General features: G+C 40.4%; 3 protein-coding genes across 11 annotated transcripts; all 3 read left to right on the top strand.

The window, feature by feature from the left end:
• Positions 1–1,623: 1,623 nt before the first annotated feature.
• tcerg1b (transcription elongation regulator 1b (CA150)) lies at positions 1,624–21,713 on the top strand. 9 transcript variants are annotated; one of them, XM_068600214.1, is made up of 23 exons: positions 1,624–2,035; positions 2,337–2,555; positions 2,909–3,043; positions 4,862–5,093; positions 7,200–7,352; positions 7,861–8,125; positions 8,216–8,488; positions 9,534–9,593; positions 10,680–10,877; positions 11,191–11,297; positions 12,721–12,809; positions 12,895–13,055; positions 13,318–13,399; positions 13,714–13,849; positions 13,996–14,085; positions 16,228–16,346; positions 16,672–16,822; positions 16,939–17,103; positions 18,890–19,072; positions 19,281–19,475; positions 19,709–19,792; positions 20,164–20,264; positions 20,965–21,713. In XM_068600214.1, the coding sequence occupies exons 4-23, from the start codon at positions 4,863–4,865 to the stop codon at positions 21,164–21,166; spliced, it is 3,045 nt and encodes a 1,014-aa protein (XP_068456315.1). In that variant the 5' UTR covers positions 1,624–2,035; positions 2,337–2,555; positions 2,909–3,043; position 4,862; the 3' UTR covers positions 21,167–21,713. The 9 variants fall into 9 exon arrangements, with proteins under 9 accessions (XP_068456315.1, XP_068456316.1, XP_068456314.1 ...); XM_068600215.1 differs by having other exon boundaries at positions 2,909–3,056; XM_068600213.1 differs by lacking the exons at positions 1,624–2,035; positions 2,337–2,555; positions 2,909–3,043 and adding an exon at positions 3,738–3,837 and having other exon boundaries at positions 8,252–8,488.
• A 477-nt stretch (positions 21,714–22,190) lies between these two features.
• LOC137802597 (prenylcysteine oxidase-like) lies at positions 22,191–29,588 on the top strand. The gene is made up of 7 exons (XM_068600586.1): positions 22,191–22,565; positions 23,852–24,058; positions 24,644–24,818; positions 25,400–25,611; positions 25,935–26,075; positions 26,534–26,945; positions 27,665–29,588. Exons 1-7 carry the CDS (start codon positions 22,457–22,459, stop codon positions 27,912–27,914), a joined length of 1,506 nt encoding a protein of 501 aa, XP_068456687.1. The 5' UTR covers positions 22,191–22,456; the 3' UTR covers positions 27,915–29,588.
• Positions 29,589–34,624: 5,036 nt separating this feature from the next.
• crebrf (creb3 regulatory factor) lies at positions 34,625–54,574 on the top strand. Its single transcript, XM_068601197.1, has 10 exons — positions 34,625–34,739; positions 42,648–42,883; positions 43,106–43,231; positions 45,606–45,781; positions 47,724–48,910; positions 49,095–49,292; positions 49,885–50,074; positions 50,332–50,405; positions 50,653–50,772; positions 51,377–54,574. The coding sequence occupies exons 2-10, from the start codon at positions 42,875–42,877 to the stop codon at positions 51,493–51,495; spliced, it is 2,199 nt and encodes a 732-aa protein (XP_068457298.1). The 5' UTR covers positions 34,625–34,739; positions 42,648–42,874; the 3' UTR covers positions 51,496–54,574.
• Positions 54,575–60,948: the final 6,374 nt, after the last annotated feature.

Genomic DNA, 60,948 nt, shown 5'->3' with positions numbered 1-60,948 from the left:
TGCCTCTGTTAGATTATTGCCTGACAAAAGTTTACATCAGAATTTTATTTGGAATACTAATCATTGATAGAGTTTATTTTGATGCAGTGACACATTGGGGGGCAATGATGTTGTAGGACAAACAACTTTATCTAAAGTATTGCTTTTTTTACCCACATAGATCTCTTCTGTCGCGTGTACTTTTTATACAGACACTGTTTATGGATAGAGGTAAAGGATAATGTTTTTTGGGTGTTTTTTTTAAAAGTATTTACCAACTGGCTTCGGGATAAGAGGTCAACGAGGGTCACCATCTACAAGACTGAACATTACAATCCTCTATACCTCAGAATGTGTGGGTCAACCCAGCAATGTACCTTTAATTACAAACAATTTTTGCCAGCAAACATTTTTTAGCCTGCAGCTCACAAAATGTACTAAAATATTCACATGGATTAGATACATTGGAGGACATTTTTTTGTTAGCTGAGTTTTAATAAATGATTTCTAAGGCTAGTTGAGACCAATCTAATGGGTGTGTGGGGTCTTGAGTGAAGTGTGCGTGAGAAAAGAATAGATGAGTGTGTGACTTTGTTTATGGGTATAGTTGTCTCAGTTTGATGTGCAAACAGCTAAGCAGAGCCTATTGTCATTTTATGAGGCACTTCACTCCAAATGACCAAATCTTTATTTTGTTACTCTCAGAGGAATGATTCCATAGTTACTAGTTTAATATTTTGTTAGTTTGTTGTTAGTTGTAAGGTTATGTTCATACGGGAGCTACTAACAACATAATTTAGTTGACGGGAACCATGTTTTTTTTCTTTTTTCTTTTTTTTTTCCCAGTACAGCTTGTTTTGTTTGATTGTACTCTATTTTCTGTACTTCATTTGAAATTAAATTATAACATTAAAGATTTAATCTCCTTTTTTCCAAGTGTAGACTAATGTACATAGACAAGATAAATGAGATAAATCTGTGTTGATCTTGAGAGGGGGATTCAGGTGATTCAGCAGCAGAAAGACAGAAATGAAATAAATAGAAATAAGAATGAACAAGAGCATATAAAGAGAAAGTTAAGAGGTAAAGGTATGATACATAGCATCACATCTGGTATGCTGCACATCAGAATAATACAAAATGATCAATAATAGGAATATGACTTAGTGTTGTCAGTAACAACATCCCAAAATAGAAGCATAGTATGTTGTATAACATTAACATACTATAGTATAATATAGCATTGTTTGATAAGGTAGCACAGGTGCAATATAGTAGAACTAGTAATAATAATACAGTGCCGCAGTATAGCTGAATATCAAATGGAATATGGTATAGTATGCTGGTTTACTGTAATGGATAGTAAAGTATATGATATAACATTTAATAATAATAGGCTACAAGTATGAAATAAATACTTATAGGCTGAGTATATAACAGTTCACAGAAAAATAATACAGAATCACAAATTGCTTTTGTGCTTTTTTTTATTATATAGAAGTTACGTTCATCCCATTTAGCTGGTAAATATAGATAAATAGCGAGATTGTTCATTCACCTGAATGTTCAACAATGTGCTGTTGTTGTTTGGGCAACCGACCGTTTAAACAATCACACTCCAGATGCCAGATTGAAGCCCAGAACTAACTAACCCCAGAATAAAGCCACCGTCGTAAATTGGACATGCCCTTTGAAAAAAGAAAACAAGAACCAGGTCCGCCTTCCAGAAACACCGGCCCGGGTCCAGCAAGGCCTGCTTCTTGGTTCTTTCGAACTGGAGTTGCCGGTCCGATTCCGCTGGACGTGGCCAGAAATGGGTCCAAGATGTGCAAAGCCTACATGGCCTCTGTTGGACCAAGTTCTGTATTTAAAGACGGGAGGTCACCACCAATATCAATCCGCAAGGTCAGGTCAAAAGCAACCCCTTCAGGTTTGTGTCCGTCAGCTGGAGGAGGAGGAGGTTCCCAAGTCAGTGGAAAGCTGCTTCACTTTGAGGATCAAATCACTGAGAGGCTAAAACCTGTTTCCAGTTTTACCATCCCGCCAACGGAGGAAGGTACAGTCTACTATACTGTGTGTGATAGTACTGCTGGGGTGTATACACAAGCAGAGATACAGGGAAATATAGATGAAATGTTTGGAATAACATCAATTAAAACATCCTAATTATGAGATACTAATTTAACATTTGATTTTCTATCTATGATATAACCAAAATTAAAATAAGAGGATAATGAACAATTACTGTCAAGTCTTATGTGCAGACGTACAGTAATATGTGTTTTTAATTTTAATCTGTATGGTGAACCTCTGACTTTCAATTACTTTCTGCTTTCTGCTTTGTGATATCGTAACAGATTCTGTGTCGCTCCAAAGGAAGAAGAAAGACATTGAGTGTTTGTCCTTGAGGCAGGGGGCAGGACAAGACCCTGGCATCTCCTTCTCACAGGCAGTGCCTCCAGCTCTGTCCAATGCAAAGGGCCCCATGTATCCATATCCCCCCACAATGCCCTATGGGCTACCCACTTACCCCATCTCATCAGATCTCTACTTCAGTATCCAGAATAACCATCTAGGTTAGGCAGTGAAATATTCCAGCTGTTAATATCCATTAATGCACCTTCCATATAGCCTGTGAATTTACTTTTATAACTCGTAAATGAGCAAATTTGGATATTTGAGTGTTTCTTCTTACTGTTAACCCACAGTATCACCCAGAAATGCAAACACAGTTTATATTAAATTAATTTAAAGCAGCTGCAAGTAGAAAGTGTTTTGTTCTAAGAGCCAGCTTTTTTAGATTTGTACGATGGCTCACTTTTTACAAACTGTTAACTATAAGAGGGTGTACAGATTCCCAGAATTCACAGTTCAGTGACATTTGCATTTTCTAATTGATTTCCTGTACTTACATCAGTTTTTTCTACAGATACCCAAAATACCAGCAGCTTCATAGAGGAAGTGAGGAATTACCACAGCATTCGCCCACAGAGGGACGAGACCGCATCAGCGTCTCATGGAGCCAGATAAGGACACTAAGCCACAGTGTTCGGCCATTAACAAAGTGAAGTGTAAATGTGTGGATGATGCAGTAATCTAGGAGACATTGAACACACAAAAGACAACACTGGCAGTAATATTTAAAAGAATCATACATTTAATTTTACTGCAAAAATAATTTAAATGCTCTGTATCTATGTGTTCAACTGAAAACAGATCAAGAAAGATTACATAATTACATTAATGTGGCATTTTTGTATGACTAAGAGACTTATATTGAGTACACAATAATATTTTGCTTCTGATGTGTTTTTAAGGTTATGGCATGAACATTTTTTTTATGGATTTGACTTTTATGCAAGTACATTTGTGAATACAGGACACCCCATAACAGTCGAGTGGTTTTCCACTGTGCCAGACTTTAATTATTTTAAGTAGAGGATTTTATTTGTTTTTCCACCACTGTTCACAACTATGGACACACAAAATACCCTAGCATACAACATACCCATCCCCACAGTAAGCAGGGATATAAATAAGTGGTAACAGCTAACGTTAACGGGCGATGCAAAAAGTGGGAAAGATTAGAGTCCAATTTAATTTTCCACAACACCTTGCAATTGACTGAACAAAGAAATTATGAAGAACAAGAGCCAACGATTGCTTGTCCAAACCACTCTGAGAAACACAGCATCCAATCAGAGCTCACATAACGCGATCTCGCTATGATTGACATTCAAGCTTAGCGAGTACGAGAAGCAGAACCCACTTCGGGGCGTTTCCAGGAAGAGAGAGGTTACATTTTCCTGTAATGGCGGAGCAGACAGAGAGCGAGACTATCGGGTTCAACGACAACAGGTCAGATAATAGCCGTTAAAGTGTTTCCATGAATATGAGCTTGGTGTACTATTAACCACGATTCCAGGTTGTATACTAAGTTAGGTAGAATTGGTTTTGGTCGAGAGGTTTTGATAAACAGGGCTCTTACTTGTGCGTGTAGCTATGCTAGCTAACTAGCGTTAGCAGTTAACAAGCCCGTGTTGCCAAGTGGCTCGTCTCTGCTCTCCGCTCGTGGCACGCGGTAAACACAGGCAGCCATATCAAACACTGGTAGATGTTTTCTTCCTCCACGAGGCTGCCTTTTACTCAGGCCCCGGGTTTGTGTTCATACACGACTTGTATCTTAATGCGCGTTATGTGCAAATGTGCACGTAAAAACGCCAACCAGCTAGCTATGCTATGCTATATTAATTAGTAGGCAGGGGCACACAACTCCGTCCATTCATTTGAATGGACTGTCTTTCCGTTAACGTTAGCCTACTTAGTAATGCACGGGACTGTCTCGTTTGATTTGTTTTGGGTTCTAAGCATGTAACGTTACCACGACCAGCAGGATGTCACCTTAAAGAACATGTGGAAGAATAAACACCTCAGAGCTACTTGACGTACAGGAGCGTTACTAAGGTTACGCTTAAAGGCTCCAGACAGAAAACATAATTCATGTCTCTGTCATCGCATCTTCAAAAACATTATCTATCTACTTATCTATCTGTGTTTTAGCTCATCTGTTGTACATAAGTCAGAAGCGCCATATTATTACAAAAACATGTTTTTCTTTTTCACTTGTGAAGGTGGTCCTCTGTAAAGATATACCATTCACAAGTGGGCCTAAAGTAGCAAAAGGTTGAGAAGCACAGGTATAGATAGCATAATATGGTTATTACCTATATTGCACAGCCTTACCTGTAGTTGGTTGCCATCAAGTATTATGTCTTCCTGCCGTATGACAATCTTAGTACCGCTCAAAGTGTTCATATCAGATTTTTTTGCTGATGCTGCAATGACAACACTGTTTGTAACTTGATATTGTTCTGTGTGTTAGAATGGTGCAGCAGGCAGTACGGTTCCGCGGCCCTGCACCTGCACCTGCCCCTGTCCAGACCCCCGTGTTACGAGGCCCACCACCACTTCTTAGGCCACCACCACCTCCTTTTGGGATGATGAGGGGACCTCCGCCGCGACCCCCATTTGCACGTCCACCCTTTGACCCCAATATGCCGCCCATTCCACCACCAGGAGGCATGCCTCCACCCATTGGACCTCCTCATCTACAGGTGACTGTTTCACATTTTTCTCACGACGTGTGTTTTTCTTTACAGAAGTGTAGGACTCAACTGTTATCTTTGCCTTCAGGGATGCTCCACATAACATGTAATAAAGAGAAATACAAAGACTAAAATGAGTATGTTAAGGAATAAGTCATCCATAATTGATAAGAATAATACATTTACATATATTGTATTGGACCGTAATAGCCAAAATATTAGATAATTAGAAAACAACATTTCAATGAGAGAGAGAACCTTTGTGGGGGAGTTGTAGAGTGAGGGGAGCATGCTCATGAATATTAAAGTGGTCAAATCAAACTTAACTTTTATGAGAAATTGTTAAACAGCTGTCTAATATAAATTGGCAGAAGCACACATTTAGTAGACCACCATCATACATACATCTCTTGCATGAGAGGAGACTAGAAAATGTGGTACTTACCTGTTACTCTGCCCTATATTGCAATAGAGCAATCAATGTTGCAGCCTTGGAATGGGAAGATATAGGATTTTATTAAGGATTGTGACAGGAAACAAGACAACACAATTGGGACTGCAACAACGAATTGATAAAAATCGATCATTAAAAAAGTTGGCCGATAATCGATTCGTTGTGTCACGCGATTATTACGCCACTCAATAAGTCACGGAGATGTTTAAGTATTGAACAAAACAGTGGAGTGCAGTGCAGCAGACAGGTTTACATAGTCGTGTTGCATGTACAATAACTAAATAACTTTATTTGTTTATGTATATGTTTCTATATATATATATATATATATATATATATATATATATATATATATATATATATATATATATATATATTTTATTTTTGTAAATATCTGTCATCCCTGTTCTTATTTATTTTATTTTGTGTGTTTAGTTTATTTCATTTGATGTCTGTAAGTGTGGGATGTTACTATGACAAAAGAATTTCCCCATGGCGATTAATAAAGTACTTTTCATTTATTTCATTCAATAACAGCTAAACCGTTGTCGTTAGCTCGCGAGCTAGTCGTTCATTCTCCGTGTTTGAGCCGCGCTGTTGGGTTAGATAACGTCTTTGTTTTAAAATACCGCAGGGCTTCAAGAGAAGCAATGCGTAAGCATCTCCTCTGAGGTGCAGAACGCAGACCTGCGTTCAACAGTCCGATATAATGTGGCTTCATGCAGAGGAAGTGTTGCTGGGATTAGTAGTTCAATATCTAATTATTAACCTTTGTTTAGGTAAAGTGCAGTCCGTAAGTTATTCCTTGATACATTGAGTGGTTACTTCTGGAATTCTCATCTTTTGTTCTCTGAGTTCTAAGTGTGTACGTCTGTGAGTGTGCATGTCTGTGAGTGTGTCTGTGCATGTGTGTGACTGTGTTTGAGTGTGCATGTCTGAATGTAGAGAACAAGTTCTGACGTTCAAACAAATCCTGTTAAGTTTTCTGATATGTATTTCGGTTTATATCTTAAATAGCAGTTATTTGGGCCTGGATAATTGTTACATGGACTTGTCCTATACCTATTAATGCCGTTTAGTGGGCCGAGTCTGCAAAGTAATTGACCACGAAGAAAGCTTTATCCTGCGTTCACACCCAAGACGCTGCAAATGTTTCTCACGAGTAGATTGCATGCAAAGTCAATGCACAGACACAAATGGCAGAAATAGTAACTGTTTTTACAGAGATAAGCCATGCCCCCTTTCCACCGTGAATGACGCAAATTAAGCATATACAGTTGAGCGAGTAAACTTACGTGAAAAAGCGCTGCGGCAGTTGGCACCACGTTTGGTGTGAACGTAGCATTAGTCGTAGCATTAGTCTTCCCTGGAAAGAGTGACAGCAGTGCTATCTCTTACAACAAGACACAAGACCGAATCAAGGAAGAATATGACTAAAACCTATTAATAATCTTTTTGACCGTTATTCTGTCTTGAATGCTACAATTTCATGACTAGAACCTCTTAATTTAAATTTGGAGGTTTTAAGTGCTGGCTGCTGCCTTAATAGTCGACTGCTTATCTATCTGGCCACCAAGGAAGACTAATTGGACAAGGTATAGTTCTAGCCTTATTCCTTAAAGTCTGAAAATGTAATACTTTGGATTTATCTCATGCTGCAGAGACCTCCGTTCCTTCCCCCTCCCATGGGGAACCTGCCACCTCCTCCAGGAATGCTGTTTCCTCCTGGGATGCCTCCCGTTCCTGCATCTGGAGCCCCTGCACTCAACCCTGCAGAGGAAATCTGGGTAGAGAACAAGACGCCAGAAGGAAAGGTAAGCTCAAGATCATCTGAGGGCGTATCGTAGGACCCCTATACTGGTTTGCACCGTCTGCAAAAGCATGGAAAGAGTGAAATTTTTCGATATGAGACTTTAGATACACGACTGATTTGTTGGTCATTTAATTGCATTTGCAGCTTTACGCGTTTTGAAAACTAGAAATGCACACTGCTTAAAGGAGCCATTGTCTCACTATAACCTGTCATTTGTTTCATTGGAAAACCCCATGATAATTCATGTCATCAATACCTTTAATATTGGACTGGATATTGGTCTGCCATTCTAGACTGTCGATTTGGAAGAAATCTTGCTTAGTAAGATGTGCACGGTATGTTGGCTCAAATGTCAATACAATCAACAAAATTGGTTGGCAATATATATACAAAAATGTTGTGATTACAGGGATGGAGGATAATTATACATTTGTTGCCAAGCTTTATATTCTAGTTACTGTTTGTTCCCATGTAATAAGTGTGTTCTTCCCCATTTATCCCTTCCAAAGGCATATTACTATAACGCCAGGACCAGAGAGTCATCGTGGAGTAAACCGGATGGTGTGAAGATCATCCAGCAGTCTGAACTCAACCCTCTACTTGTATCAGGGTCGGGTCCAAATGTTGGGGTGACTGCAGCTGCCAGCTCAAGCAGTGTTAACACTACAGCCAGCACAACAGTCACAGCCTCCTCTACTCAGGCGCTGTCCACAGTTTCGTCTCGCACACTCTCCTCCAGTCCAGACGTCACCTCTCCCTCTGTGACCATTGCCGGTAAGGACACAGTCTTCTATGAACAGACAAACATGCACACACTAATGCAAAAATAAAAATCTTCTTTATTTGTGTTTTTGTATCCAAAAGCCACTGTTGTAGCAGCCATGTCCCCTGTTGCCACAGTGTCCTCAACTGTAGCTGTGTCTCCAGTCACTGTCGTAACTGTTTCCACGATGCCCTCACCTGTTACGGCGGTGCAGACAATGCCGCTGCAGACCATGCCTCTGCAGACAATGCCGCTACTTCCTGCAGGCCTGTCTCACAGTGTGGGCCAGCCTACTGCAACCATGCCTGCCTTCCCCCCTGTCATGGTGCCTCCTTTCAGGGTACCTTTGCCGGGCATGCACATCCCTCTACCAGGTAAGAACTACAGTCTAAGAGCAAGAAACTAACAGGCCACACTATCTAGCTGCTATCACTATGCTAAGAGAAAGTGGTTAGGTATAGTTCTAGAAAAAAAGATCTATCTGTCTAATAAGTTATTCTTTAGATTTATTGGTCAGGCTCCAAGAAAGAATTTTCCATCTGACATGTTGAAATTAGAGATGTCCTAATTCAGGGAGTAGGGGGGCTGATCTGGGCTTGAAGTGATATGTCTCTTCTCCAGATGATTGTGTGTCCCCTGTTACACTTTCACATTTTGATTAAACAGCTCATGAAACAATGGTGGGACAAAGTACGTAGGCTATCAGGAGATCTATAGATATATATTCTGTTCACGGTTAACTCTTTAGTTCAGTCGGCACTTGTCAGGTAACATTTAATTTAAGGGTTGCACATAAACAAGGCTTGAATTTAAATGTAGGCTAATGTAAACACACTTGTATGTTTGCGTTCATGTTTTTTTATTTTGCTTTGCTCTTCGTTTTTTTGGTCTTACTTTTGTCTCTCGGTTGACATAATTTGATAAAAATAAGCTCATTCTGGTTAATTATCTCTGTATACAGTGTTATTTGTGGACGAAGTGTCTGGCAAAGTCAGACTTGAAATTACATGGGGCTAGTTTTACATTAGGGCTGATTGTTATTAAACTGACAAATATCTTACAGAGAGCTTCCTGCTCGACTTTAGATGTGTGGTGTTCCAGCTTATGCATTCACTACTTGAAATGTGATTTATTTTCTTTCATAATTTTCTTTCTTTTCTATTCATCATAATTGTTTATGTAGCAATGGCCTCTAAATAAATCATAGTTTGTAAACCTAATGTACACTGTGCTCATTCCTAACGCCTCTAAATACATTACAGGCTCATAAATGTCAACAGAAACTGAGTTGTTGTACCATAACAATAAGGCACAGTCCATACTTGGAGCCACACATAAAAACTCTTCCAAACCATGATGGCTCATACCCAGTGTCCTGCTGTGTTCAACCAGATGCTTGCTTGTCCGTTGTTCTTGCAGGTGTAGCAATGATGCAGATAGTAGGTCCACCTTGTGTAAAGGCAGGCCCCGGCCCCAACGGTAAACACCCAGCCGCTCGCATCTCAGATCGACAGTAGATGGCATGGGAGTGAATGGTGTCTATATAAGGCATATGGTATATATGGGAACCCTCAAACAATGGCATGGTGGTGAATGCTGTGAACATGATCCATCTGGTATACAGTGGAATTTTCTCCTCTTCCAAAAGACAAAAAAAGAACAAGCTACTTGGTCATTCAGGCTTGTTAAACTCATTTTTGACTATTTGTGCAGAACTTTCGTCACCAGAATATTTTTTACAACGAAGATGTTCACTAACTGAATTCTAATTTCCAGGACTCTCTTGTCTCAAACAAACATAATTCAAACATATTGCTTGGTGAAAACGGAGTCTTCAGCTCTAACTAAATGATAAATGCACTTTGTCCAGTAGTTTTGTCTGGTTGCTCTTGGTAAATGAGAGACACTTGAAAATCAGCAACTTAATAGTTGATTCTTAGGATCGGTCATTTTGAGGTGTGTGTTTGGTGACTTGAAACTTGAGACTAAGTCCGTCTTTGTTAGTTCCCATAACGCTAGCTGGCTGCTTTTACCAAGTAGAGATTCAGTAGGACAATAGCGTCTTCGGGTAATTAGAAAAGCACTATATAAGATTGAAGTATTATTATTATTATAGCAGTAATGGCTACATGTTGTGGTTGGGTGTTGTCGTCCTTTGTGGCATGTTTGTGTGTGGTCACTGCTTTGTTTGTTTGTGTATCTTTCTTTAGATTTTTCTTTCTTTAGAAAGATATCTTTTAGACTTGAGCAGTTTCTTCCACAAAAAGATGATTATCTTTTTTTATTCACACATCTAATAATATAATCCTCTCGGTGACCAGGCAAACGGTTAGAGGGACAGCCCTTCTTAAGCTGCAGTGAATCCGTTTTATTTTACCTGTGGAGCTCTCTTCCTCACCTTGGAAATTACATTTCACAAATGAATGTATAAACTAATGTCTTTTTTTAGAAAGGCTTTAGGTAGACTATTAGGTACAGTCCACTGCAACTACTATAATTTGCTATGACAGAAAGATGAGTCTCCGCCAATCATGGTCTGTCTTTTTCCTCTCTGTCTAATGACAGGCATGCTTCCTGGCATGGGCCCGCCTTTAGTTTCCATGATGCACCCACAGCTGGCTCTCTCGGCAGCTCCTCACTCCATGGCTGGATTGCATCTCCCTGAGTGGTCAGAGTACAAAACAGCTGATGGGAAAATGTACTACTACAACAACCGAACACTGGAGTCCACCTGGGAGAAACCACTGGCCCTGGTGGAAAAAGGTAGTTACTGCTGACTAATGCAGACACAATCACAATCTTGGCCAGCTCCAACATGATGAGATGACATGCAAGGATTGTAGTGGGACATAAATGGCTTTGGAGAATGATGGTGCTAGGTTTGGGTTGGTTTCCAGTATCGCCCATCTCCAAAGTTTTACTCACTTTGAGTTTCATCTCAACAACACTTTTGTAAGAGGATTATTAGCAGTGTCAGTATGAACATGAAACCCTTGCAGAATTGATTTGTTGAGCTACACTAATCTTCTTTTAGTTACCTCACTGCTTGTGTGTTATTTCTCCTGGTTTTCTTCAGAAAAAGAAGCAGAACGGCTCAAGCAGCGTCTGGCCCAGGCGGAAGCTGAGGCGATGGAGATGGAGGAAATGGAGGAGAACAAAACAGACAACACTAATGAGAAAGAAGTATGTGACGAGTTGAATTACCTGCTTTACAAAACTTTTAATTCCAATGTGCATTGTTGTGGGGCTGCAACTAACGATTATTTGAATAATCGATTAATCGGTCGATTATTTTTTTTCGATTAATTGGATAAAAAAATCATTTTAGAGCATTAGTTTGCAACTTTTTATTACAAAAACAGAACAGACAGTGCAGAACTTGTCAGAACTTGTTCTCTGCACTCACAGACATGCACACTCACAGACACACACTTACAGACGTACACACTCAGAACTCAGAGAAAAAGAGATGAGAATTCCAGAAGTAAACACTCAATGTATCAACGGATAACTTACAGACTGCACTTCATCTCAAAAAAGGTTATTAATTAGATATCGAACTACAAATCCCAGCAACACTTCCTCTGCATGAAGCCACATTATATTGGACTGTTGAATGCAAGTCTGTGTTCTCCACCTCAGAGGAAATATTTACGCATTGCTTCTCTTGAAGCCTCCGCGGTATTTTAAAACAAAGACTCTATCTAACCCAACAGAATGAACGACTAGCTAGCGAGCTAACAACAACGGTTAGCCTACCTGCTACGTTATTGTACACGCAACGCGACTATGCAGACCTTCTGTTTGCTGTGCTGCGCAAGCCGCTCCACTCAACAGTTTTGTTCAATCCTCAAACATCTATGCGACTTATTGTGTGGCGTAATAACCGTGTGACACAACAAATCGCTAATGAAATTCGTTCCTGACTTTTTTAATAATCGATTTTTATCGATTTTATCGATTCGTTGTTGCAGCCCTGCACATTGTAAAAATGTTGTTCTCTAGAATTGGTGGAAAGTAACGAAGGACATTTAGACTACTCAAGTTCTGTACTAAAGTATTTATATAAAGTATTTTGACGATTTGACTGTACTTGAATATTTTCATTTTATGTAACTTTATTCTACTACCCAAATAGATCTTAAAGGGAATTTTGTACTTTTAATTTCCACAACATTTATTTGACATGAGTAGTTACTAGTCACAGATTCAAAGTAAAAAATACAAATTGGTATTTGGTGCCCTCTTATCTGCACACCAAATTACCTCTTATGATTTTATTTTGAACAAACACAAATTACATTCAACTTAATTTTTACCTCATTGTTAATCTAGAACATTTAAAAAGAAACATTATATCAAAAGGATCCCTGCTCTCTGATCAAAATTAAGTACAGCCTTGTCATGTTGTAATATACATTATATCCATAATTCAGAGTAAGAAATGCTATACACTGTACATAATCTATAATACATTACTGTTCTACATGTACTAGAATAAAAAAACACATTTCTGAAATAAATCACACAAATATATACATAGTTAAGATATTGTGTAAAAGTATGAATGCAATAGTAATGGAAATAACTGAATTTCACTATCAAGGAGCCTAAAGAAGAAGAGATGACAGAGGAGGAAAAAGCCGCTCAGAAAGCAAGACCAGTAGCCACCAACCCTATCCCTGGCACGCCATGGTATGCACGCCACATCACAGTCCACACCAAAATTCCACTTCACTTTATTGCAGTAACCCTAATGCCTTTTAAAAAATAATATCAGGTGTGTGGTATGGACGGGTGACGAGCGTGTGTTCTTCTACAACCCCACAACACGGCTGTCCATGTGGGACCGGCCTGAGGAGCTGGTTGGCCGAGCTGACGTTGACAAGCACATCCAGGAGCCGCCGCACAAGAGAGGTCTGGAGGACACCAAGAAGACAGGTGTGGACAAACACTCGTTTACATACTGTCAGTGTTAAGTACATTCAACGCAGCACTTATGATAATCGTAAGCGGACCAATTACTTGATTGGTGTTAATATGAAATAAAATGAATCAATTACCTCAAAGCCACAAACCCAGGGGCCACAGAAGTACAGGTGCATTCATGTTTTTTTATACTGGGCCAGAAGGTGCTGCCATCACTCTAAAATCTTGTGTGCAGTAGTTGAGTAGTTTTTATTTTGTCTGTGGTTATCTACAGGTGTCAATAAGGAGGAGCCAGAATTAGCCATTGCTGCTGAAGAAAATCAAGATGAGGAACCAACCAAAGCCAAAAAGAGGAAGTAAGTCATGTGTCTCTTTTACTTATTGCGAAATTGCTTGGGTGCCCCAGGACCTCACCTGGTAGAGCTGGTGTTCCATGTACTAAGGCGGTGTCCCTACATCATCGGCCCAGGATCTACTCCGACCCGCAGCCCTATGCTGCATGTTGTCCATGGCTATCTTCAGCTGTTTATAGAAAGCCATGAAATAATATTCACCATATGTCTCTAAAAAAATGTATTTTCAATCCTCTTTCAACCTTTTCTTGTATTATCCTTACTTTCTTTCTACTTCGTCTCTCCACCTCTCTTGACCTTTGCTGTATCACCCTCAGGAAGGAGGAGGTAAAGGAGGCAGACTCAGAGAAGGAAGCAGCAATGGAGGCAGAGCTCAGAGCTGCCAGAGAACGAGCTATAGTGCCGCTCGAAGCCCGGATGACGCAGTTCAGAGAAATGCTGCTGGAGAGAGGGGTAAATTTTATAGCGCAATGTTTTAAGTTTTTTCTCTTTTTTTATTTTTTTTTATTTACATAAATTAAACAAGTATAGTCTTTTAAAATATACACGTTGATATTTGAGTGTCTTTCTCATGCTTGCATTGTCTATCTTACATGTAGGTGTCTGCATTCTCGACTTGGGACAAAGAGCTTCATAAGATCGTGTTTGACCCACGGTACCTTCTGCTCAACCCAAAAGAGAGGAAACAGGTTCAGTTTCACGATCTTTCACATGTGTTTTTTCTCCCACATCACTGTTACTTATTCTCACAGTCTTGTGGCATGTACTGGCTATTTAGTTAAAATGCTGCAAGCATTCCAACTATTGTTCTTCAAATCTTTATTAAACTGTTTCTTCTTCTATTTCTTCCATCCGTATTTTGGACCTCCATATTTTCAGCTACAGAAAAAAGTTCAATTATTCAAATATTCAGCTACTTAAGGACACGATGGCTATGACCTTTCATATTTCTGACTTTTCACATTTTCAAATTAAGCTTTTTATAATTTTTTATAATGGGACCCAATGGGCAAATCTTCAAATCATCTTTAACTTCAAACATTTACAGTTTCTTCATACGTTGACCTTGAAACAATATTTAAAATTTCAAATGTTGACAAAACCTTCAGCTATTAATCTACGCTTTTACGTTTTTCATATTTTCTCAAATTTTAAAATTATTCAGCTTTTTATCAAAATAAAAATGAATGGTTTCCTATGAAGAACATCTTCAAATCCGCTTTCAACTCTTCAACTTCAAAAGGTAAAGGCTCTGTCATGCCTTCAGCTAGAGACACCATTTCACTTCACCTTTAAAATGTTGACAAAACGTTCAGCTATTACTGTATTACTCAGCTTTTTTGATATCTTTTATAGTGTTTTAACTCACTGCGTTTTCGTTTTATGTTTTTTCTGCACATTTTCTGCCTTTCTCATTAGTGTGAATTGCGCAGCTCAGAGCGGGTGACGTCATACCTAGAGCAGAGAGCTACGTGAGGGTCTTGTTTTTTAAACTTGCTCTCTACTCCAAACTGTTTACTCTTTGGGCATAATTTATAGCTCAAAACGTGGGAAATCTTGTCTTCTGCCGTAAACTGCGGTCGATAGGAATCCAACAGATTCAAACGTGTTGAAATCCGACTGAATGTGAGAGCAAGTCCGTCCCCAGCCATAACGGCCAGGCACGTGAACGGCCATGCACTCGCGTGAACGGCCGCGCTAACGTGTTATTATGGTCGCACTCGCGCGTGCGTGCGCGCGCGCGCGTGTGTGTGTGTGTGTGCAGGTCACTTTGGTTACAGACGTCAGTATTAACAGCTTCACTGACGTTCACATTCTGAGGTTTGACTCTGGAACCCAATAACATCATGGGGTCTCATCAACTGCGCTTGTGGATCAATGGTTTGCATCTCCGTCTTAGAAGCAGAAGATCAGTAGTTCAAACCCCACCTATGGCTAACTTTGATTTAAAAAAAAAAAAAAACTTTTTTTTTTCTTTTGTCAGACTGGACACCCTGTCGGGCCGGGCCGTATGTTTGACACCCCTGATTTAGATGATGCAGTTTTCCTTTCAACTTTTCCAATTATACATTTAAACGACAACGTTCAATTAAATGATTTCGAACTGTAACTTTTTTCAGCAGGTATTTTGCCTTTTCTATATTTTCAGTAATTATTTGCTATTTATTTATATATTCATCTATTCCACTATTTTCAGCTATATTGATATATTCAGCTGTTTTCACAGCTGCACGGTGGTGTAGTGGCTAGCACTGACGCCTCACAGCAAGAGGGTCTGTGGTTCGGATCCCGGGCGGGGCGGGGTTCGGATACTGGTCTGGCAGGTCCTTCTGTGTGGAGTTTGCGTGTTCTCCCCGTGGCAGTGTGGGTTCTCTCCGGGTTCTCCGGCTTCCTCCCACAGTCCAAAGACATGCTGCATAGGTTAATTGGACTCTAAATTGCCCGTAGGTGTGAATGTGAGTGTGAATGGTTGTCTGTCTATATGTGTGCCCTGTGATGAACTGGCGACCTGTCCAGGGTGTACCCTGCCTTCGCCCCTTGACAGCTGGGATCGGCTCCAGCGCCCCGCGACCCTAATGAGGATAAGCGGTTAAGATAATGGATGGATGGATGGATGTTTTCACATATATTCAGCTATTCTTTCATTTTCAAATATATTTAGCTATATTTAGCAAATTTAAGATATATTCCACTATATTCAGCAATTTATTTTAAATCTTTCAGCTATAAGCTTTAGCTTTTTGCATTCCAATGCATTTTCTGCAGGAAATGCTCTTTGTAGTTATTTATATTCTTTAGTCATAGTTTTGTGATTATGTCTTCTCCTTTAGGTGTTTGATCAGTATGTGAAGACACGAGCAGAAGAGGAGAGGAAAGAGAAGAAGAACAAGCTGATGCAGGCCAAAGACGAGTTCAGGAAGATGATGGAGGAGGCAAAGTTCACACCAAGGTAAAGAAACAGGCCAGTTGTTCTGTAGTTTGTGTTTAAAACACAGTGTTGATATCTATCATTAACTTTATTCTCATTATGACACTATAGTTCTGCAAGTTTTCTGACTTTTCTGTTTTTATTTCAGAGCATGAGTGAAATGATCAATGATTTTATGGAAGTTATTTTACCATCCTGTTCTCCATTTGGGAGTTTTCTCAGTATTTAATTTCACAATGTATTTAACATCTTATTTTATTGGTATTTTATTCTTTCTCGTTTTGGTAAAGAGTTCATTTAAAAGTTAACGTGTTGTTTTTTTTCTTTCTTTGTTTTTTCTTCACAGAACAACGTTTAGTGAATTTGCAGTGAAACACGGTCGAGACCCACGATTTAAGACCATAGAAAAGATGAAGGACAGGGAGGCCATCTTCTTGGAATTCATCACAGCTATAAGGAAGCGAGAGAAAGAGGACTCCAAGTCAAGAGGAGAGAAGGTATCACCTACTCATATTCAATGTATTTGAGCCCTACAGGCTTTTACCATCTGCACGTCCTGCTGACCTTTTGGTTTTTGGACAGATATCCAATTTTGATGTGTATATGTTACCAGGTGAAGATAGACTTCTATGATCTCCTAAGTGAGCAGCACATAGAGGTCGGCCAGCGGTGGAGCAAAGTGAAAGAGAGGCTGGAGACTGACCCAAGATACAAGTCTGTGGAAAGCTCTGCACTCAGAGAAGAATTTTTTAAACAGTACATGGAAAAACAAGCCAAGGTATGAGCAGTAGTCTTTATGGTGGATGATTACTTTATGTATGTGCAACTGACATCTGATCTGCGTGGCAGTAGCTGTGAATGTGTGAGTTCTATATCAGGACAATTGTTTATGCTTCATCTGCTGGAGCTTTCTTACTCTGGGTATATTAGAACGAGGTGTAAAGGTTTCTTCAAATCTATTCATTGTCTGCCTGTTTGAGTCAGTCAACAATGAAAGTGTTCATGAAACCAAGTTATTTACACCTCAAGTGATGAGTTTTATTGACATGGAGCTAATAAATTCCTGATAAGTCGAGTCCAAGCGTCTACAAATATGGACTGAATCATCTGCATAAGATTAATGAATCTATTATCAAATACAGTGTTTCCCCTAGGTTTACAGCTTTTGGAGGGCGGGAGAGGGGGCGGGGGAGACCACGAGGACACTGACAATGACACAAACACCAAAAGCATTACTATTTCTGTAAATAACATCATTTTGTGACTCCATCTGTGCTTTTATAAATAACAGAATAAATAACAATAACTTTCAATTTAACCAAATTGCCCCGTCAGACCACAAAAAAAGAAGAAAAAAATGGCAATCACTTAAAACAATGAAAATAAAGTTCTATCTGTGCAAAACATAAATTATATGTACTTACTACTAAATAGCTCATTTTGGAAAACTAAAAGCAAATTGCAGAACAAAACAGAATGAGACTGCAGATATGTGAGCATCAGGTTGTATCAGTGTTATTGCTGCAGTGAGCTGCTTTCCTCTACACATCTTTTTAAAACGGGGTTGTTGTTTTAAAACTTAATACGGACGCTCTCAGTTCATGCTCCATGATGAGATGAGATGTTTTTCCGGCTTGGAGAGACGGAAAAACAAAAAAGACAAAGTCACAGAGACTTTGTGGAGACTTTGCGGAGATTGGCTTTTGGCAAAACGCAAAAAAATCGCCAAGTCGCGCATGCACAGCGTAATCTGTTAACCGTGAACATTTACCCGAAAGTACAGGCATTTCTCCATGTATTTATTAATGACTTAGTTTTATGTCCGTGTACTTTGTCATGTGTGAAGCCAGCAGCTCATTGTTGGAACAAGACACCAGCACTTTGGCTTGTTTCACTTTGAGCAGGAGAGCTGCTCCGGGTTCAGAGAGCTGCTCCGGTGCTCCTTACAGGAGAGCTACTGTTCATCTTCTACCTGGGAGCGTTTAAAACGCAGATATAGTTGTCTGCTTTTTTTTCACGCAACATTTTTCTACGCTCTCTGCCCGCTGCTGGGTGCTCAGCGCTCACCTGTGTGCGCGCACGTGTTTCTGCGCATCGGGGCGGAACAACGCCGTGCGCGACACAGAGAGCAGCGGCGCAGAGGAGAGAAGTGTTCACGCGCGACCACGTAGAGACGGAAATGACAAGCTGTCATGTAGATCCCATCAATAGAATTCAGCCGTTCAGTTTAATAACAGAACAAGGTGTAGACCTGTTCTATAGGAAAGAGAACCTTAAATGAGGTATTGTTATCTGGCGATTATATATAGGGAAAATTACAGGGAGGCGGGGGGTAAATTCAGGGGGGCGCCGTGCCCCCCTAATATAATGGTAGGGGAAACACTGAAGTATTACAAGACTACTCTATCTGTGAAAACCACACATCAATATCCCTAGTTTAAATGAACCAAGTGTCTGTAATTGACTAGTAATGGAGAGTTCCCATCTCTGTTTTTGTACATGGTCCTCATTGTTGGCATCACATGACAAACAAAACTAATGCCGTCCGTCCGTGTGCTCCACAGAGCGTGGACCTCGACAAGGAGCGAGAGCTGGAGCGGCAGGCTCGTATCGAGGTCAGCCTCAGAGAGAGGGAGCGGGAGGTGCAGAAGGCTCGATCAGAACAGACCAAAGAGATCGACCGAGAGAGAGAGCAGCACAAAAGGGAGGAGGCCATCCAGCATTTCAAAGCTCTCATGTCTGATATGGTGAGACGTTCTGCAGCATATCTATTTCCCCATAATGTGATTTAAAATAAGTTGATTATACCTTATCTTTTTTGCGTCATGTTTAAATTTCACAAAATTAGATCAGAGAAATTGATTGGAGGGAGGGATGATCATTTTTGAACATTTGAGAAATGCATGTATGTTGGTGGGAGCACAAGACTGACAAGTCTTTTTGCTTATTCCTCAGGTACGGTCTTCAGATGCGGCATGGTCAGACACTCGTCGTAACCTGCGAAAAGATCATCGCTGGGAGTCGGCCTCACTGCTGGAGAGAGAGGATAAGGAGAAGCTGTTTAATGAACACGTAGAAGCATTGGCCAAGAAGAAGAAAGAACATTTCAGGCAGCTACTAGATGAGACCAGCATGGTGAGGACTAAAAAGGTGCAAAAAGCAGGACAAGTTACCCTTCATCTTACTAAGCTATTCTTTTTGTCTCATTTGCTTTTTTTCCTTGTGTAAAAACATTGACACATAATCAGCATGGCTACTATGAACATAATACTCTGCAGCTTTTGATCGCATGTTCATATGCGCTTTCTCAATTAATATGAAATACAAATTGTTCCTTAATTCGTTTCATAAGCTTATCAAGGAACTTTTGGTTTGTGTTGTAGATCACTCTGACAACCACATGGAAGGAGGTGAAGAAGATTATCAAGGAGGACCCTCGCTGTATTAAGTTCTCCTCCAGTGACAGAGTAAGAGGTGTTTTTTTGGTTGTAAAATTCTGAAATGTTTACTCTTTCTGACAAAAATTTATGTGAATTTTGTGACTGTATTGATGAGTTAAGGCTCACTGTAGTTGCATCTCAGGAATTCAGGAAGTAGAATGATGAAAAATAAAAAAGCAAAGAACTCTTCCTGGTTAGGGAAGACAAACAGAAATAATCTGGAAAGACCAAAACTAGGCGCTCATCAGCCTAACATGGTCTGGCTTCTTTTATAAAACGCCTGTTCTAAATTGATGTGTATTTGATAGGTCTCTGTCTTAAATGTTGTATGGTGTGAGTTGAATTCGGCTTTAGCAGTAAGAGTTTTGTGTCTAAAGTGTTAATCTGTGTGTTTGTAGAAGAGACAACGGGAGTTTGAAGATTACATTAAAGACAAGTACATCACAGCCAAGGCTGATTTCAGAACCCTGCTGAAGGAGACAAAGTTCATCACATACAGGTGTGTACACTCACTTGACCCACTAAGGCAATATAAGTGTTTAATATCAATTACAAATATTGCAAGTGATTTTGTTGTACATGTATTTATTATAAAAATGGTATAATTTTTCTTTGCAGTGAAAGAAAACGTTACTTTTATTGCAAACCCTTCATAATGTGTACAGAGAATTGTAAACAAATAAAAGTAGTTCTCTCTCTCATGTGACTGTACTCTATCATGCTTTTATGGCAAGCGATTACATACTTTTGAACAGCAGTGCACATAACCTGAATAATTGCAGCCCAGCAAGCTTTGAGATTCTACTCTGTTATACGACAAAGTATTTACAAACAACTCCACTTTTCATCCATTACATCCATTGATGCAGTTTCAGTTTTTCCCCCCACTACATTAGCATAGACAACATTTTAAGTGTATATGAGAAATTGCGTGTTCATTTATTTTCATTCTTTGATCACTTTGGTACATGATTGGATAATTCTTAGACAAGCAGCATTTCAGTCTAGACGAGCTGCAACCATGTACATGGCACACCTGAACAATCACAGTGACTTCGTAGCAAAACAGTCATACAGTGTAGAATTGTGCCTCGTGAAGAGACTTGAACCAAAATCTCAAAAGTAGCAGATACTGTTCCGAGTATTACCGTATTTCTTCCGAGTGCCTTCTGCCCATCTCACATATTCTCTTCCGTCAGGTCGAGAAAGCTGTTCCAAGAGTCTGAGCAGCATCTGAAGGATGTGGAGAAGATCCTTCAGAACGACAAGCGGTACCTCGTTCTGGAGTGCGTCCCCGAGGAGCGCAGGAAGCTCATCATGTTCTACATTGAAGACCTAGACCGCCGTGGCCCTCCCCCTCCACCCACTGCCTCTGAGCCTACCCGGCGCTCTACCAAGTGACCAATACATCATCTTCTCGGCCGGTGCCCTACTTGCCCTCCCTTTGGCCAGAGCATGAACTCCCCCAAACTCACCTTGAACCCCGCCATTCAGGCCCACGGCTGGCCTTGCAGTGTTATTGCTGGGGCTCATGTTGCTTAGAGATGTACCATAGAGATGAACGGTTATGGTCTCTGTGTTATGTTGCCTCTTAGCCCTGAAATAACCCTTTATTTAAGGCCACAACAGGAAACAGAGGTTACCTGATCTCAAGGTCAACCTTGAGCCCTCACCTCTGACTGGCCACATTAGAGGGAAAGTTATAAGGCTGCTGCCCAAGCAGCAATTGAGGTGTAAGATAGCTGATGTAAATGAAGATGAGCGTGTGAGAAAATGTGTGCGTGGGTGTGTGCATGTGTCTGAGGCGTCCTTAAGCCTTACTGCTCCACTTTGCCAGTCATTGTTTCAGTGGCTCAGTGTGAATGTTAGTTTCTGCTCAGTGGTTTACTCTGATGTTGCAGCAATTTCTCTGTTGAATGAAATAAAGGCAACTTCCACTGTTTTTCAACATGTTGTTCTGTGGTTTTTCTCTTCTAAATGAACGCCTCACACATGGTCGACTTACACCCTTATGTAAGTTTTACTGAAGGAAGCGTTGATATATAAGGAGAAAACTATCCTAACCCAATACAACATTCTCCACTGAGAAAACATGTCACTTGATGTAAGTATGATGTATCATGTTTAAATTAGTAGGCTAATGCCAGGAGTTAGTTTCACTGATCTATGACTGCCCACTTTTTGAGTGAATTTCTCAATCATTCACTCTGTGAACATTCTTTTATAAAGAGTTTTAAGCATACAACTAAGCCGTCCGACTACGAGATGAATCTTGACGATACAATATTTGATTTGTAGTGAAACTAAAAAATGCCACAATTAAATTTTAAAAGCGCGTGTCGACAGTTATTTTGCGCTGACGGCTTTGATAGGTCGAAACGAGCCTCCGTTCAAATCACGTGATGTTTCCGGACGTGGACGTGAACGACCGTTGATTGGAGACTTCATCTGTAGAGTCATTAAGCCATCTTTAGTGCAGTATCACGACCCCATTTAAAACGCAGTTGTGCTCATTTACAGCGAGAGAGTCAACTGACGTGCATGTCGTTGTTTTGACCGCAACGTTACTGTCGGTAGGAAGAAAAGAGGAATACAAAAGGAGCTGACGTCAGCATCGACCTAATGCGCTAGCGCTAGCTAACGGTCGCTGCAGCCTCCTCTCTCCCGGGTTGTCTGCGCCCTGGTGCCGCTATGTGCGGTCCCCTTCTCTCGCTGCTCGTCGTCGTGCTGTCGGCTTGTCCGGGTGTCGGAGACCCGGCAGGATCCGCTCATGTCGACGGAGCTCCGCCGTCTAAAATAGGCAAGAAAACCACCGTGTTAGACATAATGGCTGATGCATTTAGCCTGTCAGCCGGCGTTCAGAGGGCCACGCGCTGCTCTGATTGAGTGATGATAAAGTGAATGTATTCGTGCGTGGTCGTTAGTTTGTTAATCCTCCATTGTGTTTACACTAGCACTTTTAAACACTGTTATTAGATGTAGCGCTACATGGTAAGTTAACGTGAGCTTGGGCACGTTGGCTAATGATTTGTTATCAACGTTGTATGTTTTACTTGTTATGCCACTTTGAAGGGATCCAGAGATTAATTATTTGTTAAACGATGAAGATTAAATCACATGGCAATGCGGTTTAAAGCCAGCTGGAGAACTGCCGGTTCCTTGAGTCCAGGGCTCCCTCCTCTTTTCTCTCATCTTTACAGAAACGTGTTTCACCTGCGTCCACCTGTTCACAGTGAACCAATGTACCTCCATACATGGTGTTACGGGACTGACAGCTAAAACCTTTGGTTGGCATCGCGCCAAATCCTCATGGGTTTTTCCCATCAGTATCAGTGCATGAACATTTTGTACCTACTTAAATAAAAATACTGTGTTTCGTGAACAAGCAACATGGATTTGGGGTAACTATTATTATCTGGTCCGGTCAACAGTCTCACACTCAAATATATGAGGTGTTTGTACTGTGATATACGACAGAAAGATGTCATCTCTTATTTCAAATTGGTACTTTTGCTTGTCAAATGACTTGAACAATCAATCAAAATACTGTAGTAGCAGATTCAATCCCTTTGGTTAATTGTTTCAGCATTAATTGGGACATAAGAAGTTAAATAAGTAAAAAATAAATAAATACAGAAGTTTACCTATCAAGGTTTATTGCCTGCATCACTTAAATTGGGTCAAAGGAGGAGACTAATGATTTTGTATTGAATTATATTAAGTGCGCTGTTTAATGTACACCCTGAAATGGAAATTTCCAGTGGGAAATGGATACTCCAAGAACCAGCTGCTCTGCCTACTTCCCACTACCCCAACAGCCCATCAAAGACACCATTGTTTCCTCATGTACGATCTTCTGTCCAGCTGAACTCACGACTGACCACTGAAAGTTGCAAAATAACAGACAAGTTGTCATTGTGAATAATAGTGATTAGTTTGTATTATATAGTGAGTAACATACATGTTATGTCTTTAAAATCCGAGATGACATGCACACAATTAGTGGTTTGACAAATTTCACATTTAAAGCCACATTCTGATTTCAAACTTGTGCTCTGTCGTTGGCTCCGATCCTTTGTGTTGCAGCGGTGGTCGGAGCGGGCATAGGAGGCAGTGCCACAGCCCATTTCCTGCGGCAGCACTTTGGACCTGAGGTCCAGGTAGACGTGTTTGAGAAGGGAGAGGTTGGAGGCCGTCTTGCCACTGTAACCGTGAATCACAACAACTACGAGTCTGGAGGTTCCATCATTCACTCCCTCAACCTCCACATGCAGGAGTTTGTCAAACAGCTAGGTTTGTGGACAAACACACGGCACCCAAAGTTTAAAAGTCTGTGAAGACAATAAGTATGTGTGACTGTGTAGCATTCATTCAGTGTCTGTCAAAGATGTATGGTTGCATGTTTAAATAATCAAAAGTGAGTTAAAACAAGAGCTTGGCTTTAAAAACAGTAACAAAGGTGATTCCCAGTGGAACCTGCAAACATCTGTTCAGGGTTAAAAGCTTAAAAAAAAAAAAAAAAAATACAGAGTTCCCATGTAACAGCGATGAAGATAAGTATCTAGCTTGATCAGATTCATTTTGTGCCTCCAGAGGACGTAAGCTGAGCAGGAAAACTGATAATCAGTCAAGAAAGGTTGACGGTTTGAATTTAATAAGCAGCACTTCATGTGTGGCTCTCTAACTGGAAGACAAATCATCTTCTAATGCTGCATTTAATTTCAAAGTCAAGAAAGGTTTAGAGAAAAATAAAATGATCTATGGCAAATCACAATTCGCAAAATATAAATGGTAACGTATTTATATTTTAATATTAAATTCCTGCCTGTGTGTATTTGTGTTTGTGTCCTTGGTGTCATCCTTTGTTTGCTTCTGAAGGTTTAAAGTACAGACGCAGCGTGGCGGGTAAGACAGCAGTGTTCAATGGAGAGGAGATGATTCTGGAGGAGACAGACTGGTACCTGCTGGACCTGTTTCGGCTGTGGTGGCGCTACGGCATCAGCTTCATACGCCTTCAAATGTGGGTGGAGGAAATTATGGAGAAATTCATGAGGTGAGCAAGAAATATTAGTGCCCTGTTTTGCTTTACAGGATGTAGCTGTGATGCTGCTCGACCTGGATATATTAAAACAATACTTTAGGTATAGAATGAATGCCAATACTGCCTCACAGTGTGGCAGGCAGTCAAAGGGTAAAGTCACTGCAAAAAGAAGTGTGTGACGTTCCAACCATGACGTCTGAATAAATACTACAGCAGAATGGATGTCTTCCATCAGCCTGGTGGTCCAACCTCACAAGTGATAGTCAAATATGGCTAAGACAATGAATATTTAGCTGAAATTGTTATTTTGACTCAGTTTCAGTTTGAAACATGAACCCAACTCCGATTTACTGTCCTAGTCATTGACCTATATTTTCTCCCTCAGGAAGTGATTTATCTCAGGTATTAACTTGTCATTCTTGCACTCTTTGTGAGCTTGTATATCCCTCTGTCTGTTTCTCTGTATTTTTTTTTTGCACAGATTGCTGAGATAGCAAGATAGGCTTTCAGTTAGGAATCAGGAAATCTGCACGGTGATATAGTAATTGATGACTGAAATTGCTAATTAACCATTTGTTGCGTTTCTAATGCAGGATCTACAAGTACCAGGCCCACGGCTATGCCTTCAGCTCGGTGGAGGAATTATTGGACTCTCTTGGGGGGAGTGGCTTTATCAACATGACCCAGAGGCCACTCTCTGATTCCCTGCTGGAGCTGGGTGTATCGCAGCGGTTCATCGATGAGGTCATCGAGCCGGTCATGAGAGTCAACTACGGACAGAACGTCAGCATCCCCGCCTTTGTAGGTCAGATGAGTGTGAAGAAATGAGCAGCAGTAGAAGAAGGGAGGGTGGGTTGATAAGTAGAAAAATGATGGGGGAGAGGAAGGCTGTGTTGCTGAATTCAGTCTGGATGTAGATAAGAGAGGAAGGTAAGGAAAAAGATGCAGGAGACGTGGAAGGGAGGAGCGGTAGTCTGAAATAGAAGAGAGGGAAGAAAGGTGAGAGGAAGGGGTGGCCTACGGGAGCAGGAGAACAGGAAAATGTGTGGGCAGCTGATAATTGGTTTATAGCACTTGGCCCTGTCTGTTGTGAGAAAGTGTGTGCATTTGTGTGTGTGTGTGTTACAGGCGCTGTGTCTTTAGCTGGTGCCCAGAACAACCTGTGGGCGGTGGAAGGAGGCAACAAGCTGGTATGTTCTGGCCTGCTGAAGCTGGCCAACGCTAACCTGCTGCAAGCACAAGTCAGCTCCATCACGCCCGTCTACTCAGGTACAGTCCACAGGAGCAGAATATTAGCAACTTGTAACCTCGGGCAACTTACTCTACATAGTAATATCAATTTATTGGCTGCAGATTTTTGGGCTTGATGTATGTATGTATATAGTGCATCCCATTTTTGGTTGAAATAAATATGTAATACACAGCGATGTGCCATCAGCGTCTCATTTAATATATAATCTATAAAGATTAGTTTATGAACTTACACCTATATGTTATTGAATATTTATTAAATACATATTTTGGAAGGATTTTTTAATCAATGCTTATTTTAAATACATATTTTTTAAATCTCATGTAACCCCTGGAGTGCCTTCACGGTCCCCCAGAGGTCCACATAACCCCATTTGAGAACCACTGTTCGAGTAGATACCAGCGGAGTAATGTGGAGACATTTGTATCTGAATCATTCGCAGTGTCGACATTGATTGTCTATGTTTCCCTGACAGGGGAGGTGCCCCATTACGAGCTGAGCTACACCACAGCGTCTGAGATGGGATCGGAGCTGTATGACATTGTCGTGTTGGCGACGCCGCTCCAGGCCAGTGTCAGGTCTGGAGTTCGGTTCCAAGGTTTCACACCTCCCTTTGAGGAGCTCCCCGGCAACTATCACAGCACTGTAGCAACCATTGTACATGGTTACCTCAACACCTCTTTCTTTGGTTTCCCGGACCCTCGCCTTTTCCCCTTCGCCAGCGTCTTGACAACTGAGACACTCGACCTGTTTTTCAACAGCGTGGCAAGTGTTTGCCCCGTCAACATCTCGACTGGCTTCCGGCGTAAGCAGCCACAAGAGGCTGGAGTCTACAAAGTGTTCTCACCACAACCTTTGGACAAGGCTCAGCTCAAAACTCTGTTCAGGTCAGGCACTCCCTCCCTGTAAAGTAATCATGGTAGTAACAGGGCCGCAACTAACCATTATTTTCATTATTACATATTTTGGCAATTCTCTTTTCAAATAGTCACTTGGTCCAGAAAATAGTAAAAAAAAATGCCTTTTGTAATTTCCCGAAGTGTACATTTATATTTTTGCTTGTTTTGTTTGACCACCGGTCCAAACCCCAAACATATTCAATTTACTATTATAACAGACAAAAAGATATTCACAGTCTTGGAGTTGAAGCCAGTGAATTTTGTCAATTTCTGTGGAGAAAATTACTTAAATAAGGTTATGAAAATAGTTGCAGATAAATTTTGTCGAAACCAAAAAACAACTAAAACATTTGATCAAGATACATTCTGTTCATTTAGTGAGATAAGAAGTCTGTATCTGTAAATAAGTTGTAATGTAAAATAATTGATATTTTTACCAGCTAAATTTCTCTTATTAGCACAAAGTATAGCTGGGGCTGATGGGAAAGGCATTAGTTTTGCAAGTATTTGGTCATTAATAAAGTAAAGATTTAGACCTGTTGTTAGTGCTACATGAAAAGTTATAGGCTCACAATTCATCCTGACTGGACCATGAATCAAGTTGCATGGCAATCCAAATCCAAAATATTGACAATGCCCCGACACATTGAGCTCTTTTTAACATCAGAGTATTAACATACCCCCTTTACTCTACCTCTCATTCTCAGGTCATACTACTCCGTGCAGGTGACTGAGTGGCAGGCCTACCCTTGTTACGGTAGCAGCCAGGGACTGTCGCCTGTGGAGCTCCACCCCAATCTCTACTACCTCAACGGCATTGAGCTGGCTGGCAGCGCGATGGAGATGAGCTCAGTAGCGGCCAAGAACATCGCCCTGCTGGCTTACCACCGCTGGAACAGACAGACGGACATGGTGGACCAGAAAGATCTGATGCACAGGATCAAGACTGAGCTATGACCTGGTCAACTGAAGACCTGATAGCATCCCAGAGCTGATGTCCGTATTAAGGTGCTACAATTTACAGTTTGCCTGAAGTCTCTTGTGGGAAAGTATATTCAGACACAGTCAAGTAATTAAACATACATACATTTAAAAGACTGAAACAAGGAGTAATTTTAGTAGAACATAATTTTATCTCAAAAACAAAGTCAAGTCAAGTTGAGTCTAAAACTCATTTTAATCACAGCCCTAAAGAAAACTGTGGTCCTACTTTTCAAAGACCAGTTTTCACGATGGATTTCTAATGCTAGTTAGTGGTTTCCTCCAAATATATCAGCTGCAGGAAGCTTTTCTTTGCCAAAAAATAAGGAAACTAAGCAACGAAGTGAATACTGTGAGAAGTCACCATCTTATTGAGTTGCCTGTGGTGTGAATGAACAGTTATTATGAGTAGCAGTTTAATGTCACTGGTGATGCTCTGTGTGAATAAAAACATGCTGTGGTTAAATCACAAAAACACTTTTGGAATCAAGGTTGAGAACATTAATGAGACTCTTAGAAATGACTGCTTTTGTCTGTGAGATATGAGATCATTGATTTAACTGCCTTCAGGCACATAAAACAGCCCTCTGTCATATAATCAAAAACTGCAGACCTGCTATTACTGTCTATACATATCGGGACTGTTCATGGACTTGCTGCTAGCACGAATCTCTTTAAATTGATTTCTGAAGGGTTTGTGTAAATTAATAAAATCCTTACTGAGTGAATGGCAGTGGCCGCTGGTGCCATGCTCTATTGCTCCTTTCATCAGACTATTTCATTATCTCCCTTTCCTGCTGCTTTTGTTGCATAATCCTGTGGAAAGAATTTTTGGGGGAGAACAGAGCCAACAAGCTTTAGCACTGGACCAAATGAAAGCAGAGGGCAGATCCATGGCACTGCTGGAGGTAATGATGGCACTTTTCTCCCAAGCCCCAACGCTTTATTGTGGTATTACATTTAATAAGCGCTGCAATCTTAGAAAAACACGTATAGTTTGACATTCTTTTCAAAATGGCAAGTGCCTAAAAATATGAAAATCCTGCCCGTTGATTTCACGACTGAGAAATGCCTTGTCTTGTTCATTTAAATTTGAAAAACAGTGGATTTGTACTAAAGGGAATTCTGGATTCAGAAAACCTAGATTAACTGTCAACTGAAAACCTTGTAATTCCAAAGGGCTTTAGTCGACAGACAGTGTGAATCCCCAGTTGGATCCGAAATCATGTTGGTCAATCTGAAATGAAGACAAATCAAATGCCCTTTTTTTATTTTTATGTATGGAGACTAAGTATTATAGAACCATTGTGTGGCCATAGGGATTCATAAAACCATCTCAAAGTTCACTTACTGGGTTTTGTGGGGAGCTTTTAACATCATCTCAGAATCCTAATGAACTGACGGTTGGAGCAAACTCCATCCACTAATGAAGGTCGTGAGATGAGATTAATGGTGAGGACGGAGTGAGGAGGGGGACCGTGAGTCACGATTATTATGCCAAACAACAGCTCTGTGTGACTGTTCCCATCAAGCCACTATTGCTTTACAAATGTAACTTTCTGCTTCGTAAAGCATGTATTATCATATATTTTAGCTGCCTGATAAATTATGCAACTGTTTTGAAATTTTAAATTAAAGTGTTTGATGATTGCTCTGAATTTAGTTTTTTAAAGAAAACTGAAAACGTGCTCTGATTTATTTTGGACATTCAGGTTGTATTCCCTGTCTAGTAATAATGACTCAGCAGAAGATTAATATGTTGAAAAACTGCCTTTAAGAACTGAACAAAATCTACTTTCTTGCTTGATTTCATTTTGCCAGTGTTTGAGTTATTTGAAGTTTTATTTTCTTCAGCTGGAATGGAAACATGGGTCGCCTCACAGCGAGAGGGGCGTGGGTTCGGACCCCAGTCTGGGCAGTGCCTCTGTGTGGAGTTTGTATGTTCTCCCTGTGTCAGCATGGGTTCCCTCCGGGTTCTTCGGCTTCCTCCCACAGTCGAAAGACGGCTTTATTGGACTTTAAATTGGCCGCAGGTGTGGTCTGCCTACACTCACCTAAAGGATTATTAGGAACACCATACTAATACTGTTTGACCCCCTTTTGCCTTCAGAACTGCCTTAATTCTACGTGGCATTGATTCAACAAGGTGCTGAAAGGATTCTTTAGACATGTTGGCCCATATTGATAGGATAGCATCTTGCAGTTGGAGATTTGTCGGATGCACATCCAGGGCGTGAAGCTCCCATTCCACCACATCCCAAAGGTGCTCTATTGGGTTGAGATCTGGTGACTGTGGGGGCCATTTTAGTACAGTGAACTCATTGTCATGTTCAAGAAACCAATTTGAAATGATTTGAGCTGTGTGTCATGGTGCATTATCCTGCTGGAAGTAGCCATCAGAGGATGGGTACATGGTGGCCATAAAGGGATGGACATGGTCAGAAACATGCTCAGGTAGGCCGTGGTATTTAAACAATGTCCAATTGGCACTACGGGGGCCTAAAGTGTGCCAAGAAAACATCCCCCACACCATTACACCACCACCACCAGCCTGCATAGTGGTAACAAGGCATAATGGATCCATGTTCCCATTCTGTTTACGCCAAATACTGACTCTACTATCTGAATGTCTCAACAGAAATCGAGACTCATCAGACCAGGCAACATTTTTCCAGTCTTCAACTGTCCAATTTTGGTGAGCTCTTGCAAATCGTAGCCTCTTTTTCCTATTTGTAGTGGAGATGAGTGGTACCTTCTGCTGTTGTAGCCCATCCGCCTCAAGGTTGTGCATGTTGTGCATGCTTAGCTGCACACCTCGGTTGTAACGAGTGGTTATTTCAGTCAAAGTTGCTCTTCTATCAGCTTGAATCAGTCGGCCCATTCTCCTCTGACCTCTAGCATCAATAAGGCATTTTCGCCCACAGGACTGCCGCATACTGGATGTTTTTCCCTTTTCACACCATTCTTTGTAAACCCTAGAAATGGTTGTGCGTGAAAATCCCAGTAACTAAGCAGATTGTGAAATACTCAGACCGGCCCGTCTGGCACCAACAACCATGCCACGCTCAAAGTTGCTTAAATCACCTTTCTTTCCCATTCTGACATTTAGTTTGAAGTTCAGGAGATTGTCTTGACCAGGACCGCACCCCTAAATGCATCGAAGCAACTGCCATGTGATTGGTTGATTAGATAATTGCATTGATGAGAAATTGAACAGGTGTTCCTAAGAATCCTTTAGGTGAGTGTATATGTGCCCTGCGATAGACTGGCGACCTGTCCTGGGTGACCTTTGCCCAATGTCAGCTGGGACCGGCACCAGCCCAGCGTGATCCTAAATAGGATAAGCGGTTTGGATAATGAAATGGGAATAAAAAAAGAAAGTGATAGCGTTGGTGGTTGAGTTCCTAAAAACTCCTACAACATTTGTTCCTGTGGTTAGTTTCAAATTGTTTGTTTTCCACATTTATGAACCACATGACATTAAATGGACCACAGGCTTTTTGTCACTGTGATGAAAGTTTTCATACTGAGCTCCAATTATGAGATCCTAAATCTACTTCATTTTTCCACTAAATTATGTATTTTAGTCTTTGTGCTCTCAAATTGAAGTGGCCATACATCTCAAAAGTAATTTGTGATCCTGTCTCGAGATCACCAACTATTTCATGTCAAAGATCCTAAATGAATCATCAGATCATCATGGACCCAGACCTGCAATGATTTCTGACATATTTCTGCTCTCAGTATATACCTTGTGAAGTGTTTTAAAAATGAACCGTTTCAGGATGCTGCCGTGAACTGCATTCAGAATCAAGAATGTACGACTTAAAAGAAGTGGAAAGCATGAAGAGGCCAACAACAAAGCTTATCCTCTTCTCCACAGTACTCCGTTCATTATAATGTTGTGTATAATGGGCCCTGTGTCTCCACTTCCTTGGCTTCCCAGCAGCAAGAGCCCCATCACAATGCTGATAACAGAATGAAAAGGGAACATTTGAAACAAATTGTCCCAAGACTCAAACATTTGATCCAATTAGGGGCAACATGGGTCACTTATGCTTCTTTTAACATTTTCATATAAATAAATGTCTGTTAATTCACTATTGCTGAAAGAGGTGATTGAGCCTATAGCAGAATGATGACTATTAAAATATTTATAAATTTGCAGAAATTATAACTTATCTCTGGCAACATTTCTTGGGGAAAAGTGCTGTTTTACAGTTTTTTTCAGTTTAAACAAACAAAAAACAGTACTCACACAATTGTTGCACACTCAGTTTATTTATTAAAAACAAGACTGCATACAGAAAACACAATCTCATTGTTAACACTCAAATAGGCTCTAAATCAACCAGGACAGAAATCTCTAGCAACGGCACTTTCTTCTCCATGACATGTTGTAGTGGAGAAGAAGTAGAAAGTAGCATATAAATTCTCAAGTACCTCAAAATTGTACAATATTTGAATAAATGCACTGTGTTGGGAAATGTGAATTTGTAGTATTTTCCACCCTTCACAATCTCTGCAGTCAATCTTGTCATTGATAAATACACTGAGCATGTTGATTATATAGTAACATAACTTATATTTATCAATCTTATTGATGCTAGTAACAATAATCAGCGATGACTGTCTCAATAGTACACTGTACATATATTTTGGGTGTTGATCCACTGCATTCATATTCAATAAAAAGGTACAAAAATACATATAAATACTGTCATGTTTGTAATGTTATGGTTTATTTAATATTCCTGATGTGTTCATAACAAGATAAACAGAAATGTCTCTCTCTCTCTCTCTCTCTCTCTCTCTCTCTCTCTCTCTCTCTCTCTCTCTCTCTCTCTCTCTCTCTCTCTCTCTATATATATATATATATATACATACACACAAATATATAATCTTTCACATACACTATTTCAAGCTTCAGCTATTCTATAGTAACATTTTGATTAATTACTACAACTAAAATGTTTGAATTTTTAGAAGCTCTTCTGTAATTTGTATTGTATTTTAGGTTTCCAAGCAACTTTGTACTTTGATAACTCTACCAACTTATATGTCAGACAGATTGTAAGGTGCTGTTAAAATAAATGTATATGAACGAAAATTTATGCATAGAATGTCAGCAAGCATGAACCAAAATTAACACTGCAGAGTTATTAACACATAATACATAATGTTGTGGGCCCTGTATGGAAGTCATTAAAATTAGTTGCATTGATAACAACACCGTTAAATGCAAAAACAAGTTAAAAAATTCCCCAGAACTCTCACATACTAACACACAAACTCCATATTTCATCCTCCACTTGACAGAGCTGTCTGCAGGCCGTTTGCTGTGAGTCTGAAATACTCTGAGACCGTTAGAGCATGCAGAGCTGCTGTGTTCATGCTGCTGCCAGCTTCAACTTACCTTCACAGATACATGGATCTACTTGCTCGCTCTTTGTCAGCTGCAGGATGGAGGTCAGAGGTTACTCTGAGAGTTACTCTGCATCTTGTGATGTAATTTTGCTCCCTGGTTCTGTTGTAGCTCTTTGGCCCAAAAACAAGTTAGCTTTCAGACCCAGTGGTGCTTTAACGTTTGTTTTTTTCTGTTTGTTTTCTTCTAAGTAATACTGAAAGTGAAAGAGTAAATTAAAAAAATCTCTGTGACTTATCTTTCTCTAAAAGCTTGACTCAGACCCAAACTGCTTAATAAAATATGAATGTATTTCATTTATTGGTTTATTGTTGGTCTTTACCCTAGGTTTTCACACCTGGTATTGGCATGAGTCATAGTTTATATTTCCAGTGAAAGTAGGGCGGTGGCTCCCTGGAACAGCTGCTCACTGGTCATTTATTTTGGACTGAGCATAATGAGACAGTGCGTTAATAGGAATCAGGCAGTTGATTGCTTATCTTAAACTTATTTTAAAACAGTTTTCCACAAGTGGGGGCTGAATAATTATATGTTATGGAGAAATGTAATCAATAATTGTTGTTGAAGGTTTACAAAATTGGTTGGATTTTAGGTTGGGTTATAGATAGGATATCGGACGATACAATTGTCTGTCTTTAAAAAAAAAAAAAAAGAATGTAATGGTATCTTGTGGGGTTTAATGCCCTCCTTACAAAACTTTACAAAGCAGAATGTTTTTTTATAGTTGGACTCTGCACTCTGTTACAATCTTGTTTACTTAGTTCTCGTTTACCACTTGTAAATCGATGGAAAGGTGTGAAACCACTTGTCACCCACATGCATGTGTCTATGTGCATGAGAACAAACAAAAAGAAGAACAACTACTACTTGTCAAAACTCCACAAATACCTCAATGTATTTAAAAATGCAACGATGTTAAGTCAATGCTGATTTTATATGTCTACCAAGAATTATATTCATGGACTACTGGAGAACCCTATGAAACAGCATTCATAACCTAATGTGGGGAATTTGAACTGAATAACTGAAAAGAAAATATATATTTTTTAGAATGTCTTGCTAATGATACAAAGTAGATATTGGGACGTGGACCAACAGCCTCAGTATTTCTCTCTATTACAATATTACATGAGAATGGTGAATTGTTTTCGCCCAGCTTTGGGCTCTACTTCTATTCGCCCAGCGGCGCACCACGTGGTCGGGCAGTCACGCGCTTTAGAGCAACCCGTCAGGAAGAAGAAAAACAAAACAAACCCGAGAGAGAGAGCTGTTACAGCGCGTGGACTCCATTGAAAAGAGGATTGTATTATTTCCAACAGGGGGACACATACGAGGTCCGAAACGAAGCGAGACGTATGCGCACGGGCGTCCTAAAAGTGAGTAGGGCTGGCGTTGATCCGTTTGGGGGAACTTTGCTGTGCAGAGGATTTGTGTGTCATGCGCGTCAGAGGATTAGCTTTGGAGCTAACGGTAGGTTGTTGTTGTGGATCGGGCTTCAACTGGGACGAGGAAGGGGGCGGATGGAGGCCATACTGACTGAGCTGCGGGTGAAAGGGAAACGAGATTCGTCGGTTCCGCATACTACACAAATAAATAAACACAGTTTGGGGAAAGTAATACGCTCAACGGGTTTCTTATTGTGCATTGCAGTTTTTCTTGCTCTTGTAGGAAGTGTTGTAGCGTAGAAACGTAGCGAGCTAACGCTTCATGGTGGTCCGAGACACATTTCCGTCTCTAGCACATTAGCGCTTATTTCTGTATTATGTCCCGTTGGTTCGGTTGTTTGTGTCTTTGTGTTAATTACACGAAGACACAGACTGGTCGGTTTGCTTAGAAATGGGTTCACATGTGTGACTCAGGGCGAGGATGGTTAAAACATGGTTCCGCACTTATGGAAGACGGTTGACTTTGAAAACTGACCAAAGCATAGTTACCGCTATTTGACGTGTGCTGTATACCTTAAGATTAACACGACTTGACAGTGATCAACTGTGTTTATAGCGAGGGAGACTTCGTGTGCAGTGAAATGTCCGACGCTGACTTTTTGAAGGCAGCCCGTGCTCCTCGAGGTACACGCCCCCCAACACACACTGCTGCTGCTGGAGAAAGAGCTCGACACTGCTAGAAATTTTCACGGGATGTAAGTTAAATAATGCCCCCGAAACAGACTTATTATTACACCGATGAGATTGATCAAGCAAATATTTCTTTGCGGTGATAGGTTATTACGGATTTAACCCTCAATACCCGCGGTACAGTATTATGAACCGATTTCGGAAGATAAACGTTTGATTTGGCGTTTCCGCTTAAGTATAAATACTAACTAAAGTCACGGATTGATGTATAATCTTATGTTTTGTTCAGATTTTGTGGTAGGTGGTAGATTTTACAGTTAACACCTTTTTAAATATATCTATCTAGGCCACGGGCATAAAGGAAAGGCCTCCAACTTGTTTATCTTCTGCCTCAACCTAGATTGAAAGGGGCTGTTTAGTATGTAGCAGTTTCTGCGATTGACAGTAATGGCGGCCATTGAGGCACGTCTGGAGGCGGGACCTCATTTCTGCTCGACCAATAGTGTTAAAGGATTAGGTGGGTGTTGGCCCAACGGGATAGATTGAGTTTTGTTTTGCTTTGCTGAGGATCTGTGATGAGTGCAGAGGCTGGGGAACTACTGGTGATATCTGGTAATAACTATGGATTAATTGGTGTTGATTAAAGGCAATTTGTAATATATGCCTGCCTGTCGGATGGTGAAAATTATATTGAGATGTAGATTTTTTTTGTGCAAGTGTTTGTGACTGTGTGCTTTCAAAACCAGTAAATCCATCACAAAGAGCTGTAGAAATGCCATTTATATTTCCTGTGGTTATTATACGGTTTAGTGAAACTGCAAAGCTTGCTGTGCTTTCATTAACAGCTGCAGTGTCTTTACTATATCTATTACAATTTATTTTGTTACAATGCTGGTTAAAAGCATTTGTAGGTATATCATGAACATCACATACATCAAAAGCAGGGTATTTTGAGAAGTCTTGTTGGGTGTTTAATTGTTCTTTTGTTATTAACCTATTATAGTAATTAGGTGTGCTTTTGTGTTTATAGATGAGGATCCCAAACTGAGAGATAGAAAAAAGAACCATGTTGAATCATATTGAAATACCATGACCAATAATATAATCTGTGTGTTCCTGTTCGCAAATATTTCTTGTTCTTATTAAAACACAAGGCTCTCCTGCTAAATTGATGGGAAACTTGAAATCAAGATATACTTCCTCATAGACTTTGTTAATAAGATTTGACTGACTTAATGCTTAACAAGCATTATCAGTAAAGCTTTTCTTTACTGGTGTTACTTTATACTCGAGCATTCTTGTGTCATGTAACTTTCGACAATTTCAGAAACACAATACCAAATAAAGAGGATCAAGGTGAAACAAATGTTTTATTCTTCTGTGGGGTCCTTTCCATAATGTTTGTATCTAAACAATAATCTACCGGTCAGCCTGTCAGTGGCAAAAACAATCCCTTTTTGGTAGACATATATCGACAATGAAGATTTGCCTAAGCGTTTACATTGACTGTTTAGCATCTGCAGCATTCTGGCTCAACACTAGACCAATAAAATAATTAGTTGTCACCATTACTCACTTATAAACAATAACATGGTGCAATAAGATCCAAGTTTGAAGATACTGAAGCTACCCTTACATGTACTAAACTCTGTAACATTCCCAATATGATCAGATTAATTGACCTCGTTAACGGCAGACATTTGCACCTGTTGTTGCTGGAAAAGCACAGGCGTGGCTACAAACCTAACCATGGCTCAGTTTCAGAAATGATTGCAATGCCGCCCCACAATTAACACTGGTATTAGTTACACCTGTGTTTGACACGCCAAAGTGTCCACTGTGAAAACAGTTCTGTTCAACTTGAGTTTATCACACTTCACACCCTTTCTTCTGGTCGCGTGTGCTCCCATTTCAATGGCTCTGTGACACCTCAAGGGACCCGCTAGTTTACAGTAATCCTGCAGTTGTGTGACAGAGCTGCTGTAGATTAGACCTAGACATCTGAAGTAAAGAATACTTCTCATTTGTGACATACACTTGATTGTTTCTCAAATGCTGAACCCATACTCATTCTCTCATTGATTTGTGCTGTAGAAAAATTGAAATAGGCGATTAGCAATAAGGGTATTAATTAACCTATTAAATGTTGTTTAGCATGTGTCTTTTTGTAGGCTCACAGCATTGAACCTGAATAGCTATATAGCTGCAATTAATTTGCTGTCTAATGAGCTCTTAAAAGTGCAGAATTATGGCACAAGGACTGTTTGGTAAACTGTAAACATGATTAATGTTAAAATCCCAAACTTTAAGTGCTATTGTTAAGCATCCCTATTTTGTGTGTGTGTGTGTGTGTGTGTGTGTGTGTGTGTGTGTGTGTGTGTGTGTGTGTGTGTGTGTGTGTGTGTGTGTGTGTGTGTGTGTGTGTGTGTGTGTGTTGCATTGAACTCACACATTTAGGAGTGTTGGATTAATTACATATATTTAGCACATAGTCTGGCATCACCTGTTTTTTATCCGGTAAGGAATCAGGGCCCGACTGGTATCAGTAGGGCACTGCTGATTGGCCTACTTGGATCATGTCCAATGTTGTGAGGCGAAGAATGTGAGCTCTTTGCATGATAGTGGTGCGACGAACACAGTCACCACTATCTTCCTCTTTGTGTTCAAAACCTGAACTAACAGAGTGAGGGGAGGAAACTCCAAAATGAACATTCCTTGTTGTTTTTACTTGATAAATGACAATGAATTAATTAAAAAAAAAAAAAATTATCACTTTTGCATTAAGCTTTATTTTTGTCATTTGATTAATTCATTAATCCATTCATTTTGCATGGGATTTTTTTCTAACTATCACTGCAAACCCAGCTAATGCGTCCAAAGAAGACAGAGCTGTTTCCCGGGTCCATTTTGAGCTCGTTATAAACAGCAGCATGTGTAAACCTGACATCGATACAGGAAACTGTGCATTTGTAGAGAGACCACATTGTGATACCATCGTGTCAAAATTAGTTGTCATGGGATATTATGAAGAACAAAAACACATTTTTTTAATTGTTAAAGAAGACATTTTATATATCCAACGTGAGCTGCAGCAGTTGAGAACTACGCAGCCACAGTGCACCGTAACGGCATAATCAAAAGTCAATCAAATTACTGAGAGTGAGGGTAGTGTTTTTTTTTTTTACCTTGACAGCATGGGTGAAAGCCCATGTTTCAGACTCAACTAAAACTGTCTGTCCCTAAGCACTACTGAGATGTCAGCATGATGCTGCAAAAATTCTATCCTGTAAAACAATTTCAGTCTTCTTCAGTGTAAATGTCTCTCTTTAGTGAACATTTCGGTTTCTATGTATACAATAGATTTTTTTGTTATAGAAATGAAAATATAATTACCATTTTTCAAATTCTTGTATTAGTAGTAGGCTGTAAAAAATCTAACATTTTTTACCCAGATCTAACCCCACAGACTATTGTTGCCCTAACCCTATAAAATTCCCTAAATATAAGGGCTACAAGAAAAATATCTAATGCTGGCAGGTTTCATCACCGAACTAAGTCTGACCAAAGCCTGAGAGAGGCATTCAGCTGGAGTCTTTTGGGGCCTGTCAGGCTCTGTCATAAATATCCGACTCGACATCACAGCCCGTGTCGGCTACTAAGCAGTCGATTGGATTGTATTCTATTCTGCTACTGAAAAATATTCATTGCAGTTAAGCCTGGAGAGGTGAGGATCGTTGTGACTTGTTTTCTGCATGTTTGTACACACAAAGGCTTTCGGTTTCCTTCTGTGATAGCAATGAGTCTGGATCAATGCTGCTGAAGTTACTGTTGTGTTCAGGCCATATGTTTCCTCATTCTGCTTCTTCTGCAAGCAGCACCAGACACAGGTGCCCTGGAAGGTTGCACATATTGAGATATTATAATCACCATTCGTATTCAAGAGGCTGAGCTTCCAAATATACATGGATATTTACGTGTATAGACGTTTGTGCTTGCATGTTTTTTTGATGTTTGCAAATGTGTTTATTCTGTGTCTGTCACTTCCTGTCGCTATGCAAAGTGCCGTGAACACCCGGGGACAGAGCTCTGAGGTGAGAAGTTCATTTGTCCTTCTGCACAATGTTAGCGGAAGTGATGTCGTCCAACTGGCCTCAGAGGAGTGGGATTGGTGTACGAGTGTGTCAGCTGTTCACTACAGGGGTCATGTCTCCATGCAGACTTTAATGCATTTGCGACACAAAAGTAGCCAAAGGCCAAAGGATGAGTCAGTGGGTGGTGCAGGAAAGTGAGAGGACGTCAAACAAGCTCAGAATGAGAGGAAGGGGGAGTTTGATTATTGAAAATGAATTTACGGTTAAGATTGTTGAACACAAAGCAAATCAGATGCTCTTTGAGGCAGTTGGGGGCTACCAAAAAAAGAAAATGGGGCCTAGGATTTGAGTGCACACCAACTTTCTTCTTCTTCTAAGAAGCTTAATCTCTCAACAACTTCTATCCAGCAGAGAGCTGCTGTGCACTTTGCTAATGGACTTCCTGGTTCAGTATCTTGATTGAATGAACACCACAATGAACAAAGAGCATCCTGCAAGTCCTTTAAATGCAAATACATATTTACAATTATTCAGACACATATTTACAGATTACTTTAATACCAAAGCCTCTGCCTCATGTTCAGGACCCCCACTGACATGCACAGGACAATTTATTAGTTACAAACCCTTTTCTCTATCAATATACACATGCCACTTTATTAACATACTTGTTTTAACATATTTGCTTGTTTGCTTGTCGGATGTAACAAGAATCATTAAAACAACACTTCTTACTTACTTCATATCGGAGTCAAAGCCATTAGACGATTAATCAATGGTCCATCAGCAGAACAATACCTAGTAATCTGTTTTAATGATCATAAAAGCAATAACATAATTATATCATCATAATTGTGAATTTTTGATGCTGTTTTAAATAATTATAAACTCATCGTTTTTGGGTTTTGGACTGTTTGCTGGAAAAACAAGACATTTGAAGACTTTATCATAGGCTCTGCCAAATATTTTTCATTTTGACCAGTTTCTAACATTTTCTAGACTAAATGATTCATTAATTAATCACTGGAGCGGTCATCAGATTACACAGTAACTCATATGACACTTAACTGAATGGTCCACTTACATTCTATGCATACACACACACAACAAGTGACTTTTTAAATAAAGTCCTTTCACAGTGGCTGACTGGGGAGACTGGCTGCCGCATGGCAGAGAGGATTTCTGGAGCCTGCCTGGCTTTCCATAGTGATTAATTGACTAATTACAATTAAGTGCACTGCCAGTTATTTTACTGCGGTTTGTTAGAAGTCCTGTTTTAAACCCAAAATATATTTATTCTATCTTTTACTTCATGGTAGTGAAGTGATTTTAGAGGCCTTTGATATGTCAGTTGCTTTGATGTCTCCATTTTTACAGTGATTTTATTGGTCAGCTTTTGAACTCTTTGTCCTTTTCTTAACCTGATTCTCCAAAGTTGCGGTCGGGTTATGCTCACACACTACAAATCAACAAGTAGACGTTGTCACCCATTTGTTTGTGACCTGCAGTTTTGAGGCCCTGAATTCAGCATTTTGGCCACCGCCATATTCTTTTGGGGCCGTTGTTTACTATAATTGGGACCATTATTCACTAAATGAACATTATGCTGTATCGAAGAAGACTTAAGGGAAGTCTTGAGACTAAACGGAAAATAAATCTACACAGCTAAGTTCAAACTCCGAATCCTTTCTTTCTTGCACACAGCTGAACGATCACATTGTGACGTGGGTGCAAATGTCTGATTGCTGATTACAGCTTCCCCCACTAATCCAATATTGCAAAGGGGCAGGGAGAGGGGGTTCCCAAAACTACTTGACCAACCGACAAGTAGTCCTGTCTACTAGCAGCTCTAAACTGCCCTGACTGTTAGCTGTTTGGCATTGGTTACTGTGATCAGATACACTTTGTAAAAGTGAGCCAGCCTGTTTGTCAAGCCTAAAGATGGTTGGCTATCCAATAATGTTGCTTCATCAAACAGGCCTTCAGATTACATTTAGGTCATATGTCTGTGAAAGCGGAAGTGGACAAAAGGGATATTGAAAGAAAGATGAGATTACGATAGACTAACGTGGCCCAGTTTTCTTGTTGACTTTAGGTCCAGCTCTAGAGATTTGGACACAAGGCCCAGCCTCCCATCCAGCAGTTATCAGTAAACAGGAAATCCTGGGACCGTTTCTCGTGATGTTTTCCTTTTTAAAGATACTGAAGCTTTTTATGTTAAAAATAAATCCCTGGCTATTTACTTTGAGGTGAGGGCCTCTTTTAAAAACCTTAAGTAGGTTACAGTGTCAGTCACACTAAATTAAAGGGGCCTGTTGCAACCTATAGAAACTGAAATCCACTCTTGATTTCAGTGAAGAGGAGGGCGGAGATGAGTTCTCTTTGTAGACCTTCATTGTCAGGCTACTTTAACAAAGGATGGGATGTACGGCCTCCATCATAAAATATGAGTTGTTATTACACTTATCTATCCATGGACATGATAAGATAAGATAAGATAAGATAAGACAAGCACCAGAGAGGGCGGGATGCTGTGTGGTTGGCAGTGAATGAAAGGACATTGATGATAAATGGTGGCAATACAATGTTTGATTAAAAGGTTTATGATTCTCAATTTACAACAACAAAAGGCTGTTGTCAGCCTGCTAGCTGCTACAGCTTGTTTTTGCAATTACACAAAGATAATTTCCTGTTCCACTTTGGCCAATTGACCTCACCAGAAGACCTTTCTCGCAATTGAAAATTAATCATAATCAAATGAACTACAGAGAAGGCAGACTAAATGTGTATTTCCATATTGGAAAACCACAAAGGAAACTGATCTGTTTTGCTGCTGCCCTTTACTTTCAGTTCTGGTTTCAATAGCTCTCGCAGTACATTTCAGAGGAAGTAAAATGGCTCTCCATATACATAACATTGTAAATGAGGACGGGATGAATAATCGGTATGGATATATTGATTTTAAGTCAGTATGCCTTTTGTTTTGGTGGGAAATAAACAATCAAACTCAGCAGCTGTGGTTAAAATGTGTTATTGCATTTTATTGGTGGCTTATTTCATGATTTTGTCTCTTGATTTTTATACGTCTGTTTGTGCTCTTATATCCTCTCTACCACAGACCTGAAGCATACCAAGACCCACACCAGACCACAACAGACCAGACCAGGTCGAGCCCAAATATTGACACCCTCCCTTTCCCCTCCCCCTCAGCCTTGAAGGCTTCGTCCACCAGATCGTCCCCTTTTAGCAGTAATTTACTGCTGCTGATTGGACAGCCTCAGGCCTCCGGAACAAGACAGGAGGCCCAGAGGTTCCCCTAGCCGAATCTCTAAAGTGTGCTCTGCAATGCCTTTGGTAAGAGGGACGGCACACGGGAGACGGGTTTTCTTCAGCACAATACAAAGTGATATGAGAGAGAAGATAAATGCAATACTGAACTTGAGTGAGACAGAACAGATAGGAAAGATAAGAAGGAAACACTTGATTAATCAGATTTTTATTTTGATGATAATACAGTCCACTCCCGTTTGTTGACTTGTGCGTTTTCTTAATTTCTTAATTTCTGTTGTGTTGCAGCCCAGCGTCAGTGAGATGGAGCCTCCCTTTGCTGACGCTTTTCAGAACTACTCCTTTGCTGACCAAGCCCTCACCAGCACTGAGTTGCTCGCCAGCAGCTCTGACCCAGATTTCATGTATGAACTGGTGAGTGGTTGCCCACACACACAAACACACACACAATGAGAAAACAGAGAACTCTTAAATTAATATAAAAGAATAGGCATAATTAATAGCTCTAGGATAATTACAAGTCCAAGCTTTGTGGTTTAATTGTTAGTATCACCCACGCCTGTAAACAAAGATACATACATGCACCATAACGTCAGAGACGATTTATTGCAAAGTACGTTTGCACATACAAGTAATGTTGCTTGGTGATGGGTGTGTGACAATAGACACAATGTCTGTATTCTAGTAATAAGAGATCATTTAAGAATACAAAATGTACAATAAAATATGATAAACAAACACATTAAGAGTATGTTTACAAGCCTGTTATTAAGTGTCAAGTTTATAATTAAGTAAAGAGATAAGCTGGGACGTGTTAATGAATTTTATTGTCCTGCGGATTTAAAAGTCAGTCAGTGGGGGTCCCGGGTTTTGTTAATGAGCCCAACTGGGAAGAAGTCTTGGTCCTGATGGACCGCAGCCTCTTGCCGGAGGCAAGGGACTCAAACTGTTTGTGTCCAGGGTGATGGCGGCCGGCTTTGATCTGTATCTCAGGGTCCTTGAGGCACACAATTCAAGGAAGGATGGCAGATTGCTGTCAATCACCTTCTTACCAGAGCAACGATACTTCTGACGTCTAACTATCTTTGTAGTTTGTAGTTTAGTTTCACTTCTACCTTGTACCTGTTGGTTTTTAATTTTGAACTGCTGGTGCTACTTTACATGAAAAGCTCTGCACTGGCAAATTAGCGATTCTCTCAGTTAGCTATTTTCCATTAATATTAATAATAAAAAACACAAGTCTACGTAACAAATATGGACATATTTTGAGTTACTTGGTCAGAGGGTCATTTTTTAAATATAGCAAGGTGGAATAGTAAGGCAAAAAAATCCACAGTAAGGTAAAGAGTTGCAGAGTCGTAATGTGATGTGCAAGTTTCAGCACACCTCCAACATGTCATCAAGGTAAATGGTTCTTTTCTACTTTGCCTTGTAGTATAGTGGAAAAACACTTGCACCGTGTCAGCGCGGTTTGAGTGGCCACAGTTGCTCACAGCTTGGCATGAGTATCCCCACCGGTATCAAAAAACAATATTAGGTTACATGTTGCACAGCACACAAGCTAGCAACGAACAGCAGAGAGGATTTTAATTCTCAACACGGTTAGTGGCACAGATGTTTTGGTTTTTGTTAATTGTCTTTTAAATGGAAGTAGACTTTTAGACATTTTAACAAAAGAAAGCCAGAATCCCGATTCCACTCATATCTATATATTTTATTTGTTTGACAAAAGTATGGCAAGATTCCTTCACCTTTTCCAGTGGGGTTTAATCATAGTTATAGGAGAAGGGAAAATTGTGTAAATTCAAATTGCACTGGAAAAACTGTCTGCTCGGGGCTAGAGAATTATTTAAAACAGAGAGGCCGTGGCCTGATTGTTCAGCAGCATGATGGGTAATGTGAGACCGCTTCAGGTTTCTACCTCAATGTATTGTCCACTGTAGACTAAACAATAGTAATGAACCGCAAACCGCAATATATTACACCACAGTAACACATTCATGTGGTGAATGTAGGATGATCTGTCGTCTTCAACCCTCCAGCTAGTTTTCAATGTGGACAAATAGGGTTTCTGCAAACTCTTTTAGTATGTAAAACATGTTGTGACGGTCTTTCCTCTCTCTCTCTCTCTCTCTCTCTCTCTCTCTCTATCTCTCTCTATCTCTATCTCTATCTCTCTCTCTCTCTCTCTCTCTCCTGTAAAGACATTAAAGGATCTGATATTGAAATCCAAACAACTAATTACAGTTGTCTTTATTCTTCCGTAGACGATCACCTTCGCGGCCAGTGAAATTATCTCTGCCGGACTGTCATCACAACGATGTTGTGATCGTAAAAAACTGAATGATAAAAGTTTGGCATAGTTTTATCATACTGTGATGACAGTATAATTTCTGGAAAATGTAACGTCAACACACTAGTGCCTAACATTATTATAAAATTATAATCTGATAAGCTCCGATGGCATAATGCAAAACAAAACAGGTTTTGTATTCATTTCTGCCTCCAATTTATTTCATAGACAATTGCAGTCTTGTCGTCTTTTTGTTTGCAAGTCAATTGCAAACTAATTTTGTTTTGGTAAATATACCGCAATACCAGTTTCTAGCCCCTCAGTCGACACAGAAGTTTCAGGTTACAGTAATCCGTTCTCAGCTTGTAAAGTTAACACAAAACATTTAAACACAATTGAAGTGTTACAACGAAAAGTAAACTAACTCGAATCAGAAATAGTCTTCTAATGCACCACCTACTTGATGCACCTCCCATGTTTTCCTCCTCTCTGCAGGACAGAGAGATAACCCACCGGCAGAGCCCCTGTCGGGACAGCATCGTGGGGGTCGTAGACGGAGGCAAGGATGCGGAGAGCTGTGTGGATCAGCTCATGGGTATGGGCGAGTGTGAGTCAGTCTGCAGCGGCTCAGCATTCGAACAGTGGGACTCCTGCTGGGAAGATGTTACCAGGTACTGGATCATTTATTCATGTGTGGTGGCTTATTTTAGATTGGGTTAAAAACAACAGCAAGTAAATAAAACATAAAAAGCAAACTGATGACTCTAATGGAACTCAAATAGCAAACTGGCAACTTTCTGAAGGTAAAGGTGGCTGACATTGCCAGTAATTGTGCTTAACATTACGTACCTATGGTGAAAGAACTAGCATGGTATTAAATAGTAACTGTACAGTGTCCACAAGATGTGTCTGTTTTTAATTAAAAAAAAATCACCTGCTCACATGAGCTGCTTAAAATTGAGTGGTTGTAACCAGCCGGTTGTGAAGCTATTGAAAGTGACCTCTTCTGTTCGGATAGTTTCAACAAATCCCATGAAATGACCAAAACTAACAAGCAATTAATCCTATTAAGAAGTGTTTTCTTGTAAGCCTTATATATGTATTCCACTGTGCTGTACAGCATTATTATTTTCATCTAAAAACTTGGTATACAGTGGTCCCTTGTTTATCGCGGGGGATACGTTCCAAAAACAACCTGCGATATACGAAATCCGCGAAGTAGTGAGCTTTATTTTTTTTACCATTATTATACATGTTTTAAGAGTGTAAGACCTCTAACTATACACTTTTCTCAGACAGGCATTAACATTTTCTCACATTTGTCTCTTATTTAAACAATCTCAAAGTTTCGCGGATTTAAAAAATAAGCCCGAACATGTTTAACAAATTTCATTTTAATGATCAATCTACGAGGTCCTCTGACCGCGCCTCTTTGTCCGGGAGCTGCTCCGCTGACTTTTTATCTGGACGTATTCTGTACCGTACAGGAGACACTGCACGGAGGAGATTGACAAGTTGTACAGTACAGCCTCTCAGCTTAATGAGGGCGCAGAACACAATGTGCGTTCATACTGTACGCTGTAAAAAAAAAATCTGCGAAAGGCGATATAGCGAGGGACGACTGTACATCCATGACTGCTGCAGTGGGTGTTATTGTTCATTATGATGAACATGATTACTGTAGATTATTTTGAGCCATACCATCATGCTGCTGTAAGTACTAACTATGCACCAAATAAGTGTTAATGTACATCTTAAAATACACCAAAGCACTGCTTTCTCCTGCTCAAGTAACATTTGATAACACTTCTGCTGTTCCTGCCCTGTCTGAGTCACAGAAACAATCTGTACACCATTGCTGAGTACTTTTTCCTACAGTGGTTCCCTGCGCCATGAGGCTCAGGATGTTGAATTTGTATTGTTAGAAAGCCAATGAGAGGTCAGTCTGTGAATCTGTGAATGTGATACGTTAGGACAGGTTCCTAAATGTGTATATAGCAGCAGAGTTCACCATCACTGACCGGTAATCGTTAAGACAGGTCATGTTGGTGTGACACAGACGGAGGATGATTCAAGGCAGGTACCTGTTTTGCTTAAAGGGAGGGAGGGAAGGGGGGTTAAGACGGCACTAAACGGCAACGCAACTGGTCAACGTAGTCTCCCGAGATCTCAGGTGCTGCTCTGTTTGTCCTGCACCTCTCCTGATGCTTTACTGATGAAATAGTTTATGTACTTGTTCCTCTGATGGAGAGTGTCGGCATGATTTGCTCAAGACACAAAGCGATTAATACGGAAGTGGAATAGTGCTGGCTGCTCAAGTGTTGATTGAGGCCATTTGTTGGTTTGTGGTACTGGTAGGAACAAGTTTCACACTACACAAAAACCATATTCTAATGACAAAGCAAACATTGCAGATAACAAATTGTTCGCTCCATGTGGTATAAATTGAGGCACAGATGCATAATTCAGCCTTTTCCACTTCAAAATATGCAGTTATTCCAAATGTACTTTATCAATGAATTAATCACTTCACATGTTTTTAAATGAAATGCAGCTAATATTTACATTTTAAAGGTGACTTACAATAAAAGCTTGTGTGTCTGTGCTTGGCAGATACACACGGCTGGCCAGCTGTGACATCTGGGGCACCAAAGAGGTGGATTTCCTTGGATTAGATGACTTCTCTAGTCCCTATCAGGACGAGGAAGAGATTGGTAGAACCCCGACACTGGCTCAGCTCAACAGCGAGGATTCGCAGCCTGTGTGTGAGACGCTCTACCCACCTGCCGACATAATGCTGTCTGTCCCTCAGCCTCAGCTGTCCCAGCTTCCCTGTCACAGTAGGAGACCCGTAGCCCCTGGCCAGGGATTGGTCCCCGGATCTGCACGGCCCTCCTCAAGCTCCACATCCTCTTTCCGTACTTCCCGCAGCTGTCTCCCAGATGTTCCTGAAAGCACCAAAAAAGCAACTAGACCGGTCCCCTCCAGCACCGAGACTATGTCCAAGAAGCAGAACCTCCTCAGTCTCACGCAGGACCACGGCCAAGTTGAGACCAAGCCCCATGGGCAAGGAACCAAGATGGCAGCCCCAACTTCTAACGGCACTAACTTTGTGTGGAAGGCTAAAGTCCGTGTGAGTGCTGTTCATAAAACTCAGCCCGACACGCCCTCCCAGACAGATTTAGATAAGTTAGGTCCACCTCTACCCCTCTCCCAGCCTAAAGAAGAGAAGGCCTGCACTTCAGCGAGCGCCACCTTGGTGGTAATTCCTGTTGCTGCAGCCAGTTGCTCTGCCAGCCAGACGAGCTTTGAGAGGAAGGAGACGCCTGTAGCCTGGTCTGCCACCGTGCCTCAGATGGTCGAGGCGAACTTGGCCATGGAGGGCAGCACCTCTGGGCTGGTCAGCAGCGACAAAAGAGTGGCAGGGGCTAGCGGCGGGGACAGCGGTATGGCTGTCGACAGCGAGGAGAAGAGCAAGGAGGAGGAGCACAACTACTCACTGTTCCTGACCCGCAGCAGGCTGGCCGGCAGAGCCCGGTCCCAGCTGGACGAGGAGGAGGAGGAAGAGGAGGAGGAGGAAGAGGAAGAAGAAGAGGAGGAAGAGGAGGAGGAGGAAGAAGAAGAAGATGACGAGGAGGAAGATGTGGAAGAGGAAGAAGGCGATGCGATTGAGATGGATGACGAAGACCACGATGAGGGTTTTGGCAGCGAGCATGAGCTGTCTGATAATGAGGAGGAGGAGGATGAAGATTATGAAGCTGACAAGGACGACGACATGAGTGATGCCTACTCCGAGCCAGGTAGCCTTCCGTCATCGTCATGCTTCTGGTTGTGTGACCAATCAATGGCCTGTCATTATTTGAGAAACTTGTAGTTAATTTCCTAAATTATTACCTTACTGCTTTTATTTCCCCTTAATTTTCTTAATTGTCTTTTTTTTTTTTGCTCCGATTTCCTCCCCATTGTCGGTTTGGTTTTCTCCAGGCTGTGACATGGAGCTAATGGAGGACATAAAAGGCCTGACAGCAGGAGTCTCAAGCCGGAAAAGAGGCAAACGCCGCTACTTCTGGGAGTACAGCGAGCAGCTCACCCCCTCCAAACAGGAGCGAATGCTGAAGCCGTCTGAGTGGGACAGACACACGCTGCCTAGCAACCTGTTCCAGAAGAACGGGCCTCTCCATGGTATACATAAACATACATGTGTATACATACACACGCACACGCACGCACATGCACGCACACACATACAGCATATATGTATAACGCAAGGTGGAACTGTGGGATGTACACCTTGATTGAACACTTGCTTGTGATGTTTAGTCGATATCTTTGAGAATTTTCAAAGGGAAAACTTTACATTTCATTTCACCACCTCGATCACACATCACTGCATACAACGTATAATACTTCTTTTAGTTGAGACTGCAATGAGGTACTGGGTCTCTCAGTGGGACTGTGACGCTTTGGACTTCCACAACAGCAGCTGTGCCCAGCATGTTACTTACAGTGATACTATAGTTTAAGTGATCACGTGACCCTTTTAATTGCTCTGCACAAGCCTGCAAAGCATTGTTTTTCCATCCACTCCACGTTTACATGTTTTATTCATCCACTGTCGGTGTCCCTAACTGTGACTGAATGACTAAATTGCAGCAAGAAAATATGAGATATTTATATATTTAGTGAAAAGTGAAGAAATATTTCTTCCATGCCTGTTGAGACATTAAAATGGTTGTGAGTTCTCTCTAATGCCTCCTCATTCATTGCCATGAAGGAAAGTATATGCTGAAGAAGTCTCGCCGCACAGACGTGGAAGATCTGACCCCCAATCCACGCAAGCTGCTGCAGATCGGCACCGAGCTCCGTAAACTAAACAAGGTGATCAGCGACTTAACGCCCGTCAGTGAGCTGCCGCTGACCGCACGGCCACGGTCACGGAAGGAGAAGAACAAACTGGCGTCCAGGTAACACATGCACGCATGCACTCTATGTACACAGCAGAGTAGCACGGACCTTCTTTTACAACCACACTGACCTCCACAGCGTGTTCATTTAGAAAGGTTTTATTACTGGGACCATGCATGTAATTTAGAGTTTAGTTGTACTCAAGTTGTTTATTTGCGTGCATCATGTCATGTTTCCCAGTGCCTACAGTTTGCTGAAAAAAGCTCTCTTCTGTTATGCTGTTAGTAAACTCCAATCATCTGTTGTTTTATTGTAGAGCTTGTCGTTTAAAAAAGAAGGCCCAGTACGAAGCAAACAAGGTGAAGCTCTGGGGACTCAGCACGGAGTACGGTACGTTGCTTACGACACAGTTTTTAAACCAAGTTAATCCACCTTTGTATCCATTTTCATGCCAGTTATTTGTCAGATGTGTTCCGCTAAATCCACCTGGATCTCCTTTTTAAGCTTTGTCACATTCAAAATTGACCTTCAGATCGTTGAAAATTACAACAAAAAAAGGGTAGAATCGCCAACTCTTCCTGAGTGTTGACGTTCTTTCGGTGCTCGTTTGTTTACTCAACAATGTGCCTTCCTGTAGATCGGCTGCTCTTTGTGATCAATGCCATCAAGGAGGAGATAGTTGCCCGAGTGGAGGACTCTTCTCCGCGTCCGACCAACATGGCGGACACTCTGGAGCACTTCATCCAGGAGACACTCGGTGAGAATTGAAGACGGGGCCGACAGACATAACTGGCAGTGACTTGTGAAAGATGAATTACACAAATTAAATGTATTGGAAATTACATTTGACTAGTATCATTAGAAATTGCTGTCAGAAAACATATCATTACAAAACTCAATTGATATGGAAATATGGGTTGAATTATGATATGCCGATATCATTCAGCGTTGGATTAAATATAATCTCAACAGAAAAAATAACTATTATGAAAGTGCTAAAAAAGAAAAAATCTACATGATGGAAAAATCAAATGATAAGAAAGGATATAGCGAGTAGTAAGAGAGCATTTAAGTGTATCACTATTGACCTGTATCAAGACAACCAGAAGATAATACAGAGGAAATGAATGCATTTAACAAGAATAGCAAATAGACCTTTCTAAAAAAAAGAAAAATCTTCGAGAGAAAATGTTATGAATGGATATATTGATAACAGTTAAGCTGAACAGGGAGGTTGATAATAATCAATAATAATGTATCCTTTCTGTTGCTGCTGTCCTAAAGTCATTCGCTAGGTTTGTTTGAGGGAACAAACAAGGTGTTTAACGTCTCTGAATGTTTCTTCGTCTGTTTTACTGCAGTGGCATCACCTGTTGCTGGGCAGACTTCAGATTTTGTCAACAAGATCTTGGAGAACACCGGACGCGGCGATCCCACTGGCGGACTGGTCGGCCTACGAGTCCCGACCTCCAAAAGCTAGACAAACTGCAGTCCACTGAGAGCAGTGGACTAAATATTACCACCGTGCTGTCCTATTGTAACTATGCTCCCTGCTGCATGCCCCCTCCAACCCAGAGTACATACACATTGTTCGTCACACAAACACACATACCACTCCCTGTGTGTATGTATGTGTGCTTGTTTTAGCTGTGCACCTCTATGGCATACTCCTTAGCTTTCTGCCTCTGCACACTGTGCGCAGAGTCAGTGTATCACCGTCTCCCAACCCATCCTTAGTGTCTGTTGGGAAAAGAGCCTCTAAAAGCAAGGGATGGTTAGGTGTATAGCTAATAGCACGTCCTAAATCCACTGGTGACCATTAGATGTGTTTAACTTAGTGTTGTATAGGGTCAATTCTGTCGGAGGTCTGCTTCCAAGGCTGACAGAGAGACCGTCCCACGAGTATAACCACTGGAATACTTTCACATTATTTGAGGTTGTAATGATAGAGGAAGAATGTCAGGCACCATCAAAAGTTGGAAAACGTTCCAGTTATCATTTCCTAGAAGAAGCTCACATTGCTTTGCAACAAAAATGAACTCCAGGATGCTAAATTGATCCACTCCAAAAAAAATAACTTTGAGGAAAACCGCTTTGGTTGGCAAGATAGCTGCGGAAAATTATACAATAGAAAAGAAAAATGGTGCTCCGAGGTGTTTTGGGGTGGCAGGAAGTATTTTGTATTGAAGGCCTAAATATGTTCATGCCACCCCTTGTTTGTCAATCAGGTTTGCTGTTTCTAAAATGCAGGAGTTCACTTTTAGCAAAGTAAAGCTTGGAACAAAAAAGCAATAGAAGCTTAAAGTCAAAATTGGACTCAGACAATTAGGCGACAGACATCAGTCTGGGCTGAAGTTTGCTGCAGGCAGAAGGAAGCTTAACGCCTCATTTTGACCATGTTAACTTAAACTGCAGGAGGTGGTTGACCATGTGGAGAGGGAGGGCATGTAGTATGGTGCTTTTGGCCTTGTGCTGGTTATAACTGGATGGGTGAAAACGGGCATTTTGCCAGCATGGGAGCAGACTTTGCAAAAGATGATGATTATGGTGGTGGTGATGAAGATGACAAACAGTGATCCATCTCCTCTAGGAAACTGTACATAAAAGTGTCTCCCAGTGAAAAACGGCACTGGCTCCCCTTTTTGTACAGTAGAGATGACCAGCTGTGTTCATACTAGTGTTTGATCAGAGTTCTATTCATTGTGCCTTGTGTATGTATGTGTGTGTGTGTGTGTGTGTGTGTGTGTGTGTGTGTGTTTCTGTAAATCTGAGTGAGTGCATGAGAGGGACTGACCGAGAAGTGGTGGTTGGTCTGAACTCCCCGAGGTCTTGCCAAGGAGCGGACAGCTTTACACGGAGGGAGATTGTTAGTGAATGCGAGAAGGGAGACAACTGTGGGTTTTGTTGTGTATTTCAGTTGTCTAAAGATATTCTGAATGTACAAAAATAAGTGGAAGCTCTTGTTGCGTCATGCCACAGAGTCTGTGTATATAGGAGGGCTCTGCAATGGATTTTTTTGTTCTTTTGGTACTTTGTCTTTAGGGATCAGGGGAGGGTTAACAGATATTTTCGTTTCGAGTTACAAAAAAAAAGATTTGCACACTATATTTTGATTGTTTTTTGTACCAAAGACACATGCAACGAAATGGCGACCAGCCAGTTAAAGTAAGGTTTTGCACAGCTTAACTGACGCCGTATTGAATGTAAGAAATGTGGGAGGGTCAGGGAACTTCATAGAACTGTGAAATTAGCTTGGGTCCAATTCTGTACAGAAAAGGAACATTCAGTCATTTTTTAAAGTATATGAAAAATAACTCCATCTGTGGGCTTCTCCAGTAGATGTGTTGCTTAACAAGCACTTCATTCCTGAACTTGTTCCTCCCTCCACATGCTAATTGTTTTTATTGCGCTATCTAGGACAAAAACCAAGAGCGCTAGTAGATAAGCTATGTTACAGTTTTGTTTGTCGAAAGGTCACCAACAATAACCAAAACATTTTGTTCCCGGTGTCACTTGTTTGATTTCTATATGTAGATGAGATCTAGTCCATCAACAACATATTAACAGAGTTGTGTTTTAAAGTACTGTATATAGAAACATTTAATGCTATATCTATCAATGGTGAAACCCCACTTTTCATGAAAATGTATTAATTTTTAAGCATGACACATTTCTAAATCCTTTCCTTGCATTGAGTAAGTTAGAGGAAAAACCACAAAAAAAAAAAAAAAAGTTATATTTTTGTACTTTAGCTGCCTGCTATCTTTCCTGTTGGTTGTGAATTATTTGTTGAGTGGAAATGAGGAAGAAAAGAGGAGAACGGTCTTAAAGAGCGGATCTAATACTTTGATATATAAACCGGCACCTGACCCTTTCGGTATCATTTACTGAGTGAGGGATTTGCAGAAAATCCGGACTGCATTTATTTAAAATACAATGCAGCTAAGCCATGGTCCAGTTTGAGATGTCTATGAAGTAAATGAGGATGTGCTGTCTTTGGCAAGGACAGGGGCATGTCCAGGAAAAAAAGAAACTCTGAGGACAACAGCGTGCAGACGTGAGGGCAGTTGCTGCATGAAAGCCAAAGCCATTTGAGTGTTTCCTAGATTAATCTGGATTCAGCTCTGTGCATTGTGTTCCCCCTTTTCACACATATTCCCTCTTTGACCATGAAATCGGTTGAATTTTGCATTTGCTGGAATTGACATTGCTGCCTTTGAGGCTGGCCTTACCTTCGGTCTTTAGCTCACATCCTTCCTGACCAGTCGCAGCCGCAAAGAATATCTTTCTTTACCAAAACGTGCAGAGTTACAATATCCAGGCCACAGATCGGCAGCATGTCCAACCTTTAGAAATGCATGATGCCTGTATGCTTGCCTTCCTGCAGCCTCCTCAGAGGAAATGCCGCCATTCCCAGGAATTTCACAATTCAACCAGAGATCTGTTAGCAGGCGAATACAAACAAAAAGGACATGTGTGACAAGGCTGAATTCAGGTTAGTTTGAAGTGAATTAAGTACTCCTTCACAGATAGAACTCTGATGTCTGGTGATGGCAATGCAGAGCTGAGATATATATATATATATATATATATATATATATATATATATATATATATATATATATATATATATATATATATATATATATATATATATATATATATATATATATATATATATATATCTCTATCTCTCTTTTAATTTTTTTTACAGATTTGTGTACATCTAAAAAGGGAGAAATGGTGCTTTTTTTTCTGAAACTAGGATGATAAGTACCCATTATTCTTATTTGACTTCTTAGTGCTAGTTGTAGCCTAATGACTTGCTCTCCCCGACCGTCCATAGCTATTTTCTTAGTAGTGATTCATTTTTGTAAATAGAATATAAGTTGATATGTACCTTCTAAATGTTAGATATATGTATAGAATACTCTATCTTATATGTTTGAAAACAAAAGCACTTTGTCCAAAAAAGGAAAAAAAAAAAAACAACAAAAAGAAAGCATTTTTTTTCTTCCATTTGCTGCTAAAAGGCCTGGTGTGAATGCTGCAAGTGTACTTGATGACTACTTGCCAGGATTGGTCTATAACCTGACTTGGCTAGGTCTATAAACTAGCGAAGAATAGGTGTATGGCCTGACGAAGGTTGGGCCTAAATGTTTCTGGAGCCATGTGATGATATAAGGTGCTGTATAAGCATGTATCACTGCTTGGCTTTGGGAAGCCCAGACAGGATAGATTTATTTCCTGGTCAGGAACTGTGTGGATAGTGCGTTTGTGGTCTTATTAAAAAAAGAGGGTTTTGATTCCAGGGCCCCTACGTTGATCTTGATGCTGACTCCCTTGGTGTCAGGATCCATTTGCCTTCAGTAGAGGTTTCCTATGGAAAAATTGATTCTGCTTTGGCTTCCTCTTCAGGGTGATGTACAGTGTAGACACATTTCTCCAGAGAGCTATATTGTTATCATTTGTAAACTGATTTCTACTTGTGACTTAATGAGGAGGGGTTTAGCCCGGGGCGGCCAGGAAGAGCCCGTTTGATAGATGCTGTTCCGGGCCGCCTTGGGGGAGGTTACTATATCACTGTACTGTATGGCAAGCCAGTTAGTTACAAATGGAGACTCAATCCGGACACTTATTGCCTTTTTGAACTTTTCACTTACACATAAAACTAAAATAATTACTTAGCAGACATGTCGGTTGCCAAGGGGTGTGCCTGAGGTTTACGACATTGTTCTGCCAATCTATTGTCAACAACAACAAAACTATTCAGCCTGATTGGCTCAAAACAACCTTGACTGAAGTAGCAGACGTGGTGAAATACTTTTGAAAAACGGCTTCAAAACATTAAACTTCTTGTGCTCGGTTGTATCTTTTGGGACAACGTTTGAAGCAATTTTTCGAAGACAATTTTGCCCAGGTCTGGTAGGGGGTCGACAGTGGTTAAAGAGCCGCTGGTTGGCCAATAGTAGACCAGCTCAGCGGAGTGTGTGTGTGTGTGTGTGCGTGCGTGCGTGCGTGCGTGTGCGTGCGTGCGTTTTGTAGACGATCACAAAGCTGATTCAAGATAGTGCTCACAGGTTTTTACATTTAACATGATAGGCGCAGGCTGTGCAACTTTACATTCAGACCAGGAGACTCTGTGGCATTTTAACAGTCAAGGAAATGAGTGAAAATCCACGCCAGTAAAACTATTCCTTATTCTTTTTTATTTCTGATTATATAAATCCTATACAGTCAAATATTAAGCTATAGAGTGTTTAACTTTGTGCTCCTCTTGTCCAATGAAAAGCTAAGTGGATCCATAAAGCTCTTCTTTAGCAAATCAGGGTAATATCGTTCTCTCTGACATATGTGATGACATATAAAATCAAAAGAAATATATATTTATGTATTCCAATTATTGTCGCCATTCTTTACTCTGTACAAAAAAATTGTGTGTGTGTGTGTGTTATGAATTGTCAATGTCAATCAATATAGGTCAATGCTCGCTAAACAAACTTAAACTTAAAAAAAGGCCAACAGACTTGTCACAATAATTCATAAAGTTCCTCCGCTTTCTCCAGATTCAAACATACACAACCTGCAACATTTTCCTCTCACAAAGGGATTTTACTCTGATGGTGCAAATTACTTTTCTAAGAAAGCATCCAATAATTCAAATGGCATCTGTATTACATCCACTCACACAGAATATGCGATTATTCTTCTCAATAACTGTCATCAGACACTTCCCCCACGGATCATTTGCATTGAACTTTCCCTGTTGGACCCATCAGAGGAATATTCTTACTCTGAACAACAGCAGAATGGTGATTTTTATACTTTTGAGCTGTATGGTCGCTATTGTTAGGTATACCAAATCTTATGTAAAAGTCAGACTCCTGGATTTGATACCATTGCTCAAAGTCACAGAGGATATTTAGTCCATCTGAGAGGTACAGAACATTCACCAGAACTGAATAAATGCATATATGTTGGTCTATTAGGACATTGCTTTTGTTGATTTGAATGGCAAGTGGAATTTTCTTCTCCTGTTAGTATTTTGGCATTGAGAGAGAAGATATTTGGTAATGCTTTATTTCATCATTGTTTCTTTAATTTTAGAATAATTTCCAAGAAGTTTCTTTAAAAGAGCCATGCAGTTTAGTCATAGAAAAATAATAATTCATTGATACTTTTACAATTAATCAATTTGAGTTTTACTCTCAAAGGCTGAACATGCCAAAACTTATAATTTAACATAAACGGAGAATATGTTTATTTTGTATAATACGTTTGTAATTACTTGAATATGCTGCAGCTCCCCTCAGCTCTATTGAGCATTGAGCATCTTTCAGCTCGTTTGTTGTTGTTTTTTATGGCCTGATACTTAGTCTGGCTGATATTATCAGTGTAGTTTCTATCCTCGGATGTAAAGCTCTAAAAACCCACTGTACACTTCCTGCTCAGCACCAACCAGTGGATAGTTAGCAATACAGTGAGTAAATATATGGAACATTCAGCAGCTAAATATCCAGATATTTCACCCGGGAGTTGGTGGAGAATAAAATGGAGTTAAAAAAGAGTGTCTATTGGACTTACTTTGCCAGAAACAGGACTACAATGGTACTGTTTGATAATGTGTTAGCCACAACAACAAAGGGAAAAGGAATCAAGAAACTTCTTAGGAAGTTATTAATAAATTACAAATCTGTAAGATGAGCATCACCTAATAATATCGTCTCAAATAATTGGGTTTGTAAAATAATAATAATGTTTTGGACCTCCTGCTCGCTGTGATGTCAGGTCTCAGAGTCTGGTTTTGAGTTTGTTTCGGGACATTTCAAATGTTTCCTGTCTTGTTCGGACCCATGTGGGCGACCCTGCTTGTTAAAACACCTCATCTTCAGAGGCTGTATACTCGCTAACCTGCACATTTTCCCCAGAATGAATTAGATGCATACAGAAATGTACTCTGTTATAAAAAAAATGGAGTATGGAGTAGGACTGATGTTTCTGCATGACGATTCCCTGCATAGCACTAAGAGAATTAAGTAACGTCTGTTTTTTTTTTTTTGCAGATGGTGAAATAATTTGGCCAATCAATGGAAATGTGCTCCATTGTTACTGCACTCTTAGTCAAATTATTTCATACTTGCTGCTATTGAATGAGCACAAAGAGACTTGATTTGTTGGTTCAGTGTCCATGACACGATTAGAGTATTTTATTACCACACACACCCTGTTCTTTTTTTCACACCTTTTTCCTACGACAGTCAAAAGACCAACAGTGTTACTCACCTTACACTTGGTTTTTGAATATGATGCCTGCTGAACCAGGTGCCTTAATCAAATATACGAGAACACAAATCTGCACCTTCTGTCAGTCTGGAGAGGATTCCCGACAGAAACAAGGGACTGGGTTTCCCAAAATCTACACTTGAAGTACAAAAATTCAATGAAAAGCTCCTTTTAATCCCAAATCAATAGATTTTGTATAATAATCAGCCTTAAACAGCAGATATGCCATTTGTCGTGTCTGCAATGGAGTTACCTTTTAACGTGGAACTGAAGAAGAACATAAAAGTAAACTCTAAATTGATGTTTTGGGAAACCTGGTTCCATTTTTAACTCTTTTCTCTGCCCACTACGCCACGTTATTGTGTTTTCTGTATTGGCTGCTGCTGCTATAACCGCTGGTGTGTCCGTGTAGAGAAGAGCAAACTTCCACTGTGTCTGAGGCAGCGGGAGACTTTGGCCTGCTTTTTACCGAGTCAATTAAATTGCATTCTTCTTCTTCTGTGGTTTGGAGCACCGTGTTGCCGCCTCTTGAGACCTTTTTTTGAGAAAAAGAAAACGAAACAAAAAAGCGTAAAAACAGAACTTTCCGTTTCTTAACTTTGCTATTATAAAGTGCCAGACCCTCCTTGAAGTCAGTGTTGGCTCTGGGTCGCGGGTTGCGAATGAAGCGACAAACTGAGCATGGAGGTAAACTGTGGTGCTAACCTGTCAGTGGCTGGGTGCTAACATGGCTGTGTTGAAAAGCTGTTTTAGCCATATAATTCCTTCTGTCGACGACTCTAGTCAGTGCTGTGTTTCTGACTTCTGCACTGCTGTATGCTGACATAGCGAGGTATAACTCTGCTGCTTTGCTGATGAATGTAGACTAGTCTTCCTCAGCAGGATCATGAAGACAGACGTGAGTGTCTGGTTGAGCTTTTCCTGTTGTGCTACTTCCTGTTAGACTTTTGTTTGGGTACAGAGCGAGACTCTTGCAGTTAGGATCTAGAAAGATAATGAATGTTGTATCTTTATATGGCGCTGTCCTGCTTGTGTGTTTAAACCTTTTGGAAAAAAAAGAATAATATGGTTTGATATTTATGCTCTGACTCTGTCAAATGTTGCACGTTAGATTTGTTTTCCCCTAAATTATATTTTTTCGCGTATTTTTCCCGAATCAAGTGTTCAGACCATTTCTTTGATATTTATTTTTTCTGTTTTGTCCTGTAACATGTAAGGAGACAATTTGTTGAAACTAGAGCTAGTACTAGTAGCTTTTCCACTGAAGCAGGCTTTACCATGAGTCACAGACTTCACAAGGTTCATACACATGAATCAAAGTCACAATGAAAACGTTTTTTTTTTTTAAAGTTTTACTTAACTTGCTTCATTATGCTATTTTATACAGGTGTATAACTACATAATAATTCCTGAATACATGTTCTTGTATTTTTAAAGCTTAATATATATATATATACTCATATCTATACAACAACCTCATCATAATTAGACAATGAAGAGTGCACCAACTTGACAGAGATATTACAAATCATATAAATCTGTTTAAAAATGGATTTACAAACTATATCAATAAATCAACATATAATTTATTATAGACAGATAAATCCCAAAAGAGACCGAATTGCTAAATCACGAGCAAAATTCTACTAAAACCCAAAGCATTTAAGGCATTTAAAATGAACAATAAAAATAATTTTGCATTTTATGTTTCTAATTGTTTCCCAATTTACTCATTTAGCTAAAGATGCTGTTATCATGTACATGGCCAGTGGTAAACAGGGAAACTGATCTGATATTCAACTAACTTTGACCAGATTTGGCCACAAATTCATCAGAATAATGTGTATAATTAGATGAAAATAGCACACATAGTGGCTACAGTTATTGCCTTTCATTCTCTTCAGTATTTTATGACTCTCTACTCCCTCGCCTTATGTTCTGCCCTAAAGCCAGTTTAAGGAAGCACGATGCGGTCAGAGCGGCGGTTTCATTGTGACTTTGGTTAAGCGTTGTCTGTGAAGCGCATGAAGTGTTCTGTCATTGAAGGTTTGAGGCGGTCAGACGGTAGAGCCCGAAACCAGACTCACCAAGTCAGCAAAGAGAACCTCTCCTTGACACAACTCTTCTTTTGTCGTGATTCTGGGTCGAGGTTCGGGTGCTCCACAGGCTTGAAGCTCAGTTATAGGAGTCGGCTCGCCTGCTCTCTGACTTTGGTGGGAAAATGTAAACATTTGATCAGTTTTCTGGGAAAACTACACCACTGCGCCAGAGATGTTTCGCCCCCTTCTGGGTGCTTTTTTTTATTTTTTCAGAAGGGCTTTGGTTCGCAGTTGTCTTGTCAGGGAGCTCCTGATATTAGCCAGGGGCCACTGGTGGGCAGAGACCCCTCATCCTCCCCTGCAATGAATGATTGGGGGAGGGGAGTAATTTCCTCTTCTGCAGACTGATCTTACTGAAGCAAACAGCAACAACCCATGCATTATATAAACAACCCCTCTTTCCATATCTACACACGTCATCATACAACACTGCAGTGATTTACATCTCCTTCCAGATTTGCCAAAATGCATGGAGAGAAGGACATTTAACAAACAGGAAATGTTTATCCTAAAGCATATGTTCTGTTTCCTTCATTTTTTTTTTTTTAATT

This window comes from Clinocottus analis, unplaced genomic scaffold (genome assembly GCF_023055335.1).
Source record: "Clinocottus analis isolate CAN_PGR_092001 unplaced genomic scaffold, fCliAna1.0.p SCAF_5, whole genome shotgun sequence".
NCBI classification, from domain to species: domain Eukaryota; kingdom Metazoa; phylum Chordata; class Actinopteri; order Perciformes; family Cottidae; genus Clinocottus; species Clinocottus analis.
Note: the sequence above shows the minus strand (reverse complement) of the source record. Positions and strands in the feature narration are given on the sequence as shown.

Coding starts and splice junctions, on each gene's coding strand:
- tcerg1b (XM_068600211.1), top strand. CDS start 3,791: ATGGCGGAGCAGACAGAGAGCGAGACTATCGGGTTCAACGACAACAG. Junction 3,838..4,861: donor ATCGGGTTCAACGACAACAG/GTCAGATAATAG, acceptor TCTGTGTGTTAG/AATGGTGCAGCAGGCAGTAC. Junction 8,126..8,215: donor TCCCTCTGTGACCATTGCCG/GTAAGGACACAG, acceptor TGTATCCAAAAG/CCACTGTTGTAGCAGCCATG.
- LOC137802597 (XM_068600586.1), top strand. CDS start 22,457: ATGTGCGGTCCCCTTCTCTCGCTGCTCGTCGTCGTGCTGTCGGCTTGT. Junction 24,819..25,399: donor ATTATGGAGAAATTCATGAG/GTGAGCAAGAAA, acceptor TTTCTAATGCAG/GATCTACAAGTACCAGGCCC. Junction 26,946..27,664: donor CAGCTCAAAACTCTGTTCAG/GTCAGGCACTCC, acceptor TCTCATTCTCAG/GTCATACTACTCCGTGCAGG.
- crebrf (XM_068601197.1), top strand. Junction 45,782..47,723: donor TGCTGGGAAGATGTTACCAG/GTACTGGATCAT, acceptor TGTGCTTGGCAG/ATACACACGGCTGGCCAGCT. Junction 49,293..49,884: donor GAAGAACGGGCCTCTCCATG/GTATACATAAAC, acceptor ATTGCCATGAAG/GAAAGTATATGCTGAAGAAG.